The sequence below is a fragment of the Gossypium hirsutum genome, chromosome A01, assembly GCF_007990345.1.
Source record: "Gossypium hirsutum isolate 1008001.06 chromosome A01, Gossypium_hirsutum_v2.1, whole genome shotgun sequence".
In the NCBI taxonomy this organism is placed as follows: domain Eukaryota; kingdom Viridiplantae; phylum Streptophyta; class Magnoliopsida; order Malvales; family Malvaceae; genus Gossypium; species Gossypium hirsutum.
In genome coordinates, this window is record NC_053424.1 from 10,148,993 (window position 1) to 10,221,081 (window position 72,089).

At 32.5% G+C, this 72,089-nt stretch overlaps 1 protein-coding gene, 4 long non-coding RNA genes and 1 other non-coding gene across 8 annotated transcripts; 2 read left to right on the plus strand and 4 right to left on the minus strand.

The window, feature by feature from the left end:
* Positions 1 to 4,519: 4,519 nt before the first annotated feature.
* On the minus strand, positions 4,520 to 8,522 carry LOC107916946 (organic cation/carnitine transporter 4). Its single transcript, XM_016846325.2, has 2 exons — positions 7,670 to 8,522; positions 4,520 to 5,940 (listed from the first exon to the last, which is right to left on the minus strand). Exons 1-2 carry the CDS (start codon positions 8,109 to 8,111, stop codon positions 4,775 to 4,777), a joined length of 1,608 nt encoding a protein of 535 aa, XP_016701814.2. The 5' UTR covers positions 8,112 to 8,522; the 3' UTR covers positions 4,520 to 4,774.
* A 25,380-nt stretch (positions 8,523 to 33,902) lies between these two features.
* On the minus strand, positions 33,903 to 36,479 carry LOC107916895 (uncharacterized). Of its 3 annotated transcripts, none has more exons than XR_001689633.2 (5): positions 36,195 to 36,479; positions 35,763 to 35,917; positions 34,648 to 34,790; positions 34,242 to 34,428; positions 33,903 to 34,154 (listed from the first exon to the last, which is right to left on the minus strand). It is a non-coding gene; the product is annotated as an uncharacterized lncRNA (long non-coding RNA). The 3 variants fall into 3 exon arrangements; XR_001689632.2 differs by having other exon boundaries at positions 34,234 to 34,428; XR_005900186.1 differs by having other exon boundaries at positions 35,763 to 35,907; positions 36,195 to 36,478.
* LOC121205030 (uncharacterized) lies at positions 34,075 to 34,872 on the plus strand. Its single transcript, XR_005900187.1, has 2 exons — positions 34,075 to 34,210; positions 34,608 to 34,872. It is a non-coding gene; the product is annotated as an uncharacterized lncRNA (long non-coding RNA).
* Positions 36,480 to 40,668: 4,189 nt separating the features above from the next.
* On the minus strand, positions 40,669 to 41,562 carry LOC107916958 (uncharacterized). The gene is made up of 2 exons (XR_001689656.2): positions 41,245 to 41,562; positions 40,669 to 40,913 (listed from the first exon to the last, which is right to left on the minus strand). It is a non-coding gene; the product is annotated as an uncharacterized lncRNA (long non-coding RNA).
* On the plus strand, positions 40,822 to 41,800 carry LOC107916959 (uncharacterized). The gene is made up of 2 exons (XR_001689657.2): positions 40,822 to 40,965; positions 41,193 to 41,800. It is a non-coding gene; the product is annotated as an uncharacterized lncRNA (long non-coding RNA).
* A 14,962-nt stretch (positions 41,801 to 56,762) lies between these two features.
* Positions 56,763 to 56,869, minus strand: LOC121207926 (small nucleolar RNA R71). The gene has a single exon (XR_005903021.1). It is a non-coding gene; the product is annotated as a small nucleolar RNA R71 (small nucleolar RNA).
* Positions 56,870 to 72,089: the final 15,220 nt, after the last annotated feature.

The window sequence follows — 72,089 nt, forward strand, 5'->3', positions numbered from 1 at the left end:
AACCAAATTAGTTTGGTTAATTCGTTGGCCAACAAAATTAATTTGGTGGGAGTCAGTTATTTTTTTTAAAATTTCAGTTAACGGTTAATTTAATTTAAAATCAGATAATTAACCGATTAATTAAATTATTAATAATAAAATATTATAGGCCCAATATATTAGATAGGTCCAATATATTATGTAAGTCCAAAATATAAAAAATAAAAGAATGGGCTGAAAACATAATAAATTTGTACAAATAATTATAATAAGCTTAAAAATTTATATATATATATTTTAAAAAAATTAAAAAAATAAAAAATAAAAGAAAGTAGCCTTAACTTAACCAAAAATTAGTGTAAATCTTGCCACTTAAGTTTTTTTTTTTAACAATTTCATTACAGCTTTTGATCATATTTTTTTTTCTTTACACAATGCTTAAAATTACTCATAACCTCTCTTCAACCTATAAATAGTAGTATAATGTGCTTCAGGACATTCAAATCCATATTTTTTTGCATTGATAATAATACTAATGCTTAGCTCAATCCACAATTTTATTTGTCTGTTTTCAAAACAAAGTTTGAAAGTATTGGAGTCGCTTGACCTCTTCTTCGTATCTTCACCCTTCCAATTTTCCTTTTGTTTGTTTAAGCATGTAGACTTGACATTAGTTATTGTTGTTATTATGATTATGATTTAGTGTTGTTAATGTATTATTTGTTATTTGTTATTTGTTGTTTTTGTTTTTGTTTTTTTTGTTTAAAAAAAAATAAAAGAATATTGTAATGAATATTTTTTCATGTTTAAAATTTATTTGAGTAAAAGAAAAAATATGTAAAAATTTTGAATTAATTGAATTTAATTCAGTTAATTAATAGATTTAAAAAATTAATTTATTTTAAAATTTTAATTAATTTAATTAATAATAACTCGATTCAATTAATAATCAAATCCATAGTTTGAATACTTCTAACTCAGAAAATTTCAGAAAATACCATCAAAATATACAAAAAGAGGACACCAATAATCAAAGTGGAAAAACCCTAGTGGCGAGGGTAGAAATATTTTATTCTATGTTGATAAACAAAATATTTAAGGCTTTCATATATTTATTTTGCAAATTCACATCGATTTTTATCATGTGGATAATACTGAAGTACTAATTCACAATCATGTAATTAATCAAAATAAAAGTTTATTAGCCTCAATCGACAAAGATGATGTCGCCATGACTTATATCCCGCATCTCGAGGTTGTTTAGCAATTTTTTCTTTAGCCGCCTCTGTTTGTACATAAATAATATTCTCTTGTTTATTTATTTTCAACATTGTATTGTCGAAAAATTAATTAAAAAGATTGGGAAAAACATGTCAAATGAAATTATTAATAAAAAATATTTTAATTTGAAAATAGATGACGTCAAAATGTCAAGTGATATCCCTTTTTCATTTTGACTTCTCTCTCTCTCTTTTTTTTAAATTTAAATACTTTTGTTTCATAATTTTATATTCACTAGTTGTGGTATAATTTTAAATTTCATACCTCTATTTTATGAAATTTAGAGAAGTTAATCCGTTTAGTTTAATTTATCATAAATTCATTTTTATATGTTCTTAAATTTAAAAAGTTAACCAAACTACCTAATACTATTAAATTCAATTATCAAATTACTTATATCAAGATCAGCTGTTTTATCAAATTTAATAAAATTATCAATCCAATAATTTATATGTGACAAATTAGAAATGAGTCAATGGTTCAAGTTTATATGTTTTTATCAACAATTGAATTAATTTTAATAATGTACGAGAATTAAATTTTAACAAATTAAAGTAAAAAAATTAATTTCTCAATTTTTTTATAAAGTAAAGAGATAAAAATTCATAATCAGACATTTAAAATAAACTTAACAATACTAGACATTGTATGATTATAGGAAACATATATGATACATAAAAAGTAATTAAAACTTGAGAAAACATAAAAACATTAACTTATCAAAAATTTCTAAATGCCACATATGAATTCATGATTGATTCTTTGAGTATGAATTTGATAAGCAATTGATTTTGAGGTAAATAATTTGATAGTATTAAATAATTTGACTAACATTTAAATTTGAAAACATATAAAGATCAAATTATGATAAATTAAAGTAAATGGACTAACTTTTAATTTCCATAAAATAGCGTATGAAATTCAAAATTATACAACCACCCACTTGTGATTATAAAATTATAAAATTAAGGCTTAAGTGTGTAAAAAGCCCTTAAACTTTTTCAAAAAAATAATAATTAAGCCCCTCATTTTCTTTTGCACTCAATTGAGTACTTGAACTTTTAAAATGCATAAAAAAGACCCTCAAACTTCTTCAAAAAAAGTAATTAAGCCCTTGCTTTTTCTCCCACTCAATTGGGTACTTGGAACTTTCAAAATGCATAAAAAAGACCTTCAAAATTTTTCAAAAAAGTAATTAAGTCCCTGCTCATATTAAAAATTAGAAAAAAATTAAAAAAATAAAAAGATATATTAAATTTTAATAAAAATATTAAGAATTAGTTTTTTAATAAAAATAGTAAAAAAAATTTATAAAAATCATAAAAGAATTAATGACCCCTAGATTTTTCAATTAAAGTCATCACGTATCGCAATACAGTTTGACATGTGGCGAAAAGTGATATAAAAATAAAAATAAATAAAAGTTATAGAAAATTTATAAAATGCTTCTTTAGTATGATAATTTTTATAATTTTTTTTACAAAATTTATATTTCTTTACATCTTGCATAATTTTCTTATGCCTTTATAAAATTTTACAATTTTTATATATTTTTTTAATTTTTAATAAATTTTTAATATATGAATTTTTTATTAAAATTTAATAATATTTATAGTTTTTATTGATTTTAATTTTAATTTTAATTTTTTTTCTAATTTTTAATAAATACATGGGCTTAATTGCTTTTTTTTTTGAAAAAGTTTGAGGTTCTTTTTAATGCATTTTGAAAGTTCAAGTACCCAATTTAGTGCAAAAAAAAAGTAGTAGCTTAATGACCTTTTTTTAAAAAAAAAATTTGAAGATCTTTTTGATGCATTTTAAAAGTTTAAGTATCCAAATGAATACAAAAAAGATAAAGACTTAATTGCTTTTTTAAAAAATTTGAAGACTTTTTGCATCCTTAAACTTAAAATTAAAATATATAAAATAGAAAAGGTAAAAGTCGATGAAAATGGATGCCTCTTTAAAACAAAATATTATTAATTTATTTATTTTTATTAAAATATTAATTTAGTTGTTTTCTCTATTATTAAAGTAAAAAAATCTAAAATAACCAAATTTTAGGAATATGCCATTTTTTTAAATAGGTTTTTAAATGGGTTTCTGTGTATTTAAAGTTTGAAAAGAGAAATAAAAATTACGTACTATTTTTTTTTTAAATATGGCAAAATTCAAGCCAAAACTCTAATTTTTTATAACTGGCATATACCTAAAATTTAGTCCTAATGAAATACATAACCAAAGGGGCTTATTTTTTAAATTAACTCAAAATTTTTGATTAATTATAAAAATGACTCAACTTAAAATTTATATACGTAAATGTCCTGATTTCTACTATGCTTGCCAGTGTCATAGACAAACCATCTACATCGACGCCCCATCATTGGCCAGTGATTGCCCTTTTTTAAAAAAAAAAATTAGTGGTGCTACCTGATAAATTAACAACATCAGATTAAAATGTGATTACATAATATACCCGAGGACCTGAAGAAACAATTACTCTTTTTAAATAGGTTGGAAAAATGTGCCACCTGTCAACATTGCTAGACCAAATTAAATGTTTTTCAACTTTTGATCTATTTTCATGTTAAATTTGTTCTTTTTTAAAATTAAAATTAAATAATTTCTCATTTTTTATTTTCTTTTAAAAATTTAACTTTAAAAATTATACAAAAATTTTTATTTAAATTACCTAATCAAAAAATTCTAAGCTTGTCTAAATTTAAATTAGCTAAGAAATGAATTAAAAATGTTAAAATTAGATAAACTTAAGGAAACTATATTTAGGTAATTTAAATAAAAAATTTATATAATTTTTAAAGTTTATTGTTTTTAAACAAATAAAAAATTGAGAATAATTTTTATTTTTGTTATTCTCATATATTTATTAAACTTAATTTCAAAAGGAAATAAACTTAATAAACAAATAAATCAAAATTAAAAATATTACAATTTAGAAAAAATAATAACTTTGTCAGATCTCTAAATATTCTATATACTTACATTTCAATTTGATACTGTCAATTTATTCAATGACACCACTAAAAATATATATTTTAGATGATGAGTTACTTTTCTAAAATACCCTAGCCAAGAAAATCCATTGTCATATCAATGCAGTCAATGTCAATATCATTGGGCCAATGCCCACGCAAGTAGATTTCGGTACGGAGGTTCCTTTCTTTTTCTTTTTTTTTTGATAAAATAAAGAAATTCATCATTATGAGGATCAATTTGTAATTTTGGGGCTCCACTCAAATTCTGCCACAGGAAAAGATCAAATTATTCAATATGTATATTGTTCATCAAAGCTTATTCAACTTGGTTCTCCTATATTTCGTTCATCAACAATCTCAAACCATATAAAACTTGTTTGCCCTTGTTCCCTTACTGAAATCTTGATTTTTCTGATTCTGTTGCAGCGAAAATCCCATTTTGCAAACTTTAAATGCTCAATGATGAAATGAAGCTGCTCTGTGTGACAAATAATTGACACCATTTATATATTCAACTTTCAAGCAAGTTCTCCCTCTTCCAATCCTGTCATTGTGTCATACAATGGCTTGTTTAATGTCTCTGGTAAGTAGTATGCAAGCATTCCTCCAATCAATCCACATACCCCAAACACCAGAAATGGAAAACCACCACCCAAAACCACCACAAATGGTGCCAATATAGCTCCCATTTGGGCTGCTTGAGTTGCACATCCAAGTGCTGCATTTCTCACCACTGTAGGGAAGAGCTCTGCTGTGTAGATAAACAACAAATTGTAAGTCCCAGCCATGCCGAATATCCCCAGAAGCCCACAACACATTCTTATTACTTTGGATATTCCTACATTGCCCATAAGGCTCCCCATGAAGCAGAAGATTGCACTAAACCATTGTGTCCCAATTGCCAATGGCTTCCTTCCAAATTTGTCCAACAGAACTGCTGTTATGGTGAATGCTGGCATTTCAGCTACCGCGTTAAGTAGGACAGTGAGGTAAAGGTTTGTCTCGAGGTTGACGACATTTAAGCTAAGGCCATAGTACACGACGGAGCAGGTGAAGTTGATTCCCACTGCTAAGAATAGTCGAATTCGAGTGATTGGTGATCGGATTACATCTACAATGGAACCACTGATTGCTTCTTTTTCAACTGTTGCTGCTTCCCAAATTTGATTACCATTTGAAGCATCATTAGATTCATCATCCAGTGCAAGGATGACCTCATCAGGAAGGTGATGTCCGTTGGCATTAGCTATGGTGCGCATAATTTTCATGGCTTCATTCATTTTCCCACGAACAAGATACCAACGTGGGGACTCAGAGATGAAAGGGACCACCAGGACAAGGAAAAGGATAGAGGGGACAGACGAGGCAACGTAAAGCGCACGCCATGAAGGAAAAATGTACGCTATGCCCGAGAGCAATGCGATTCCGGTCGAAAAGAAATAGAACGTCGACATTCCAGCAACACCACGTTTCGTTGGACCAACAGGTTCAGTGGCCAGGACGAAGGAACAGAGGCCGACACCTCCGGTGCTGAATCCCGTTACGAAGCGGAGTAGGAGATAGGTAGAGTAGTCAGGGGCTAATGATGTAAGGCAACCAAATATGGCATTTAAGATGCAGACCGCGGTTAAGGAACCTTTTCTTCCCAGTTTTGAATCTGATAGATGACCAAAAACCCCTGCACCTGAAAATGTGTGTCCAAAACATTGAATTTCAGTCATGAATTTAATAAACCAGAAGTTCTACGACAGAGAGTTCTCCAGCATTTCAGTGTGTCAGTAATGAGTTATTATTTAGAATGATTACTATTATGGTGAAGTCGGCGGTGTCCATGGCGCAATAATTATACTTTAACATTCCAGTTCCGTAAGGGAAGCTGCCATAAATACATAAAGGTTGATATAGGGACGCCACCTCTCACATGACATGATGACACAAGTTGAAGAAAGTAGAACACGCCATCTATGTAATGGAGTATGAACAATGTATTCAATACACAAAGTGATCGACATAAAGAACATGATTTTCATGTTCCGGCACTGTACCTTCCAAATCATGAACTGTTTTTCTTTTCCTCTCTCTCCCTTGAAATTTTTCATCAAATAATCAAAATGCCAAAAGGGATTTAGATGATTTCACATTGAGAAGAGAAGTGAATAACAAATTCAAAAAGGAACAAAATCATTTGGGTTTCAACATGAGGGTAAACGACAAAGAAAAGAAGAAGAAAAGTGTACTTAATTGTAGTATATTGCATATTGCCAAAAAGCAGCCGGTGTTTCTCTCTTGAGGACAAGGCTTCATAACACTATTCTTAGTACGTTAAGAGACGTGGTAGATTTCTCACCCTCTTCACAGGTTAAGAGGATTGCAATTATTATTTTCTTTCACTTTATGTTTTCCAGATATTGTATCAGGGGAATAATTGTTCGAGGACCACCATGACTAATAGTTGAGAATTCAACATTTTTAGCTCTTGGCCGTGTAAGTTTAGATGAGTCAGAAAAAAGAGAGTAAATAAGCATTTAATATTAGATAAGAATTTATACACGGCAGGAAAAGACAAAATATCTTAACTCAGTTAAGATAGATATTGTGAGAATACAAAAAAAACTAAATTCGAGTATGTTAATATGAGTATAAAAAAATATTTATAAATAATTTTAAACATTATAAAAAAATTAATTTAATTTATTGTGAGAATAGTAATCTTTTGTAAGTATCTTTTTAAAATTTTTCCACTTGAGAATTATTTATATGAGTTGGTCCAATATTGCCACTTTGTCCTTATTTGCAATAAATTAAAGCTAGAGTTTGACCATCATGAGTTATATGTTTCAAAATTTAAAATTTTCCATTTCTCACATGTGAACCAGATTACAAATCATATGACCATGACAGGAAGCTCCAAGTGGGAAATAACTCATTAAAACGACAACCAATGCTTTGCTTGCTATACAATATAATTTAATATCATATGCATGCATAAAATAAGTTATCACCGCCGCTTGCTTAAATATATTCCTTTTCTTGTAATATGCATTAACCTCACCTTGATGCCTGTCACTCCAAAATATATAAATTTGGGGTATAATTAATCAAGATTTACTGACTTAATTTTTGTATATCACACCATTCTTTGTATTTTTGTTTGTTTTTCCCCCTTCTGGTCCATAAATGCATTAACTGCACCATGTGCTGTTTCCAGGACAGCAGGACGGAGATTTCCTTTTGAGTACATAAAATTAAGGTAATTTTAAGACCACTCGGGGAAGAGTTAGGCACAAAGGAACATTAGACCCTGATAGATAATAGCTTGAAAATATAGTGAAGAAAATGAAAAATGCTTAAAACATTATTGAAAAGATGGCAAGATATGAAGCAAAGAGAAAGAAGAGCAGGAAACGACTCACCAATCATGCAGCCGCCAAAAAACAAGGCTTGCACAAGCCCAACCTTATTCTTCTGTCCACAAACCAATCCCCACTGAGCCACCGTGGAGCTCCCCGGACCACCCTCCCATTCCCAGGACCCTGGTTCCAACCCACAGACATGGCTCTCCTTCTCATCACACCCTAACTCTCCAACACACCGCCACCCAGGTTCCCTGTCTGCAAATATCATCACCATAGTATGGAAAGCTTCCAGGGCCCACGCCAGGCTCGTTAAAACAAAGTGTTTCAGCTGCCAGTACCCAAATTCTCCGCAGTAGTTTTGCAACATGTCGTCTATGCAAACCTTCTGGGGTTCGGATCCAGGCCCGGAATCCCATCCGGGTTCTTTTGATGGGACGAGCAAGGGTGCTCCTAATGAGGAACCATGGCTAATGGGATTTGATTCTGGTGAGTTAGCCATAACTGAGTAGGGTGTGTGTTTGCTTTTTTATAGTTTCTCCCGGTTTGGTTTATTTTAAGTGCCTTTTTTTCTCAACGTTCTTATATATAGGAAAGTTGTAATATGAATCAGTGTGAGAACTGGTGTGTGATGTGGTGGATTTGACACGTGGAGAGTTATCCAATCATTGATTTAGTGGGTATGACACTTGGAAAGGAAATCGCTGGTGATTTGGAGGGTTGAGATTAGAGCTAAAGTTGGTGTGTAATTTGCATATATTTCTTTCCATATAAAGAAAAGAAAACGTTTAATTAGACTTCTCATAAGAGGCGGCAATAGAGACTGAATATCATTTAATATTTCGGCGAGTTAAATGATTAATTGAAGTCTCACACTATTTGAGCATTCCTTTATATCTCTTCAATTAGGTTTTAAACGATAGAGCTTGTTCAATAAAAATATGATTTCGTCTCAACAAAAAGTTTTAATTTGAATTCATTGTAATTTGTTTCGATTAAAATAATTAATTCAAATAATGATAGCATGGGAAAATGATTCAAATAAAAAGACATGGATTAAAAAAAGAAATGTCCAAACCCGCATAAAACTACACGTTTTTCATTGGATTTAAACTAACTTCTTAGCTTGATTCAAGCCTAGAGTTAAGGGCTTAAGTTTAAATTTAGGTCCGATTTCATATGTTTGACCTTACAAAATTAACGTCTTGAATCCATCCAATGTAAACTTGAACTTATCCGAGTTTAAGATGATTCAAACTCATATAACCTAATTCAAAATACCCAAGCGTTAAACCTAAATGATTTGAACTTAATTTGATGTGAACCTGTGATTGACCCTAATCGAAATGATCTGAAATTTTTAAAATTTCGGACATCTTAATATCTACTAGTAGTATTTTGGACATCCCAATGTCTACTGGTAGCATAGAGTATTGTCATAGTGTTTTCTCTCTTCTTCGAGCATAGAGGTGGGAGTTTGAGTGGCTCGATTGTGGGTGGTACTAGTTAAGTGATTAAGGGTGACCTATGATCCTTATACGGCTGTGTGATTGGGCTCAGTATGAATTTTCTTGTGGAAGTAGTTGGGTAGTGAGGTTTTTGGCCTCTGTTCATGTTAGAGTGATGACTAGGGGCTATTAAAGGTCTTTTTCGATGTGTTCTTAGTGTAAGAGCAAGTTAATATGGGAATCTTAGGGTGGTTATATGGTTAGTTGCACGTGGGTAAGTACCTTGGGTATGAGAGAGGGCCCAACAACATGACCAAGAAGGCAAGTTTTGTGTTTTGGTAAGGTTACCTTATGAGTTACTGTGGGAGAAATAAGGTAATAGTGCTAGTTCATTGGTAATTTTGGAAGGGATGGTCATGTGGCAATGAAAGGTGATGGGAGAAAGATAGTTCTACTAAGTGAATAACTCTTCTATTCTTTTTAGGAAGTTTGTTTAAGCAAAGGGCTCTGTCCCTGATTTTATTCCATATTATCCATAAATGACTTTGTCTTATGGAGATTTAACTTCTTGTTGAAACAATTAATCAATTTGGAAAATTGTACTTGTCTAGGTAGTGGGGCGAGCTTTTACTTTTTCTAACTTGATTCTAGCAAGCAGTTGTAACATTTTGGTTTGAAAGCTAATTGGATGTCTTGAATGTGATCTTTTTTTTTGGTGTTATGAGGGCTAGTAAGTTACTTTGCTTTTTCTACTTCAAAAACTTTGCTTATTAGAATTTTCTTTGAAGGGAAAGATAGTAGAAGAGATTAATAGCCTGTTAGGCTGTGTATAGATTACTAAGAATGAATTTTTTTTTGAAGGCATAGTTGAAAAAAATTGAGCTGAGGAAGGATGTAAGGTGTTGTTGGGTCATCGGGAAAATTATCTTCAATAATAGCTTCAATAAAATTGTAATGATGCAAGTTTTCGTAGGTGTTTAGCACACAAAATATATGGTAATATTCACATCTTTATCCTTTCATATGTTACTTATTAAGTTTGGGTCTAGGGTGAGTAAGAAAAATATTATATAGATGGACCCATGGTGTTTTAATAAGCTTTTATTTTCCATGTATGATTGTGGAAAATTTAGCTTATGGAGTTATGATTTTTCATTGGTTTGTATTGGTTGTGCATCTATAATGTTCCATTAGGATGGAGGAAAAGATCCATTGCTTTATATCTTGGGGTACTATGGGTAAGATAGTTGCAACTGATTGGAGGAAATAGAGGGTGGTTGGGGAGAACTAATCAGGCTACGGGTTTAATTTGATATTACACAACCATTAAGACATGTTATTTTGTTAGGACATAATGGGAAGGGTTTACAATGAGTTACATTAGTGAAGTATGAGGGACTTACCACTTTCTATTATGGTTGTGGCCTAATTGGTCACATATTCGTAGCTTGTAAATTAGATGCTTGTGTTGAAAGGGAAGAAGAGAATTAGCTGTAATTTGGTGAGTGGATTTAGGATTCAACCAAGTGTAACACCTCTTACCCGTATCCAACGCCATACTAGGATACGAGACATTACCGGACTTATACACAAGCAATCATATAAAATCGAGACGTAAATTTCTATCCAAATTTAAAACTTTTCAAATACATTCATATCGTCCCTAAAATGAACATAGGAGGCCAATAACATGCATTGGGAGCGGTTTGGGACTAAACCGAGAACTTTATAAAATTTCAAAACACTTAGAAAATCTTTCGTGTTTTTAAGAGCCACACGCCCGTGTGGCTTGGGACACGCCTATGTGGGCAGGCCGTGTGGTCACACACGCTCGTGTCTCTAACCCGTGTAAATCTCTGTTTGTCACCCAAGAACAAATTGAAGACGCATGGCCAAGTCACACGCCCGTGTGCTAGGCCGTGTGGTCGATTTAATTTTCATAATTTTTTTCATAAAATAGGTGCAGACTTCATACGCCCAGGGCACACGCCCATACCTGAGGCCGTGTCATCCACACGACTGAGACACACGCCCATGCCTCTGCTCGTGTGCTCAATTCTAAGCATTCTGTTTTACAACAATTAAGGTGCAGGGGACACACGACCAAAACACATGCACATGGGGTAAGCCGTGTGTCACACACGGCCTAGACACATGCTTGTATGTCTATCAGTGTGGACAAAAACAAGGCTATTTATGAAGTCATTTTGTTACCCTTTTATGCACATACCTACACAACAAAACATAACACCAATCCAAGCAATTACATTCAACCAATTCAGCCACAATCAAGATATCCACACATCATTCACATGCTACCATTTATCACATACAAATATCACATACTTATCAACTTAAACCACACAAATTTCCACATCCGTAAAAACAGTATTAGCATATGCATATACTTAAACCAGTATTGGCCTATTTCAATGGCCATTTACAAAATGAATTATCAACCAATATAGGCCAACACACTAGGTTAATTCAAATATGGCACATAAAAAAATAACCAATTCCCTATACATGCCATAACTCAAAATGTCGAATTCATTGGTACCCAAAATAATCAGTTGATAGTATGAGTGAATCTCCGGTAGTCTCTGATCCCCGAGCTAACTTGGTGACACTATAAGACAAGGGAAAGAAAAGGGGAGTAAGCTATATCGCTTAGTAAGTTCCCATGCAAATAATAGGCATCATAAACCAACATTTAACATACAATTAACATGGTTATAATTGGAATAAATATTATTAAGATCTTATAATCACAACTTACTCAATCATAACCTTACCGAGGGTTCATCACATAACGAGCTCATCACGTATGAGTTTTCGTACATACTTGAGTCATCTCGAATTGGATTTACATACAATTCATCTTTGACATAATCATTAAATTACCCATTGAACCACTTGGAATACTAAAGGATACTCGGGAGTTCCGTACACACGGTACCATACCAATGCCATATCCCAGATATGGTCTTACATGGGAGCTCGTATCGATGCCAATAGCTCAGCTATGGTCTTACATGAAGTCTCATATCGATGACATATCCTAGATATGGTCTTACACGAAGTCTTATATAGATGCCATATCCCAGATATGGTCTTACACATAGTCTTAGTAACCCTAATGTCATGACATTTGTATCCTATCTATTCCTAAAGTTCAACCGAGATTTCACTTTTGTCGTAACTTTGTCAAACACGCTCAATGATCAATCATAATTCATACAATAGTAAGGTATTTAAAACATAATTAAAAAAATGCATTGTTTACATAAGAACTTACCTCGGTACAAAAATAGGAGAAATGGACCTAATCGTCAAACACTTTATTTTTCCCCCAATTTAGGTCCGAACCTCATTTCTCTTGATAATCGAGCTTGAAAGATGAACAAACCCTAGCTATGGTCCCCCTTTGATAATTTCGGCCATGGGAAGAAGATGGACAAAAATTGGCTTTTAATTTGATTTTTAATTCATTTATTAGCCTAATGATCGAAATGCTTCTAACTTAAAACATAAAATTTCTCTTACTTCATGTCCATTTTTGTCTGCTAACTTAAAAAATGGTCAAATTACCATATAATGACCTTCAATTTAAAATTCCATAACAATTAGACACCTTTAGCATATAGAACTCAAGTTTTTCACTTTTTACAGTTTAGTCCTTTTGACCAAATTGAGTGCCCAAACGTCAAAAATTTCAAACAAAATTTTCACGAAATCATTTCAAAAACTGTAGACCATGAAAGTATTATAAAAACAAATTTCACCTCATCGGATTCGTGATCCCGAAACCACTATTTTGACTAGGCCCTAAATTGGGTTTGTTAAACCAAGTTTAAAGTAAATTTGGTGGGAGATTTTAGTCTTAAAGAGGGCTATTGAGATAACTAGTAAGGCACAATATAATGGGTTTCAACAACTGAAAAACCAAGCATTGTCTCATTTGATTAGACCTAAATATGCTAGTAATATTAATGGTAATGCACGACAAAAAGTACTTAATCGACCAGTTAAGGGTATGAATTCCTTAACTGTAGAACATGGTTCTATGCCAGAGAAAGGATAAGGACCTTCTTCCTTTAAGGGGTCATCACAGGTGAGAATCAAGGTGAGCTGCACATTGCTACTAGCTTCGAACTAAAGCAAAAAAGAAAAAGAAAAAAATCCCCAAGCCTAAAAGGGATGCTAAGTGAAGGCTTAAGTCTTTAGTAAAAATTGAGAAAAAAGGGGGCACAAAATCAATTATTGATGAAGAGATGAAGATGCTTACAATAGCTACTAAAAGGTGTTTGGAGGTCTTAACCCTGTCGTTTGCCATAAGGCTACTTACTTGTAACCATCATGGGCTTAGGAACCTATTGTTAGTTCAAGAATTGAGGGGATTAGCGCCTTTTAAAGACCTTGATATGGTGTTTTTCTATGAGACAAGATTACTTACTATTGAAACTAATAGGTTTAAGAGACAATGCAATATATATGGTTGCTTCACAATTGATTATGTTCGAAGTAATAGTGGGTTAAGAGTGTTTAAAAAGGAAGGAATAGTCTTAGACCTAAAGTCATTTTTTGAGTGGCATATAAACTTGAAAACTAGTGTTAATAAGATTTCTTTGGGTAACTAATTTCCATGGCCATCATGATTGACGGTTTAAGAAGGAATCATGGGCTCTCTGAAGTTTTTTTTTAGTAATTTAGACTTGCCATAGGTAAAGTGTAGGGATTTTGATCACCAAATTATTTTCCTTGAACCCTAAAGACGAACCCTAAATCCTAGCCCTAAACCCAAACCCTTAACCTTTAACCATAATTTAAATCATTTTGAAAAATGAATTCCAAATTATTTCCTTTTTTATATTTAAGGTTTTGTCCCTTATTGGGTTAAGGATTTTGATCGAACTCTAACTTCAACCAATGGAGACTTTGAATCTCCTAACACGAATGCCTGTCATGTGAATGGACTTAATTATTGGAGCATAAATTTGGTATGAAGACATGTTTTAGACTACCCCTAAATAAACTTTAAGGTTTACAATGCACCCTATTTTTTGTTATTGATCTGCCATAATTCATTGTAGTAGATTAAACCATTTTTTGTATTTAAGGAGCTTGTATAAAAACAATTTCATTATATTTTATTTAGTTTTTCAATTTTAGTTCTTGAATAATAAAAAGTGTGATTTGAGCTATTTATATAACCTTAGGGGCCAAAGTAGGCTTAAAGGAAGGCTAATGTATTTGATTAGTGTATAGGACATCATTCGGAGGCACGAGAACATGAGATTGACTGCCATATTGCAACACGGAAGGTCAACTTCACAACATAGTGAGTAGGATACCCAAAAGAGTAAGAACTCCTTTGGTGTTGCGGCATAGCTAGAAGATGTCGTGACATAGCCTTGAATCCAAGTCTGAGCCTGTAAAATGCCACCAGTGTCACGACATAGGCTTGAGGATGTCGCGACACTGCCTTGACATGAAGAATTAATGAGATAAAGGTATTTTGGTTTGCACAACAAACTTTAATAAGGAAACGTTGGCCAAATTTGGTCAATAGACGAAAACTAACCGTAAGTCTATAAATAGGCTTCATTGAACACCATAAATATTTGTTCTGTACCTTTAATCTTTTATTCTAGTTTAGGTTGCAACTTTTATTTAGTTTTCAGTTTTTATTTTCTTTTGTACTTAGGATTTCTATTTGTAATTCAGTTCTATTTTCATTCTTGTTCTTCAGAAAATCTAATTTGTGAATTCGTCAAACTCTTGTGGATTTCTGCGCTTCCAAATCATCAATACAGTCCAAGATTTCTCTTAAAACCCTTGTTTTTGATTTAATTTTCATGTTTACCTTTTTAATCAAGTTTATGTTGTTTATGAAATTCACAAGGAATTGAACCTCTTATGGGGGATTAGCGAGTGGATGTGAGAGTAATTAATTTCTATGTAGGGTTTCTAATCGGATCAGCTGGTTGGGATAGAAAGAACTTAAACCATAAGCCTAAAAACCCTAGGAAGTCATCTAGGTGGGAATGAACCCAAAATTGGTATTGCCTATTCGTGAACACCTTTCTCCAATCTGGTCTGAACTGTTAGGTCAATAGATAAGCAGTTCCTGCCGACTCGTTAGTTTAGTGGAAGATTGAGAGATCTTGCTAGGTTAGTGATTGGTTGATTGAATAGAACCCAAAATGGGAATTAGTTACGACCACCGAAATAAGTTAGTATTCCATTCCTAGAATTGGTTATATCTGCAAATTAAGTTTTCCATTTTTTTTCTTGTAAAATAATTTTTATTCACTTGATGTTTTATCATAATATAATTTAATTAAAATACTAATGGGATCTATTAATGCCGAATTTATTATTAATTTAGTCTTCGCCTCCCTTGGATACGATCTTTGGAGTACTTCTATACTTTATTGTATAAGCTATATTACAACTTGACTCGTATACAAACCGCCTAAGTCTTATATTTGGTTGCAGGAATTACACTCTAGACGTTAGTATGTCTAGAGACGGTCGATTAGCCTATAAGAGTTCTCCATAGCCAAATAATGCTTCAACACTTGTGGAAGATCATGGTCATAATAACCATTTATATTAAGAGAGCTAGAGGTGGTTTTTTTTTTCTTTTTGTTGAAGCTAGAGTTAGATCAAAATCCTTAACAAGTGATTGTAACTTGAATAGGTTGAAGGAAAATAATTGATGGGTGCTTTTCAAATGATTTAATTGAGGGTTTAGTTTTAATAAATGGATTAGGATTTAGGCTTGAAAGGTTTTAGTTTAGAGTGAGTCAGTTGAGAGGGAAAAGGTTGAGGTTCAACCCTTATTTATATGGAAAATTGTTGAAGACCTTGACATCTATGAATATTGAGATCAGTGCAATGTTGTAACACTCCACACCCGATCTAATCATCGAATCCGAATGTGTGACATCGCATCACGTTATCAGAACAACTTAGACTTATTCAATTCTCAACGTTTGAAACTATACAGTAGCCACTAATTGAATATCAATTAATTTCGTTATACTCAAATAGGGGATTAATAAGATTAATTATGGAGTTAATAATCAAAACAAAATTCAATCTTTAAATTTAAACAATGTGTCTCGAGATAGAGAAGTTTTTGTCTCAATACCTAAACATGTCAAATTATGTTTAGGGTTCGATATTGTCTTGTCTCGAGGCAATAAAATCATTATCTCAAGACTATATAGTACTTATCTCGAAACATGATAATTGTTTGAAAACCGAACTATCAAAATATCAAAAATGTAACTTTACAGCAATTAAATAATATGAAAACACTTTCTAAAATATCCATTTAAGATTACATCAATCAAACACATCCAAACAGTAAAAAATGTAACTTTACAGCAAATAAATAATGTGAAAACACTTTCCAAAATCTCCATTTAAGATTGCATCAACCAAAAACATCCAAATAACAGAAGGGAAACATAATTAATATTTTTAAAATTATGAATATACCTTCCATTTCAAAATTAGAAAATTAATAGCTAAACCCAGTAACTATAATTATTTAACTCAAATAGCAATTAACCAAATTCAATTATATCAAGCTATGATCTCATTTCATGACATAACGCTTACCCAATTCATGCTTGTTATCTAGTTCCATACCTTCCTCATTTAAAACTTTTGCAAATTATCTTTACTTTCTTCCACACCATCTTCCTTAACTAAATTCGACATCAAAGAAATGAACTTTCTATCTATTTCAAATTTATACCATCAAGTTGCTACAATTTTTAAGGATTTCTTCATAATTTAACCATGGTTATGTAAAACACTCAAACCCATCCTGAAATTTAAATACACCGCTTAAAACTTCAAAATAAAAAAAATAAAAATATATTTTAAAAACAAAACAGAAAATTCAATATTTGTTTTAGTGCATCTAACATTTATAACATAAGTTTTTATATAAACTCAATGTCCTACTACCTTTATTTTTCTGAGCAATATGAGATATAAATTTTATATAGACTCCTAATTTCTTTATCTTTTATTCCTAAGCATTATGAAATTCATTCCCTACTAACAAAACACTTTACACTTATTTTCCAATAAGTTGATCTTGATAACAGGTTGTGACGGCAAGGGAGAAGAAACCATGGAGTCCTTTTTTTTTCTCTCTTTTTATTTATTGATTTATCCTTCTCCCCTTCGTCGAATTGCGGCAACTCTTTTTCCCAATTAACAGTCGATCATCTCCCTTCTCTCTTTAGTGGATTTGGTGCCATCTAATTAAGATGACGCTTAGCCTTATTTCCCACAAGTCTTTACTAAATTAAGACACCTAGCACTTAGATACTTTTATTTATTCTATCATTTAGCTTAGGGAATTTCTCCATTACCGTGTAAACTTAGGCTTTAAACTGGTGGTTTAATTAACATTCATGCTTTAAACTAAGTCCTTTCAATTAAAGGTATATTTACACTTTTAGTCCTTTATTTCTTTCTTCCATTTCAACTTAATCTTTACTCATAATTGCTAACTATATTTAATCATTAGCAAAGACTTTCTACAATGTGTCACTAAATTCTAAATTATTGCCAATCAAGTTCCTCGAATTTATTTACTAGTTAATCACCATTTTATTCCCTATAATATTGTCATTAATCAATTAAATCAATTACCATATAAATTTCATTTTTAATTTTCATAATTAATCATAATTATATATACTCGATTTAATACTTGGGCTATCACGATTTAAGGAATTTTGACCATGAATTAAGTTCTCCGATGCCGGCAAAAATCGAATCGTTACAAATGTCATTCCAAATTAAATTTTGTTAGGAATCTATAAAAAGAAAGCTAAAAACCTTTAAAACCTTATCCTTAATTTCAAACCTTAAATGCAAAATTAGATAACACTAACCTTATAAGTTGAATCTTGACATCCATGGATGACTAGGTTGTAACACCCTTTTCCTGACCCGATCGCGGGGTCCGAGCTACTGGAATACTACAGTTGCCGGAGCAACTACGAGCAATTAACATTCACTTTAAAACAATAAATCATACAAGCAAAACCAGGTCAATTCAAAATAAACAATACAACCTTTCTCAGATCTTATATGAGCCTACGTATGCTTTAAAATTAACCCAGAATCGAACAATGATCAAATTGCAACATTTTCAAAATTTTAACTTGATGTCACGACATGAAGGGGTTCATCGTCGCAACGTGATGGTCATTAAACTAACTATAAATACGACAAAGGCAAGCGCACCTATCGAACAATAGTATAGCTATGTTGAGTAGGGAATATTGTATCCACGAGGACTAAAAGTACTAGTAATTACCGTCTTCTTATTATCTAGATGACAAATTGGGGTAATGTGTTTTAATCTAAAATTACTAAACTAATTTATCTAAGAACGCAACAGAAAATATATCAAAGAAATAATCAAATAATAACAAATGAGATAGACAATACCTGGGAAAGAATCCATCTAGACCGCACCTTTTATTATGAATCTGAATTAAATGATTTATCCACTTGTATCTTCATCCATAGAAATCCCTAAATTATGTTAATATCTCTTTCGAGAGTAAGAACAACTGACTCTAGGTTGATTAATTGAAATCTCTTTCTAATTAAAACCCCTATTGTCACATTAACTCAATCTATGGATTCCCCTATTAGATTTGACTCTAATCCAGTAGATTTATGTAGTCCTATTTCTAGGATTGCATGCAACTCTACTCAATTATGTTAGATCTACTTTTAAAAAAAGAATTTTGCTCCACTGAAATAAGCACATTAAACATGAATTAATATCCCGGAATATTAAAATAATAAATATGCATACATAATTGAGAACAAGAATCAAGTATTATCATGTAAATCAGAAATCAAATAACAAGATTCATTATAGGTTTCATCTTCCCTAGGTATCTAAGGAATTTAGTTCAAAATCATAAATAGAAACATTTCTAAGTTAGAACAACCACAAGACATAAGAAATTCAATAAAACTTTGAAAGAAATTAAAAAGAGATCATCGATCTTGATGGAGATCCACTTTCGAGTTGATTCCAACGACGTTCTTCGAGTATTTTCTTAAATCTTCTCTGATTTCACCCTTTAGGTTTTCTTTTAATTGGTATTTATGAATTTTAGAATGCTCAGAAAACTTGAAAATTGATTTTTTTTGCATATTTGGGAAGCAAGGTGCGAAACGGATATGTGGCCAGCTTGTGTGGATCTTGAAAATAACTCTATTTGTCTGATTTTGGCTTGTTTTTCATTCCTTTCGCTCCCAAATGCTCTCTTAAGTATAAAAACATGAATTTAAAGAATTAGGAGCATCAAATTCACTAATTTTCATAATTAATCATCCAAAAACGCATTAAGAATGAGATTAAAATATGTTACTTTTTTAGCTAATCACAACATGACTTACTGACTTGGCCTTGTTGCAAAGAAGAGGCTCTTCGCAGGACCGTGGCTTGAAATCCAAGTCCATCGCTTGACATCGCGACATAGACTCTATTTTTGGCACAATTTATGCCTTTTAATACCTATTTTATGACATCAACAACATTAACTCAGTTGATGCCTAATTGCACCTTTTTACCTGCACAAAACCAACCAAAATACATTCCATAACATTCATTTAACCATTTCCAAAACCAATCAATCCAATATGCTTCAATTTGGCACCATTTTATACCAAATCAACCTATTCAAACATCACTTATACAATCATGCTTTTAAGCCATTCAAACTAAAGTTTAATTGTGTCATATCAAGTTTAATTATGCTATTTAAAACGCCATACACAATATCATAAAAATTACCAAACATACAACTACACAATTGGACATTAACATTCCATAATTCAAATATTTACCAAGTTAAATAAACTATCAGTTCAAATTTAACATATAGTAATACCTATGTATATGTTACATAACTGAGTCTAAAATGATCAAAAGAATACTAAGTCTATGGTAGGATAGTGTGGTTTTCAAGTTGATCTGATCGACAAGTTCCACAAATCAACAATATAGAGGAGAAGGAAAAACAATGAGTAAGCATAATAAATGGTTAGTAAGTCTATATCAATTTAAACAATTAAACTCAATGGTATAATACATGACATCCGTTGGCATCCATTCAGTAACATGTGCAATTCAACAACAACAACAGCAACATATAGATTAGTTCATATAAATAGCCAAACTATAATGCTCAATTCATATTCATAAGAATCCATTCCATTCAATTACGTTCAATTCAATTGGGGTGAGGTTCACAGGGCCCACATATTTTCTGGTAACTCTTCTAACCAGATACCTTTGGCCTCATCAACCTTTTTCTTTAGAGCCGTTAGAATTTTCTTATTCATTTCCTCTACTTGACCATTTGTTTGAGGAATTTTTACGGAGCTTTGAGTGAGAGCAATTTGCAGGTTATTGCAGAAGTTCTTCAATTTTCCTTGGAATTTGGTTCCATTTTCTGTTATGATCAAACATGGAATGTCGAACCTGTAAATAATTGATTTTTGGAGAAAAGACTCTTGTTTCTCTGTGATTATAGCTAGAGCTTCAACTTCTATCCACTTAGTAAAATAATCCACAACTATAGCTATGAATTTCTTCTAAGCTGTGGTTATTGGAAACATACCTAAAATATCTATTCACTAAGTTGCAAACAGCTAAGGACCAGACATTACTTGTAGAGGCTCAGCCAGTAATCGTTTCACTTGAGATGTTTTTGGCACGAATCACAAGTGTGAACCATGTGGTGCACATTTTTCTATACAGTTGGCCAGTAATAACCCTGCATGAGAACCTTCTGTGCTAACAATCTTCCATCTAGATTATCGCCACATATTCTCTCATATATCTCTCTCATAACATATTCAGCTTCAGTGGCAGCGAGATATCTTAAAAGTGGTTGGGAGTAACCTTTTTTTATAAAGCACACCTTCTAGTATGATATATCTTAAGGTGATAAATTATACAGTTTTAATTGAATGAAATCTGAGTAAGTTACAGATACAATGATATATATATTAAATATAAATAATAACATCATACCTTGCAACCTTATGTTGTATTTTAACAAGCTTTTTTTTTTCGAGGTGGTGAGTCTCCCGTTGTAGAGCTTATACTATGAGGGTCATCCATGTTTCTTCTTGGCTCAGATTGAGTACTTGCTAGGTGTCATAGCTTGGGATGGGGCCATGCTCTAACAAAAATTTTCCTCTTTGTTTAGTAGTAATAAAGGACGCTAACTTAGGCAAAATGTCAGCTTTGGTGTTCTCCATCCTGGATAATTGTCTAACTTATGCTTTGTCAAACTAAGCGAGTAGCTGGACGACTATAACATGGTATTTTTCTTTAGGCTTGGCTCTTTTACTTTATACTCACCATTCATTTGCTTCTCTAACAGTTGAGAATCAGTGTGTATTACCAATTCCTTCACCCCCAACTGTAGAGCCAATTGTAGTCCTGAAACTAATGCCTCATACTCCGCAGTGCTATTAGATGCTTGAAAGTCGAAGGATAGTTCATACTACCACTCATTCACATTAGGGTTTATAAGGAAAATGCCTGCCCCTAGTCCTATCTTCGCTGTTGAGCCATCCACATAAATAGTCTAACACTTTGGTTTCATAGCTGAGCTAGTTTGTCCCCATGATAAGCTAACTATTACATCAGTAGGGTTTGGTGATTTATCAAAAGAATATTCCACCACGAAATCGAATAAGATTTGATCTTGGATCATTACTATCGGAGTATAATCTATTCTAAACTCTGCCAATTCAATTCCCCACTTGGTTATTCTACTTGAAGTATCTACTCTAGAGAATATGTCTTTGATGGGTTGGTTTGTCATGAAAATCATGACATAAGCTTGAAAGTAGGGTTGCAACTTGCGAACTGCCACTATTAAAGCAAGAATTAACTTTTCTATCTTTAAGTACCTTTGTTGTTCTGCAACACCTTGCTAACATAGTACACTGGCAATTGATGAACTACTTTTGTCTTATCAAAATCATTTCCACCATTTCTTTAGAGGTTGCCAAATAAAGATAAGGAGTTTCCACTACTTGAGGTGACATCAAAAGTAGTGGAAACGTGAGGTATTGATAAACCATAATTTATACACATTTTTACCCATGCTTGGCATATTTATGAATGATTTCTCATTGTTTTTAGTGAATTCGATGCTCCTAATCCTTTAATTTCATGTTTTATACTCAGAAGAGCTTAGGATAGCAAAAGGAGCGAGAAAAGGGCCAAAAAACGGACAAATTGGGCTTAAATCAGTGTTTCACACGGCCTAGGCACTTCCACACTGGTGATCCACATGCTCATGTGTGACACACGGGTAGACCAAACGCCCGTGTGTCATGGCCGTGTAGACTAAGAACCAACTCAGTATTGCACACAACCTGAGCACCTTCACACAGGCATGGCACACGGCCGTGTCTCTGCCGAGCCCAAGCCTAGTTCTATTCAGAAAAGGGCACTTTTGAGGGTTTTAAAGCATTCTAAAGTCTATATAAACACCCTAGACGAGGATTAGAGGGGGGACAGAGAGTTAAAGGCAGAAAATACTCAAGAACAGCCATCAGAATCACCTTGGAGCCAAGATCTACATCAAGACTGAAGATTTCCATCCAATTTGCTAGAAGTTCTTTGGGTTTCTTTATGTTTTGTTGTTTTCCAAACTTTGATATGTTTTCCATTATTATTATGAACTAAACTCTCTAAATACCTATGGGAGATGAAACCTATGATGAATCTTTTTACTATTTGAATTATATGATAAAGACTTATTCTTATTCTTAGTTGTGAGTTTTAAATTCTTGTTTTAATATTCCAGGGTATTAATTAAGGTTTTGATGTGCTTATTTAGTGGAGCAAAAGCCCCTGTTTAAGAGTAGATCATCCATAATTAAGCGGAGTTGAATGCAATCCTAGAGATAGGATGACATAAATCTACCGGATTAGAGTCAAATCTAATAAGGGAATCCATAGATCGAGTTAATTCGACAATAGGGGTTTTAATTAGAAAGAGATTTTCATTAATCAACCTAAAGTCAGTTGTTCTTAGTCTCGAGAGAGATATTAACATAAATTAAGGATTTTTATGGATTAAGTTAAGTGAATAAATTGTCTAATTCAGAAGTAATAAGTGAAGTCTAGGTGGAATCTTCTTTGGGTATTGTGTTATCCATCGGTTTTTTCTAAAGAATTTTCCGAACTTCATCTTTGTCGTAATCTTAATTAATTAGATAATTAGTTTTAGGTTAAAAACACACTTTAATTCTTAGCCTAGATAATAAAAAGATAGTAATTATTAGTACTTTTAGTCCTCGTGGATACGATATTTCCGGTCTCACCAGAACTATACTACTATTCGATAGGTGCGCTTGTCTTAGTCGAATTTCTAGTTAGTTTTGCGACATCAGGTATAACTTGAGCTTTTAAAAAGCAGCTTGACATTCCTCTTTCCAACTAAAAGAGGTTCTCAAGGCCTTAAAGAAAGGTAAGCATTTATTTTCCATTTTAGAGACAAACCTTTTGAGTACAACCACCCTTTATGTGAGGCGCTGAATATCTTTGATAGTCTTCGGGGGAGGTAAATCTAGAACGATCCAAATTTTCTCAGGGTTCCCTTTTATACCTCTATTTGAAACTATAAAGCCTAAGAATTTCCTTATTCTCACACCAAAGACGCACTTCTCTTAATTTAACTTCAGATTATAGGTTTGCAGAATAGTAAAAGCTTTAGACAAATCCTTGATATGCACCTTTAGAGTAGAACTCTTCACTAACATGTCATCTACATAGGCTTCAACAGTGCGACCAATATACTCTTTGAACATCTTATTAACTAACCTTTGATAAGTTGCACATGCGTTCTTAAACCTAAAAGGCATAACTCAATAACATAAAAAACTCTCTTCCGTGCAAAGGCTATTTTATCCTGATCTTCTAGAGCCATGAAAATTTTGTTATAACCTGAAAATGCCTCCATAAAGCTCATAAACTTATGGCCTGATGACGCATCTACCAGTCTGTCTATCGAGGGTAAATAAAACTATCCTTTGGGCAAGCCTTTTTAAGACTAGTAAAATCAATGCACATTCTCCACTTTTCATTGGTCTTTTCCACCATTACAACATTTGACACCCAACCCAGGTACACCACCTTTTTGATGAATTCTACTTAAAGCAACTTGCCTACCTCTTGTTTAATAGTCTCCACAACCTGTGGAGCAAACAATCTTCTTTTTTGCTTAACTAGTTTAACCTCGAAGGACATGTTTAATAGATAGACAATCACCTGAGGATCCACACCATGCATGTTCGCTGCTGACCATGCAAAAATGTTTGAATTCTCCCTTAAGCATTGCACTAGGTCTTCCTTTTCTTCTTCTGTCAATGTTGATGAGATCCTTATCAACTTGTCCGTGTTATCATAAAATAATTACTAAGTTTCTATGACTTCTATTACTTTTAGCTTGCGAACTCTCTTTTCACTTCTAACATCCAGATTGACCAAATCTAAAACTTGGTTAACCACGTCTACCTACTGCGAACTCTGACCCTGTAGTTATTACTCACATGTTTGTTTAACTGACAACATGTGACACTACTTGGTTGTTCTCTGATCAGACTTCATGAATCTTATCCCCATCCTAGTAAGGAATTTAATCTTCATACAAAGGAGTAGCAATCATCATTTTAGCCATTCTCATAACAGGATGGCCAAAGATGGAATTGTAAGCCATTAAATGGTCTACCAAAAAGAACTGCACGTATTTTATAGTGGTGTGCTCGTTATCCCCCAAGGTAACAGGTAGGGTAATACGTCCCTTCACCTTGACTAGATGGTTTGCAAAACTATACAAAGGACTTGCCTTCTTGAAAATCTATTTTTTCAGCTCTATCTTTTGATGTGCGTCGTAAGTCAACACCTTCACAGCACTTCCATTATCAACCAAAATTCTTTTAACTTTAAATCCTACTATAGTTGCTGATACGAACATAGGGTCATTTCCTTCCTCATTTGCGAAAGATTAAAAAATTAAGAATAGAAAATTCCAGTCCTCATCCGTTTTATTAAATTCCACTCTTTTCTTTTCTTGTTGACGTAACCTCTTCAGTGAATTAACTGACATCACACTTCTAAGATGAGCATCTCTTTGTGTTTGAGGTTGCCCACTCCTTATCTATACCAATTATCATGTGTATAGTGCCTCTAACCTTTTGTTTACCTTTTTCGGCACCCCGTGAACTCTGACTTGATAGTGAGGCGTCTTGGGCCACAAAATCTTTTAACTCGCCATTTCTAATTGTCTCTTCAGTATCATCTTTCAAAGAGAAACAATCCTTAGTCTTGTGCTCAATTGATTGTGAAAATTACATCTATCCCTTGAGTTAGCTCTTGACTGATTGCGTCGCATGGGTGGAGGGCTTGGCAAAATGCCCAAAATTTTTTACCTAACTAAGAATATAGGTATGTGTAGCATTTAAGGGAGTGTAAGCTTCAAATTTTTCATAAGGAATATACTTTCTTCTGTGCTCACCTTGAGGCATCTAGAATGTCCACACCAATTCATTTAATACCTTGTACACTCAGACTCTGAGAAGGAGGACCTTGATGGTTGTGAACTACCTAACAACCTCTAAATTTTTTGTCATCCTTCTAAAAAGTGTTGTAAACTGCCCTTTTAATTTCCTCTACCTCAGCGAACTTATGTGCCCTCTTATACAAGTTCGCCAAACTTTTTGGCCTATTATTAATAAACAAGTATTGCATGTGCTTATTTTGGATTTCTATGATAAAGGCATCAATGGTCCACTAGTCATTCAGTTTCTTTGTGTTTAACGTTGCTGCATGGAACCGTTTGACATAATCTTACAAAGATTCTCCACCATTTTGTTTCATTGACATCAAACCCATAGGGATGCTTATTATTATCCTACGGTTCAAAATCTTCCTAAAACATTTGACCTAAATGCGTGAAGCTTTGAATAGAGCCTTGTGGTAGGGATAAATACCGATCTTTCATACTTCCCTGAGAGTCATAGAGAAGACTTTACATTTTGCTACATCTGAACACATTCATGTAATCATTATACTACATGGGATAAGCTTTAGGATCCCTCCAACCTTTGAACATCTCTTTCGGCACTTTAAACTTAGATGGTAGGTTCACAACTACTACTTTCGGATATAAGGGGTTGTTAGAACAAAATAACCAGTCCATGTCTTGCACATCAGGGTGCAATGCTTGCACATCTCTACATAAAGCATTCATCTCATTTTGCCATGGCTTTGCATGTGCTCCCACAACCTCCTCCTAGAGAGGTGTGACATGGTCCTAAAGATCAAAGTGGTCACACTGTATCTTCCTTCTTAGTTCTTCGTTCTGTTTTAGAAGCTCCTATTGGAATAATTCATGTTGTTCAAACTTGACACTTTGTTGAGTCATTTGTTCCTTCATCAACCTCAGTTACTCTTACAAACCAAATAGTTGTTGTGATGATGCTCCTTGTTTAGAGGGAAAGAGTTGGAATCTCCTGCTTGGCCCAAGTTACCTAAATTTTCTGGTCGGTCAGCAAACCAACCAGCATAAAGGTTTATCTCACTGGGTTGATTATCGATGCCCAAACCTCCTGCCTAGCCTAATGGAAAACTGCTGGGAAAATTCTCGTTGGGGTGAGTCATTTTAGTTTTTTGGTTTTGTCATGGTCAGAAACTTTTCTACGCTCACCGCACCAAATTGTTGAGTGTTTGTAGTGTGTCCTTCAAAAGGGTTAGATTATCTATTTATATGATATGATTACTTTTCATGGATGAAACATCGTAGGTAGATCCCCATGCATGCCAACACATACCCTATTCTAGGGTTAACATTTTTTTCTAGATGTGGGTTCGTCTTCGTGGTGGTGCGAACCCACATTGTGCGGTCTCCTAGAAGGATGCAAACACCTCACGCGTGAACTCAAAATGCGAACCCTGTAGACTACAGGTCAGGACCCAATCGAGTAATCAAGTAGAAGATCGACAATGACGAGTACCATAACAAATTTAATTATGATGTTAATTAAACTTATTTAATTTAATCATTTTTTTTTCAAATTCTCATACATCATAGTGAATGATTAATATAGCATACCCAAGTTATTTCGAACTAATATTTTAGTTCTTCAATTGCAAATCCATTTTAAATTTAATTTTTTATGTCTTAAAACCAACCAAATTAAACATAATTAAATTATTTAAGTGATTTTTTTTTGAATTATGGTTTTGATAAGTAAATTATTTGAAAAGGTTTTCTTAATTACGTAGTCACTTCCAATATTTCATCAAGAATATTGGATAAAATAAAAGTTAATTTAATTAAAAAATCACATAAAATTTAATTAAAAGTAATTACATAAAGTTTTTTTTCCAAATAAATGAAATTGTATAAATATAGCAGAATCATTTGTGGCTTCAATTGTAGGTTGGATTCTATTACGGTGTGGGTTGGACCATATCTTCATACTCACCTCTAGTTTTACTCTCTTGAGGGACAAGTGAAAAAAAACTGACCGCTCAGGGGGTCATTAATTAGTGAGTAATGCTACAATGAATGAAGGGGAAGAAGTGTGTAAGGGCTCGTCAGACCACATAGTGAAATTTCGAAGAGTTGCATCATCTTGGATGCAATATCCATCGTCGAGGTTGGTGTATTATAAAGTGACGAAGTTGTGTTTGAAAGATCGGTTCCATCGCCAAATTGATATGAGAATGCGGGTGCACTCAAATAGTGGTGGGGAAAATCCTGCTAGGTTGACAACTTTCACAAGTTGGTCAGGATCAAGAGGTTCGGTGGTTTTTGACGCGATTGCCAATGTGATCGTGGACGGTTTGTTGATACGTGTCGATCTCTCATCAATAAGATATTTTCCTTTTCGCGTTTAGACGCTGTTGCCCATTTTGCCTAAATCACCTCATATATGCTTGAAATGCTTCAAAATTGTTATCCTCGGTGAATTTACTGCCAACGGTATGCTGATCACACCAGTCCCAAAGTTGAATATATTTTTCTGAAAATTGATCCCTTCTCAAATCAATCTCACAAAGCTTATCGTGGTTCTTCGGCTTCTTTGGAGGCACAACGATAGTAATATCACCATCTCGGTACAACACCACTGAAACTATAAACAAATACAATAAACGTAGTTTTGTGAAGTTGAAATAATAAGTATATCAACTAAATACGACTATACCAATAACTAACTTGTTCATGCATGTTCATCATTTCTTGCTCGAATCCATTTAGGGTCCTTGATAAAATTAGTATGATCCAAGTGATCTACAAATACGTTCAAAACCTAAATGTAAAACATAAAGTATGATTATATGTTTACCTTTTCATAAGAGAAAAAAAGTATGGCCACCTAGTGATTAGCGCTAACCACATCAATTGCATCCAACCCCATACTTTCGGGAATAGTGATAAATGTGTAATTTACTAGTTATTTATAATATTTTTTTACCTTAAATTATGTTATTTATGTTCTTAATTATATTGTTTATATTTATATTTTATTTGTTGTTGATATAGGAAATAATTAGGGAAAAGAGAGCTTAAAAGTTATTTTTGACAAGTTTTTTCGATTTGAACTTTCAATACAATGCAATTTCAATATTTTGACCATAATTTCAGATACTAACCTCCTTTTTGGGCCTTTAATATACTAATTCGAAAGAAATTAAAAGATCTATCTGAAGTTATTGTATGTCTGAAACCCCAAAACTTCAAGAAGGCACCCAAAATTGCCTTGAGATTTGCCATGAAAATAGCCAAAAAGACCTAAAAAATTCTACTTTATTTAATTCAAAAAAATTCTACTTTATTTAATTCAGGTTACTTTTGTAGTTTCTCCGTTATAATATTTTTGCCCTATGAATAGACATTATTAGGTTAAGATTTGAAGAGACTTAGACCTAAATGTTTTTAGTTTTATTTAGTTTTCTTTATTTTAAGGGTTTCTAAACCCTCTTTTCTAGTTGAAGTAATATTCAAAGTTTGATGCCATAAGTTTTTAAGGTTGAATTGTTTTTAATCTTTCCTTTCTCTTTAATATTTGCATGTCTAGTAGTTTAATTACAATTAACCAGGTTTGTTGAATATTCTACCGATATTTGATAGCTTAAAATGATTGCTTTGTCAATTAGATAATTAATCGATCGCTTGATTTGTAATATTTGTGACAGCTGCAAAATTATTTGTGCAGTGTTTGTGTATGTGATCTAACTTAAATAAACCCTGATTGTGCATTTGTTGGTTAGAATTAAGTCTCTTTCATTCTTAAGGTTATTGATAAATTAAATTTCCAAGCGATTGTTATAGGGTTATTTGTCAATAAGGGAAGTAATTAATGGAGATTGTCTGGATTATCGTGAAGGTAAGAAGAGATTAGGTTACTAGGCGACTGTCAGTAACTATAACCAATTTATTAAAGGACATTGAAATTCATCCTAGCATCAATGATCAAACCCTCGAATCAAACGAAGAACTTACATTGACTAGAGTTTCATCTCATTGATTTTCCCAAAATTTTAATTATTGCTTTCTTTGCTTTTTCCAAAACTTAATTTTAGTTTTAAAGTTTTCCTTAAAACCCCCTTCTTTATTTTATTTATTTTAGTTGAAGGAATAAGATTATTACTGATATCAATGGATACAACCTTACTTGTTTCTTTTACTAAATATTCTTGTAACAATCTGTTCTTTTAGTAGTGTCGAAACGGTAGTTTCGGAACCCCATTTTTGATGTTCAAATACATAAATATTATTATTTAATATTTACAAGGTTAGTATGAAGTTTAATTAGAGTTTGGTTCTTTAATTTTTTTTAAATGGATAGTTAATTAAGATACAAGTGTAATGACCCTAAAGTCAGTGGTGTTAAAAAATGAAGTATCAAGACCTCATTTCCGAAAATTAAGCCTGTAAATATTCTTGTTAAGTATTTATGGAGTTATTATATAGGTGAATTGAATTTTGGATAGGTATTTTTTTTGAATTAGTGGCTAATTAAAGTACAACGACTAAGTTTTAAAAGTAGTAAAATTTAATGGCTATAAATTTTTAATTAATTGAGGGACCAATTGTGTAATTGAATCCTTTTTATTATGCCAAACAGTGGTGGAGGCTAGTTGTAAGCTAATTACAATTAATTTAAAGTTAAAACTGAATATATAAGTAAAAGTAAAAGAAAAAGATGACAAATTTTGTCCGTCTTCGACAAATTTTTTCCATCTTCAACTTTTAGCCTAAACAAGAAAGAAAGAATCGAGCTTTGGGTTTCAAACTTTAGTCCCTTAATTGGAAATTAATTTTAAGTTTGTTTCTTGTAATTTTTATATTTTTGAGATCATGATAGTTCGATTTAGTTAACCTGCCTGTTAAATTAAAAAACTGTTAAAGTTTTTAAAAGTTTCCTTTGATGAATTCTTGATAAAATTTGTGTTAATTTGTTAGATTTTGAACTTAGATATGAAAAAAAGGACTAGTTTGTAAAGTTAATTGTTAGTTTTTGAACATAGGGACTAAAGTGTGTAAAATTTGAAATTGATATTAAATTTTTATAATTATATATAATAGAGGGATATATAAGGATGGAATTGAGATTGGTTTCACAATCGAAACTCAAATTTGAAAGTTATGACAATTTCAGTTTTAGGGATTAAATTGAATAAAATAAAAAATTTTAGGGGCATTCGAATAATGAAATTGAAATAAAACATGCATATATTAGGCTATTATAAGATGTTTAGAATTGACAAATTGAATTAAATAATTGTATAGATCGGGATTTGAATCGAGCTATAAATAATCGATAGAAAGACAAAATAGTGGATTAGCCCTCGACGTCCTGTTTGTTGTCGTTTAACCAGTTAATTCCATATGCTTTGATTTTATTTAAATTTTTATATAATTTAATTATTAATTTTTGGATGATAGATAGTAATTGAACTATTTGTAATTTGGCATAAAAGGTGATATATGGATTAAATCGTAAAGAAATGATAAATTGACTGATATATTGAATATGATTAATTAAAATTTAGGATATTTGATGAATTGATAGCTGATTGGTTGAATCATAGTGGTATGAATTTGATTTATTATTCGAAATAGAGGACTAAATTAAAAATAGTGTAACTTGGTGAAATTGTGAAATCGACTTGGAATTGAAACGAATCATGCTATGTTATGTATGAAATGATAATTTGACTAATGGGTTGATGATATTGAGATCAATAGAATGAGAATTGAACTTGTAATGAAATTGGATTATCGGTTGCTCTATTAATCGATTAGCACTTCGATGCTCTCTGATTAGCACTTTGATGCCTTTATTTGCAGTTCGATGCCTCTGTACAACACTATGGTGCTTTCTGGCGTGGTGTAGTACTCATGTATCCAAATTTGTTTACTAAGGTTCATCAGGCTAAATGATTAATCCGAAATGATAATATAAGAATGATATAGAATGAACTTGACAAGTATATGATTGACTGTTGATTGATGATGAAAATACAAGTTACATGTTGAATTATTATATGGCATGATCATATGAGAACTCAACTTGTGAAATTGAATTGCCATGTTAGGTTTAAATTGTTAGGTTGTATATGTTTTCATATTTAAGTATAAAGTGAGGTAAGTTTACCGTTTTATGTTTATAATCTTACTAAGAATTTGAATGCTTACCTAGTTGTGTCCCATTTTTGTATATTGTCAATTTGCGAAACTCGTCAGCTGGATCAGCTTGAAGATCACACTATCCCTCTGTCGAATCGATAGACTTTTACTCATTTTAAACTCGGTATTGTAGCATGTACATAGATGTTTATCTAGGTGTTACTTGTGAATGATGGTTAGGTTTAAACCTAATCTATTGTTTGATCTTGTAAAGTTAATGTACATAAATGCAATAGCGCATGTTTTGGTAATTTTGGAATGTTTAATGATGGTATGACATAGTAAGGTGAATGACATTTATAGATGCCTAAGTGAGAATAAAATGGTATGGAAATGATGGCATTGAATTATTCATAAACATCTTAGTAGGTTTGGTATATTTTGTTGTGAAATGGTGCCAAATTGTGGCATATTTGTTTGATTGATATTAGGATTGAGTAATTGAATGTTGATGTATGTTTTGAAATGATTTTTAACAGGTTTTAAGTGAGCTTTAAGGAATCATTTGGTTAGATTGGTTTGAACATAAAATGGGCACTAAAATCAGATTTTTTTGACATATTTGGCAATAAGGTATTGATACCATGGTGTAGGTATCAATACTTAACAAATTTCAAATAGTTTTACAACAACTAGAATTGTAAATTGGTACCAATACTAGGATAAGTATCGGTACTTTATAAATGAAGTATTAGTACCATATTTTATATATCGATACTATTGATTTTGATTTATTTTTCTAAAACGTCGAAGTTAAAAATGGTATCGGTCCCTTTTCAGAGGTATCGATACCTGTTATGGAAACTTTGAAAACTTTACAACTTGGTCCTATTTCATGTTTGGTTTAACAAATGAGCTTTCATTGTAACACCCCAAACCCGGCCTAGACGTTATGGTTGAATCTTGGAGGTTACATGAATCACCCGTAAAACTAGTTTACTTAACCTTTTGAAACACCATTTGATTCTAGTGAAGATAGTTCATACGAAAATCCATTTATTTATTTTTTTAGAAAACTTAGCGGTTGTCAAGCGTACAATTTCTAAAACATTAAGAGCACGTTTGGTTCGCTGTATTGGATTAGAGGCGTAATGGAATAGAGGTGTAATGGATTAGAGGTGTAATGGATTAGAGGTGTAATAGCAAATCAACTGTTTGGTTGAATGTAATGGAATAGAGGCGTAATAGTAATCTTGTGTTTGGTTGAATGGAATAGAGGTGTAATAGCATAATGGAAAAAACTAAAATGACTAGAATACCCTTAGCATAAATTTGTTTTGGTAAATGATTATTGTTATTGTTATTTAAATTTTAATAAGATTATTATTATCAATAATAAATAATTTAATCATATTTAAACATAATTATAATTAAATATATTATAATTTAATAAAATTCTTATATGAATTTACTAAAATTATAATATATAATAGTATAAAATATAATTTAAAATAATAATTATTAAATATAATTTAATAAAAAATATAATTTAATAAAATTCTTAATATTAAAATATTCTTATATGAATTTACTAAAATCATAATATATAATACTATAAAATATAATCTAAAATAATTATTATTAAATATAATTTAATATAAATATATAATTTAATAAAATTCTTAGTATTAAATATTCTTATACGAATTTACTAAAATCATAATATATAATACTATAAAATATAATCTAAAATAATTGATTTTGTGGATTTGATTAATTGATGACTTAATAATTATTATTAAAAAACCCATTTGAATAATATAGTGTGTTAAATATCTTTCTTTTTTTAAAAAAAGAAAACATGATTTGTTTGTAGCATTTTACTTTTTTTTTGTTTCGTTTGTTGAGATAATTTTTGTAGTGTTTATTATAATTGAACATAATTAAAAAATTAAAAAAGAATTAAAAAATAAACTCCATCAAACCTGTGAGCCATTCAAACTCCATCAAATTCTATTAGTACAAGACTCTTGTAATTCTACAATAACAAACACAATGATACTATTTATTTTGTTACAAGAAAATTGATCAGAAAAGATCTCTGCTTGGAAATGAAAATAATTTAGATGTAGATATTCAAACTCCAAATCTACTTGATAACACATAGTACATACTGAAAAAAAAATCAAGGACTAACTGATATTTAGGAAGAAGCTCTAGGTAAAGCACATTCTACATTTTTGGATATGTTCCCACAGCAATATCGGTATATTGATCTTTAGAAAGAAGCTCTAGGTAAAGCAAACAGTTCTAGTGCATTCAAGATGAACATGAAGGCAACATATTTGTAGAATGCAGGTCTTGCTGCAGAAGGACAAAGAAGCAACAGTAAGTCTATGATTAATCAACTTGCAAAAAATGTAAGTAACTTAGATGAACATACCAGGTTACCTTTCTCTCCACTTGGAATTATGCATTTAGTGGATTACATTTGTGCTTGTATGGTTCTTGAACACAACATGATTCCAACAAATTTTAGGCGCTACTTACCGCATGAATCACAAGTTACAAATGCATAAAACTGTAGATCCTTCGTGCATCCTTTAGCAGCTTCAGAAAAAGGGAGCAAGATCTCTGTCTACAAGTTTTCCAAACAGAACATATTTTAACTTGAAATGTAAGGCATGAACGATTATTTTTATATTTATTTAACACCATTAGCATGAAATCACATATTTTTCACAGCAGGAGATGCATGCTTCAATATAAATTTATAATCTGCATCAATGGCAAACTACTTACTGATTTAAAATGCAGAGTCCAATACTATATACCAGCGGAAAGAAGAAAATAATACCTGATGGCCATGGCATGGCACAATCCCAACTTGAATTGTCTGATAGTTAATGTTTTGGTCTCGGGATATCTTGTATCTTCATCATATTCACCTCTGGTAATATGCAAGTCAGGACAAAGTGTCTTCAAGTAATCTTGAACTTCCTGAAATTTTAGTCCGAATTAGCTGGGCCAGTGGTAATTTTAATAAGAAAAACAAAAACCGTAAAAGTTCAATTGGTAGAAATACTATGGCATAATTTCCATAAAGCTAAAGCTAACAAATCAGGTTCATTTGATTTGTTGTTGGCTATGCAAATAAGAGAAAAATAGCTTTTCAAAAGTGCTTTTAGAGCCATAAGCAATACTAAACAGATAGTAAACTCTTAAATTTTAGACCAAGCTTTTCAAAAGCATTTTTCATAAGCATTTTTTTGCAGCACTTTTCAAAAGCAATGAGAAACTAGCCCTTAGTGACTAACTTCCTACATGTTTCTAAGTTCAACCAAATATGTACTTCAATCCTACTTAATGCTATGCTACACGGACTCTTCTCGTTTTCTCAAAAGTGGCACATATGCCCTACACATATTCAAAGGATTGAGATAAAATCCTTCAAACATACGGAAAAGCTTCGGAAATTTTGAACATACTCATGTCAGAGTTGGGCACAAACTAGTATCTGACACGTGATTATACGCATTTCAGATCAAACATGACAGGAATCATTCTTTGCATGTATAAATGCAAGGTAGCAGCAATGGCTATTCGGATCAAAATTACAATTATCAAATAAAACAATTGCTGGCGATCATTTAAAATACTGATAATTCAGGTATGGTAGCTTCTGCTGCTTTTCCCAAATTCAAACTAGCAAATAATATCTCTTCGCATATTACAACTCAAAGAGAAAATAATTGGGCAAAAACATGAAATCCAGATTAAATTAGGCATAAATTTAGCATAACTACTACAAAGGAATGAACAATCCATAGTTCCAAAAAAGGAAGAGAAAATTAATATATTCAATTGCTTGCTGAGAAACATAAAACCCAAAGTGCTAAAGAACTGGAACCAAATTCAACTATGATTTCAGCTACAAAAAAAAATCCAGAAAGGAAAAGAAAGATGGGATACCTTGATGCAAAGATTACCAGTGCAAAAGACGTGTTGGATCATTCCAGGAACTAGCATGAACTTGAATTTGGGAGGGAGATCAGCCGCCCGATGGGGTATATGCAAATCCCCCAAAGCCAAAACCAGCACTATCTTCTTCTAATATCTACCAATAACTACAGCAATTTGATTCAGAAATTTTGAAAGAAACCCAAACAAGGAAACATGAGCATGAAAAGAAATTGTATAAAAATGATTGATTACCGGTGAAAGATTTGGCTTTCAATTTTGGGAATGAAACCCAAAAATGCACATAAAACACTATAAATCGGGTGAAATATCAAGTAGTTCCAGAAAAGAATAACTTCAAAATCATTTCTTCCTAAGCACCCAAGCACCGAAATATAAAATCAAACAATAAATCGTGAAATGGATGTGAGAAAAAGGGGTGACCTTGGAAGGATCGACTTTGGGGAAGCTTTTGACAACGTCGAGGACTCCGTCGATTACTTTGGGGAAGCTTTTGACAGCGTTGAGGACGAGGGCAGAAAATGGAAGAGAAAAAAGGGAAAGACGCGGAATGGGTAATCAGCGCTGAGGGGCCGTAATGCCTATTACGCGCAATCAATGTAATGGGGGAGTAACCGATTCGGCGGGGAATGGGAAAACAGCGAACCAAACAACCGTTTCCTGGTGGGCCTGCTGCATAGGGGGGGAATACGCATGCAGAGGGGGGGAAAACAGCAAACCAAACACGCTGTAATTATTTGCAACTAAGTTGATTTTAAGATTCATATTGTCTACTTAGATATCATTCAGAAAACCCATTTGTATAATTTGATTTTGCAGTGAACAAAATTCAAAACTTAATTAATTTACGAAAATCGACATCCAATTTTTCTTAGCAGAAAAATCATGCATATTATTTAGAGTAGTTAACTAAAACCATCATATTCCAAAACAAAAAATGTAAAGTCCGAAAGTTTATCCTACAGCTCAAAAGTCCATATTATAATTGTGAAGTCAAATTAAACCGTTTTATGCGAGAATGACCAATCTGAGCTCCCCAACATCGCCCAATCCTAAGTTTGCGATTACCTGAAATGATAAAATATTTGGATGAGCTAAAATCCCAGTGTGTGACTTGACCCACATACATAATAGATAGTAAAAATGCACAATTTACAGCATAATAGGGCAGATACACATGGCATGGCATGTTTAGCAATGCAAAATGTCAAACAGTTTAGATCTACCCCTATTTGCTACACACCATCTTCGTCCCACCCAACACACAAATTAGGTAAATTAATACCCAGCTATCCCACATATCAAATTAGTAGTCATGTGCCACTAAGTAATTATGCAGTCAAGCTGCTAGATACAATGCAGAGATACCACTAGAAACAAATATTGCAGATTAACTGCCATAAACAGATATTGCGGGTGAACCGCTAAAAACACAGATCGTGGTTTGCCAGAACTTCCTCCATATCATAATCAAATCCCACCTTAACACACATGCAAAGCATATTACATGTTCAAACTAACTCATATTAAACATGTCGCATACAAACTTAATAGTTCGAGAACATGTCACCAATACATACGAGTTGACAGAACAGAGGCATATTGATTAACTTATTTAAAGTTATGTACGGTGACATTCTCACACAAAAGATAAATATGAACAAGACTACGAATTTACATGCCTAACATGTTCACAGGAAAGTTTTCTTATAGTGACATACATAACAAATTAATCTTCAATCACTAGGCATAATCACATAACCAATTTCATCATTTTACCAAAATGTGCATCTGGCCCAAATCCCGACCCAACCAAAAATTAATCGAAATGGGCCTACACGCCTTACTTTTCTAACCTGTGTGGCCCACATGGCCAAGCACACACTCGTATGGCTCACACGGTCGTGTGACGTCGACTGTTAATTTTAATTTCTCACAATTTCACTGATTTTCGAGTTTAGAGTCACACACCTGACTATTTTTTGAAATGTTGACACTATAGTAGCAACCAAATTCTGTAGACAACAACCACAACTTAAACAATTAATGATCACTTACAAAGAATCAATCATTGCTTCCTAAAGCATTCGACCAATAGCAATAGGGCATTTGACCCTTTGCGAACTAAATTATCACAACCAGCCCCTAAACTTAGGCGTTTGATTACTCACCCTTAGAAGCAGAGGTTTCCAACGCACCTAAACCACTAGAGGAAAGTGCACCTCACGATCCTCACCTAATAGAATTATAAACCATATGAATAACACCATTAAACCAACAATCCTCTCAAGTGAAACGAAGCCAATACTACACCAAAACTTCAAATCACACACGGCTAACACCAATACTAAAGGCTAGCGACGAAACTAGGACAATACAAAATCAGGATGGAAAAAAATTGAAAAAATAAGGAAAATGGATAATACCAGAAGATAAAATCACCATGATGGAGAAAAAAAGTTTGCAAAAATCGAATAGGGTAAAATTGGAAAAGAAAATGACAGGGAAATTTCATCTGCAAAAAGAACATTGACGTGAAAACAAAATGGAAAAGTGAGGAAAATGGGGAACAACACATAAGGGAGGATTTTTATGAGTTGAGTTTTTTATCAAATTTAAAAAAAATACAAAAATAATATCCTAACATATCAAATTTATCAGTTAACACAACCTAGTGGTTCAGCGTTTGCATTTGACCCACATTCTAACAACATGGGCGATAGAACAATGGAAGAGAAAAAGTAATTTCACTTTTGCACACAACTAGATTCAAACTTGGGACAAAAGAAATTGCTAAGACCTTACCACTAAACGAGCAAACTCATTCTTGTCAACAATTAAACAAAAATTATAGATAAGCTAGGTGTGACTAACTAGATATAAGGATAAAAATAACCAAAATTCAAAGGAAGGGAAATCAAACACACATCCATAACACTAAACCACCGAACCAAATCAGTTTACTTGACATAATTTAACATTTCAAAATTTAAGAAACTTGGAGCATTACCTCTTAAGCTCAACCAAGTCCCGGGAAGGATTGTATAATTTAACTATGAAATGTTTTGATTATGATTGCTTGTATTATGATGTAATTCGATTAATAAATGTTGTCACTATTTCGATATTGACTGTAGCATCTTGTAACTCAAACCCAATGATTGGGTCGGGCGAGGAGTGTTACAAAATTTTTTCAAGCAGGTTTTCTTTTTGGCAGCTTCGACAACCGTACAAGTAGATGACAAAAAAAATTCATTGATTCCAGTACTAGTTACCCTGTAAAGAGCCATGTAGAGATAAGCCATAACCACGGACTAGAAGCCAAATTACCTCACCATATTTAAATTTGAGAAATATGGGAGATACATGCAAAGCATGAAAATGCTAGACTTGTATGCCATTGATATTTGTCCAATCATGTAGAGCATGTAAGCTCTAGAATATTTACCAAGCTCATCGACCATGTAACACTCCTCACCCAAATTCGTCACCGGAATAGAGTTATTACACATTTAAACATACATTTCTCATACATTTTTCCTTTTCAAAAATAAACCATTCTCAAACATACATCAAGTCCCTAATACGAGCCTACGAGATCCAAAGCATTCTTTCGAAATGGTTCGAGATTAAACCGATATCTCCGAAAATTTTTGGCATACTTAGAAAATTGTACAAAATACAGGGGACACACGCCCGTGTGGTCCGACTGTGTGTCTCACACGGCCAAAGACATTCTCATGTCACAGGCAGTGTGGACATTTGAAATAGGGTCACATGGCCGTGTCCTAGCCCGTGTCCGACCCCGTGTAACTCTCTGAATTGGGTCACACGACTAACCACATGCATATTTGACCAGCCTCTGTGCCCTTCAAAATGCCTCACATGCTCGTGTGCCAAGCCATGTGATAGGTCGTGCCAAACCTGTAGGGTATATTGACTTATGACACACAGGCAAGTCACACGCCCGTGTGGTTGGTCGTGTGGAGCATACTGACTTACTTTCTAATTAAACACCAGGGGACACACGGCCGTGTCACTTGACCGTGTGTCCCACACGGCTGAGACACATGCTCGTGTCTCTGCCCGTATAGACAAAAATAGGCTATTTAGCAAGCTATCTTTCTCACCCAATATTCATTCACCTACACCAACCAAAATTGCATATAACCACAACTTCAAATGTCATTTAAACTCATCCAAACCAAGTTCAATTCATGCTATATCAATACCAACAACTTCAAGGCACACAAGTATCACAATACGCTATTCAATTTCATACCAAATTCACATTCTCAAATCACCTAAATGGTCACTTTCATTTATGCATCACTTGGCCTAAAATCAAAAGCATACCAAATCTCAATTATCAACTATTTGATGCTCAAATTACCTCTAACGAACCATATTTCACGAGTACCGAAAAAGTGAATTTAAAGCCTCCATTTTAGGAAAACGAGTCCATAAATATTTATTAAAAATATTTATGAAGTTAGTTATGGGTTGAATTATATTTTGATTAGGTGAATTTAGTTTAATTAGAAGTAATTATTAAAAAGGACAAAATTGAATAGAGCGTAAAAGATTAATTTTAAAATATAGAAAAATGATAAGGGACTAAATCAAAAATTAAACCAAATTAGTGACATGTGTAAGATAGAGAATAAATATATGTGTATTTAAATTATTAGTACAAATATATGTTATATATATATTTACTTATTTATTAAGTAAAAGATATTTACTTATTATTATTATTATTTATCTATTAAATGAGATAATGAAAAATGTATGGTGTGGGATTAATACATGTGTACATGTGTGTATAAAGACATATGTGTAATAGGCCCATTTCGCCCGAGCCCATACCAAAACCAGAATAAAAAAAGCAAAATAATAAAATAATAAATAAAATCCTTGCATTCCATTTAACAAGTCCAAATAAGCCCAAATCAATAAAAACCCAATCCTAACCCATTACACAGCCCAAAACCTAACCCAAAACTTAGCCCATTAACTATTTTTAGAAATTGCAAACCCTAGGCCAATCTGCCCTTCCCATGCGCCGCAAACACCATCAGCAACGGCTTCCACGCGCGCCACGCTCCACGCCCACGAACGACTTCTCCATGCCATACACACCTGCAACAGAAAATAACCACAAGTAATGGACAGCAAATGACAGCAAATGACGGTGATGAAATTTGTATTTTTTATTTTATTTTATTTATTTATTTTTGTTTTTTCGGCTATAAAACCGAAGGAAAACGATGTAAATCGGATGGGGGGTTTTTTTCCCAGAAATAAGCACGCATACACACTTGATACACAAATTGAATAGAAAATTCGAAAATAATTGCAAAAATGTGATCTCAATTTCTTCATTTTTTTCTTTTGAATCTGTTTTATTTTTTTTTCTAGATTTTGCATGTGGTTCTTTTTTGCATAAGAAAGTAAAGAAGGGAGAGCATACCTTCAAAGAAGCCATTGGAAGCCGTATCTTCTTCTTTGAAATTGACGCTAATAGAACGATTTCATCGTGAGCTACCATCTACCAATTTCAATGGTGGATTGGTGGTGAGTGAACGGCAGATTGAAAAGGGGCAAATATCTAGGGTTTTCCCTTCCTTTTCCCTCATTTGTTTGCTGCGATGCTTAGATTTGTTTTAAGTGTTTTTCTTTTTTCTTTTTTTTTAATTGGCAAAAGGAGGTGACGTCTTATTCTTCTTCTTCTTCAAGCGTGTTTTTAGCGGGGAGGGATAATTCCGCGCTAGGTCCTTCTTCTTCGCACAGGCATTTAATTACACTCCATTTTCTTTATTTTGTTTTCAAATTCGGTTCTATTATTTGTGCATATTTGCAAATTGATCCGCACCACAACTCAGTGTTTTGGGACCTGGATTATTTCCATTTCTAGTCCCTGTGCATTCGCATGCGTGGCGCGCGTGTCCTAATTTTAACCTCACTGACTTATTTTATTTGTAAATTGTCTCTTTTATTTTAGTTCAATTTAAATTAAGTTTGTATGACTTATTATCTTGAAATTCATTTAATATTTTTATATATGTGTTGATCTATTTTAATAATTTTGTTTTCTTTTTTTCTTTTTATTTTTATTTATATAATTATGTTGAAGTTTTTTTTTATTATTCTATAATTTTAACATTTTGCATGGTATTCGGTTCAAATCTTTTTATGGGCTTGAACTTATATTATTGAATCTTTTATTCATTCTGATTTTGAAAATCCATTTAGTTTTTTATATGTGTGTTAAATTATTTTGATAATTTTTTTTACTTTATGTTATAAAATCATTATTTTGAAATTTATTTTTATATCATATTATTTTAACTATTTATATAATATTTTGTTTAAATATTTTTTGTGTATATTTATACGTAAATTATTTTAATGGAGTTTTTTTTAAAATACTTATTGTTTTAAGATTCACCTAATATTTTTATGTATATGTAAAACTATTTAGGAATTTCATTTTTGTGCATATAAAATTACTATTTTAGAATTCTTCTTTATATTATATTATTCTAATAGTTTATATAGTATCTCATTTAAATGCATTTATTTATATTTGTACATATATAATTTATAGGTTAACTTAATTTTATATGCATTATTAATTTCATGCTATTTTAAATATATAATTTTTTAAAAATAAATCTATTTGTATATATAATTATGTTGTTAAAATATATTACGTATATAACTTATGATAAAGTTAATTTAATCTTATAATTTATATTTTAATTCCATGATATTTTATATAATTTCTACTTATATTCCCTTTCAAATTTTTTATGTACATAATTTTTTCTTTTAAAAAAACATATATTATTATTTCTTTGTTAGTTAAGATTCTTTCATGTATATATAGTTTTATTGTATATTGGTTTGTTCATCTTTCATGTATATCGTTTATTCTTTGTTATGGTATTATATCTTCATTATATATTGTTTTATTGATTTTTATTATTGAATGTATATTAACACCTTTAAATATATAGGTTTGGTTTTTAAAATATTCTTGCATGTTATTAACTCCAAATTTCTTCTTTCATAACGTTTTATTTTAATATTCAATTACATATTATTAGTTTTCTTTTTATATATGTATATCATTTCAAATCCAATCATGTGTTGTTCATTTTGTAAATTTTCATATATTTAATAGTTTTCAAATTATTTCCAAATTGTTTTGTGTACTATGTGTCGCTTTAGTTTTCATGTTATTACATGTATTATTGCTTTATATTGATTATTAGCCTTTTACACTATTATTTAAATTATGTTAATTTGTTCTTTTGTTTACTTGTATAATATTTCGTATAGTAATCCATGTTGGTAACTTTGATTTTTTCTATATTGTTGTATCGTGATTCAAATTTTAGTATTTTGGTTGATATTAATTGTTTCGTTGTTATTTCAAGAAAAATAAAAGCGTTTTGAGCAAATTCTCAATTTTTCTTATCATTCAAAAATTCTGAAATAAGGCAATATCCCAAATTTGGGAATTCGAGAAATCGTGCTCAATCGTGCTGGGTATGATTTTTCGGTGAACTAAATATTTGGGATAACCTTTTATAATGTTAGTGTACGAGTTTTTTTTGAAAGTCAAAAAATCGATCGTATTCTTGAAGGTATAAAGGATCGTATCTAATCGTGCTGGGTATGATGCTGCATATATTTGAAACGAGAGAATTTTGACAGCAAACTTGAACTATTCACACATTTTAAAGAATCATGCTTTGAAAGATCTTTTTCTTAAAATCTTTGATATAAGGATAGCATCGAATCAATTTGGTACCAATTTTTGGACGTAATGAGGGTGCTCATCATTCCTCATACGTAACCGGCTCTCGAACCCATTTTTAAATTTTTGTGGACTAGAATTGTTTTAAAATGTTTTATTAGGTGATCCAATCACACTTCAACAAAAGATTGGTGGCGACTCCACATTTTTGGTTTTAAAAAAGTCGATTCCCGTTTTTTTTCCAAAAATAGCAATGGTTTCGACAACATGTATTATTGTTATTTGTTATTATATAGATATTTTATAATTAAATATTAATTAAGTAAATAAAATGAAATAAAGAAACAAAAGAAGAAGAATAGAAAGTTACAGAGAAAGAAACATGAAAGAGAGTAAGAAAGAAGAAAAGAAAAAGGGAAAATTGAAGGTTAATGACTTAAAGCTTGATTGGTAAGTTGATTTAGTTCTTTTTCTTGTGATTTTTATCTGTATGGAATTCTAATTCAAAGTTCTACATGTATGAGGTTAATATGAAGAAAAATAATAAATTTTTAGATGTTTATTTAGATAAATAATTTGAGGATTTATGGGTTAATTTGATAGAAATTTAAGTTAGAAGTGAAAATTGAGTGAATTGTTAAAAGAATTTTAAGTTAGGTTTAAGTAAGGACTAAATTGAAAGGAGCTCAAAAGTTATTTTTTTGATGAATTTTATGAGCTAGAAATTATTAATGAGATGATTAAATGAAAATATGAAGATTAAGTTCAAGAAAAAGATTGGTTATGGAAAAAGGACGAAATTGGAATTTTTGTAAAAGTTTGATAGAAAGTGGAAATGTGAGTTATGAATTAGTGTATTGATAAATTTTAATTGTATAATTGTTCGTAGCTAACGTAGCACCGGAATCGTCATTGAATAAGAAGGGAAAGGAAAAAGTGATCGAGGAGTAGCTCGAGAAAATATCGGTTTGTATTATCATAATTCAAGTTTAATTTTAATATATGTGTATGGAATTTGAATGTGAGGTAAGTAGTGATATTTGAATTGAATGAAAATTGGATTTGATTGATGAATGTATACATGTGTGAAATTGAATTGTATAATGAGTTGTGGAGAATTTGAAATTGTGATTGAATTGTTATTGCAGTGGACTTGAATTCGAATGATTACGATCAACTGAAAGTGAAAGTGATATGAATATGTGATTTTGATACCCTATTAACTAGTCGGGCTAGGGTGGATATAGTTGGCATGCCATAGGATAGGAAGAGTTCAAGGATTCTTCGACCTTGAGTCGATGAGACACTTGGTGTGTCATATTTACTTTGGATAGATTCGATGAGGCGTTGGTTGCCATACTGGTGTGTTTGGTTGGATCCATGTATCCGCCAAAGTCCGAGTCATGTTAATAGGGGAAAATAAGTGAAATAATAAAATTAAATGAATTTGGTTAATTGAGCTATTGAATGAAATGAGAAAGTGATATTGTATGATGGAATGTGAGATGAAATTTGTAAAGTGATTGAAGGCATGAACCAAAGGTTTATGAAGTGTTTATATTTGAAATGTGAATTGAATAATTATAAGTGGTTGAGAGATGAATCAAAGGTTCATGAGTTATTTGAAATCTCATTGATGATTTATTGGATCTATCATTGGAAATGATATAATGGAAATATGATAGTTTAGTATGAATTTATATGTATGATTTGTATGAATGATTTGCTAATTATCTATGTATATTATGATATTTTATTGTTGTTATAATTTGAATTATGATAATAGCACTGAGTATTTCCAATACTCAGTGTAAGGTTGTTTTCCGTCCGTAGGTTAGGTAAAGTTGAAGTTCAGTCAAGCATCCAAGTCAATCTCGACCTCAGCTCAATTTTGGTGATGCATCTATCTTTTAGAAATGTGGCATGTACTAGGTTTGGTGTTTGTCACTTGTAAATGTTTTATATTTTGAATGTAAATGTGGTGCATAATCCTTAAGAGGTAATGAAATGAATGAATGAGAATTTGCTAAGTTTGAAAGGTTTGATGAATGTTATTTGATCAAGATATACAAGTAAATGTTTTGGGCATGAATAGGGTGTGTTTAGTATGTGAAAATAGCTTTAAAATGGTCAAAAATTATGTTTTCACATAGCCAAGTCACATGGGCGTGTGCCTAGGCCGTGTGGAAAAGTCTGAATTGGCTATAGGTTAGTTCCACAGCCGTGTGAATAAGTCAGAATCTACCCACGGGCAGGCCACACGGGCATGTTCCAAGCCACACGGGAGTGTCCCAGGCTATACGGGCATGTGCCCTATCTTCAAGGAAAAATTTCTAAAGTTGTCAATTTAGTTCCGAATCACTTTTAAAACATATATTGGGCCCCATAGGCTTGTATTAAGGACTTTAAGATGAAATTTGATAAGAATTGATTTGGAATGTAAAGTTTATGACTCGATTTTGTATAAATGTTAGTGTATAAGTCCGGTAATGCCTCGTAGCCCTATTCCGGTGACAGCTTGGGGTTAGGGGGTGTTACATTACCGATTCACAAACAACCCTTTACCACAAGCATTTACATAGCAATTACCAAATGCATAACAAAGGACATTTGCATATATATATACACAACCAAATCAACCAAAATAAGCCAAGTCACATGGCTATATACTTAACAAACATTTATCATTTACAAGCCAATTCAAATGGCTAAATCCATTACCAAACTATATACCAAAATGACCATAACTCTTATACATGCCATATAACCAAATACATAAGCTCAAAAGTACCAAAATGGAAGCTCAATAGTGTGATGCAATCTCCAACGACTCCCAATCCGAGCTAGCTTCGTTAATCACTATAAAACATGGAAAAGTAAACAGAGTAAGCTATAAAGCTTAATAAGCTCGTATAATTAATAAGTAAAACTCACTATTCATTTATCAATCAAGTAATATGAACATAATATACTACAAAATCATTAAATCATAAGGTTAATAAATATTCAATCACATAAGTAATCATGAACTCACATCTTTCATAGGTTCAATGCTCATATAGTTTTCGTACATACCTGTGCTGATACGTATCTCTCTCTCATCATTTCATATCTTTGATATAACCGTTGAACCATTTGGAATTCTATCGGATACTCGGGAGTCTCGCACCCTAAGTGCCAATACATAGCCAAAGCTATCTCAATCTCATATCTCATATCTCATATAATGCTCACTCTCGAGCTATCTACGGGTCTACTTACACAAGCTGACGGTCATGACATAGCTACATGGTGCTGCTCACAGAAGCTGACAAGAATCCAAAACACATGCCGAATAACACAACCACCGCTAGGACGTACGGACCAGCACCCAAATCACATAATCTCTGATGACATGTCATTCATATCGTAATCTATTTCTAAGGTTCAATAGGGATTTCTCATTGTCGAATCTTCGTCAAACATTTTCGTACAATCATATTCATCAACAATTCAAATATAAAGCATTAAACACAATTACAATAATTCTTATTAACATACGAACTTACCTCGATTCACAAAAACAACAAAATGAATCGACCAGTCCGATACTTTATTTTTCCCCCGATCTAGATTTGAACTTCGCTTTTCTTAATATATATGTATTCAATTATCAATTTATTCAATTTAACCCAAAAATGTATATTAAGGCAATTTTACACTTTTTCCCCTAATATTTCAACATCTTTACAATTTAGTCCTTAGCTCATAAAAATAAAAATTCATACAATTAAGTCTCTACCCATGCTAGCCTAATTTTCCTTATTATCATAGCAGCTCATATTTTTCATTTAATCCACATTTCTACCATTTCACATTTCACAATTTAATCCCTAATTGACAATTTTACCAAAAATCTCTTAACAAATGTTGTTTATCTAACAACAACCATTTATTTTCTATCATCAAACATCAAAATACACCTATATTCATCAATGGAAAAACCCTAAACCTTTAACATTTTTGCAAATTAATCTGTAGGCTAGCTAGATTAAGCTGCAACGATCTCAAAAACATAGAAATAATTAAAAACGGGACAAAAATCATACCTAATTGCAAGAAATGAAGTTGCCGAAACTTGAAAGCATAAAAATGGCTTCTCAAGCCCTAAAACTCAGTTGTAGAAGATGATATGAGCACAAAATTTTGTTTTGTTTTATTTAATTAACCTTTATTTACTAAATACCAAAATTAACCTTTAAAATTATTACAAATTTCAAAAATACCAAGCCAATATCATCCACTATCTAATTAATGGGCTAATTACCACACAAGGACCTTCACTTTAAGGTTCTATAGCTATTAGATACCTTTAGCTAATAGAACTCAAGTTTTACACTTTATGTGATTTAGTCTTTTTTATCCAATTGAGCATTCAAACAATAAAATTTCTTAACAAAATTTTCACACAATCATACTATCATGCTGTAGACATTATAATAATAATAATATAATTATTTTGACCTCAGATTTGTGGTCCCGAAACTACTATTCTGATTCGACTAAAAACAAGCTGTTACAGACCACTCTATGGTTAGTTGAAGACTGCTCGAGTAGTGTTTTGAATCAATTGAATGAAACAAGACACCCATTAAGATCTTTCTTCTATTCAAGAACTGCAATCAATAGTCCATAAAGTAGTAGCAGCACCAGGAATATGTGTTCTCTTGGTATCACGTATCCATAGACTTGCTAAAAGAATTAATATTTACATTGTAATCAAAATAGAATTTGATAATAACAAAATCTAATAATAATGTGAGTAAATATTTTGTCGTGGTTGTAGCTTGAGAAGCTATGTATTAATTTTGGAATCTTAATGAAGACATTTTGGTAGGGAACATTAGGTAGGAAAATTTAAGATTGAGGAGAGAATTTAGAGTTCAAGTTTAGAGTTAAAAATAATGAAGAGAAAATGATTATATTGGGTGTCAAGGTCCAACCGCCAAAATTTAATTCAAGTGGTTGGGCCTATATGAAATAAATATTTTGTCAATATAACTTTGATACTTATGAATGTCGAAGTCAAGCTAAAGACATTAATACTAATAGATGGAGACTTGTAATCAATATCTTTAAGATTGAGGAGAGAATTTAGAGTTTATGTTTAGGGTTAAAAATAATGAAGAGAAAATAGTTATATTGAGTGTTTATGAATGTCGAAGTCAAGCTAAAGACATTAATAATAATAGATGAAGAGCAGTAATCAATAATCTTTAGTTGGAACTCCATACATTTTCTTGAATTGTACTTCTTCAACACCAAATTTGTAGATATCGATAAAAAAAAACCATGTAACCCTTAAAAAAATACATGGTGAGAAATTAAAAACAAAAGCTCGACAAATGGACGCTTTTATTGACAGTTGAGAAGAAAACAAATTTTCTATTGACTTTAAAGGTGAATTTATATTGGTGCCTATATTATTTATAATTAAAGAAAGAAAATGTTAACTGAATTGACATATGACAACCTGGACAAACCAACTGATGTGACATTTTGTTATTGGTATATTCGTAGATTGAATAGAAAAGATACCATAGTTTAATTTGGATGAAATTCGATTGGTGGCGATATCAGTGAAATTTGACATTTGATGCTATAAGTACCTAGTCCTTTCATATCTCTAACAGCGTCATAGTTATGGTTTCATTTAAACTTCTCAAACAGTTTTTCTGGGCTACAATTTTTCCAACTAAAATCTTTATATATATACTTTTGAACCGCAAAATCATCTCTTCGACCCAATTGTGGTGGTGTGCTAAGGCATGCCGACCACAATATTGTCTATATCCATGATTCAAACACTGCTCAACTATTGGCTATAAAAAATTGGGTTGGGAATGTTTGTCAGCTGACAATGGAGATTGATTGTTGAATGGATATAATATGGACATTCTTGAAGATGGCAGTCTTTATACGAAACTGATTTGGTGTTGGGAATTGTAACCATAAGGAAGGTCAGTTCCTCTAAAACTTTGAGAGATTGCAATGGTTTTGCTTGCTTTAGCAAAAGCTGGTACGAAATAGATATGAGAATTTCATGTGCTGGTGGGATTATGATCTCCCTCTCAGTTAGCTGTCTTTGTTTTGTTTCTTTAATTGTAAGCTTTTATGGTGTATACGTTCTTGTGATGAGATATCTTTGTTATGGTCTCTATTTGTATTTCTGTGTGATCACATTGATTATAAGGGTGAAATTATGTGGGTCAACTAAAATATATAACGTAAATATCTATTTTAAATCACTAGTAAGTTTTTTTAATAGTAGTTTGAGTGTAATCAATTTGAAAAATTAAATCAACTCAATATTAATATTTTTAATGATTTAATTTTTTAAGCACACTTTAATAATTCATAATAAAAAATAAACCATAGAATCTATTTTCAATGAAAAGTTGTAAAAATTATAAGTAGAGAAATAACTACTTATCAATTAAAGTAGAATATTTTAAATTCTTTTTATTTTATTTTATTTTTTTAATATTATATTTATTTAAATACTTTAGCTTTAAAATTTTAGAAATACATTTATCAAACAATCTAATAGTATTCCATACTTAATTTTAAAAAATATATTAAATAGATTTTATAAATTAAATTAAATACTTAATTAATTAAATGAGTTGTTTGGGGAACATTAACATTCCATATTGATTACAATGGAGAGCACAGAGTGCGAAGGTGGCGATGAGGGTGATTTGGTGAATCGCTCAACAAAGAAAGTACGAATTCGGCAAATAGAGGAAGATCAGGATGTTGTAATGGATACAACACCAGCCGCTGAAAAGGTCCTTTCTTGGAAAGACTGACTGGTAAGTACGGGACTCCAAACAGATGAGAGAACGACAACTTCGAATGGGTTGGATGGAGAAGAAGAATTCGAACTATTAGAGGAGGATGTGGAGCGCTTGTCGGTCAACGGTATTCCTTCGATTAATTTTTCAAAACACGTAAACCAAATCCTTATCAAACACATGGAACACACAGTAGTAGTCAACCTTTTGGGAAGAAGTATAGGGGACGTTGCACTTCAAAACAAGGTTTTTTTTCACTCTGAAAATCACCCAAACCATTCCATTTAATGGATGTGGAGCACGACTAATATTTGGCCAAATTTAAAAACTCGAAGGATTACGAGAGGGTCTTGTGTCATGGTCCCTGGGTCGTGTTTGGGCAGTACTTAACAGTACAGTCATTGACTATGGATTTTAATCCAGCTCAGCCGTATCCAAGCACAGTTATGGCATGGATCCGACTTCCTGGGTTACCTGGGCATATGTATAAGCTGAAAATCTTGCAGGAAATAGGGGGATGATCGGGAAAGTTGCAAAATTGGATTTCAATACAGACAATAGTGTTAGAGGGAGGTTTGTAAGAATAGCAGTGTTCATCAATTTGGATAGGGCTTTGATCACTCAGGTCTTGGTAAACGGAGTTATTCAGTAGATTGAATATGAATACTTACTGACCATTTGTTTATTGTGCAGCCACTATGGACATATGAAGGAGATCTGCCCTAAAGGAGTGACGGGATCGAAGGAATTTGGCATAGGCATTATAAGGAATATGAGAGAACAGAGGCAAAGTTCAGGGGTAAATAAAGAAGAGGCACCGCCAAATCCAGAAACTTATAGGCCGTGGATGCTTGCCGAGAGGTGGGGCAGACACACGGTGAGAATTGGAAGGAAGGACGGTGGTGAGATTCAGGCATAATTGGCGAACAACTCTAGGTTCCAGGTTTTTGAAAACCTAGTTGGCGAAGGAGATTTGCAGGTTCATGTGGTTGGGTCAAAAGTGGACCTAGGCCAAGGAGTTTTAAGCCCTTTAGTGTTAAGCCCAAGAAGGGAAGAAAGCCCTTCGCACATAAGCCAAACCTAGCGGCAAAAGGCTGGGTTAAGCTTGGCTAACCAAGCATCGGGCCACCTTTAGATTGCAAGTAAGTTTGGGCTAAAGATCGGTGAAGCCAAACTAAGACAATGACCTTTGGCTCTAGAAAAAGGCAAGTCAGTGGGTACAAAGTCACAAGGTTTGGACCAACATCAGCCCATGGGAACAAGGCTGGAAAACGGAGGGTTAGGCCACGACAAGGCCCATTTTAGAAAACATGGGTAATATTGGAGTACCTTTGGTGGACTGGGTTAATTTCATTAAGCAAGGCCCAAGAGAAGTGACAATTAGAGATTTAGGGAAAGAAGTCGAACCTGGAGATCAGAGGAATGTGGCTCTCATGCAAATCAGTGGACCTTGAAGAGAACGTCTAAGGGTTTTTGACTAGCACTGACCAGTCGATGAGCATAGAGCACACGGGGAAGCAGCGAAGCAAAGAACCCAGCGAGGGATGCTCCTATGATGGCGTTTCAGGGGTTGTCACCTATCATAATAAGCAACTAAGGATAAGGGATTTGTAGGAAATCTTAGCGATTCCAACGGTAGGTGTTTTTGACGACACAAAACATTTGGTGGTTTTTTTTAAAGAGAACATCCGGCGTAAAACTAGGGAGACCATACAAAGAAGCAGAATCAGAACAAGAGGACATCCAATAGAATTTTCTTTGATGCGAGGTAGTGTGAAGGCCAATGGTAGCCGAAAAGGCAGGAAGCTCAATAAAGTCATTAAGGAAAAAGGTAGCTCTTTAAGGCTTCTCCTTCAAAACTCCCACTTGTCGAATCAGTTAGCAATATGGTCAAGTTACTACAAAGCCAGCTCTCGCTGGGGTTGGTGAACAAAGTTCCCAAAGTGATGGATTAAAAGTCAGGAGAGCAGGTAGGAGCTGGTCAGTAACTGTGAGGACTTTTATTCATTTACCGTGCTTTTTAATAATGAACTCTTCACTTTCAATTTTTTCTTAGAATTGTCAAGGATGTGTGAGCAATAAGTTTCCTCACATTTTTAGAGAATATAATATGAAGCATAAGCCAAATATTGTTAGCTTGTTAGAACCAAAAGTCAGTGGCCACAAAGCTGATGAGATAATTGCAAAATTAAGGTTGTACTACTCATATCGAATAGAAGCTAGAGGGTTCTCAGGGAGAATCTAGATTGGTTGGAAAAACTTAGTTAGTCTTGAAATTATCTAAAACCACACTCAATTCATCCTAGTATGAGTTTCTTTTAGAATCCTCATACAAACGGTTCTAATTGTTTTCGTGTATGGAAGCCCAAATGGAATAAAGAGAATATTACTATGGAAAGCATTAAAAGAGACTATACTTACCACCATTGTCCCTTAGATGGCAGTAGGTAACTTCAACCCTATTCTATCTAGGAATGATAAAAAAAAAGAGGAGGTACTATTAAGAGACGATGTCCTTACTTTGAGGAGTTTTTTAAAGCAAACAACCTATATGATATGGGATTTTGAAGGCCATCCTTCACATGACAAGGAGAAGGGGTGCTTGAAAGGCTAGACCGAACACTTAGTAATGCTTCTTAGATTCAAACTTTTCTAAAGTTCTTAGTGACACATCTATTTAGAATTAAATTTGACCATCAACCTCTACTAATTGACCTATGCTTAGAATTCAACGTCGCAAAAAGACATCCCTTCCAGTTCTTGATGGGTTCAACATTAGAGTTTCTCGAGTACTATATCCTAATTATGGGAATACAATAGGGATATGTCTAACACTCCGGAAAAGCTTACCATGGTACTAAAAGAATGGAACAAAAAAATTTACGGACATATTAGAGCCCGTAAGCAGGAATTAGTGCAATCCTTAAGTAAGATCCAGCAAAAATATGGAAAAGGATGAATTTAGACACACTAATACAAAAAGAGATGGAGATAACAGAGGAGTTTAAATAAGTGCTTAACCATGAAAAGCTACTTTAGAAGCAAAAATCAAGATGTGAATGGCTTAAGTCAAGAGACAGGAACACAAAGTTTTTTCATAGTAGGACAATCCATAGACAAAAGGTCAACTACATCAATGCACCGTAATGCGAGTAGAGATTGGCTATATGATCCAGATGATATTCAATTAGAAGAAATAAGGTATTTCTAAAAGTTATATGGAGAAAAGCCAAACAGGACAGACGACTTACCCCCTAACCGTTTTCCCCAACTAGGACAAAAAGATAGATTTTTTAGGGAAAGAAGTCTCAAATGACGAAATTAAAAATGCCCTTTTTTATTTGGCTCCTTTAAAAGCCCTAGGAAGTGATGTGTACCATGCTTTCTTCTTCTAAAACCAATGGAACAATACTGGGAGTGCAATTTGTGACTAGGTCAAAGACATTTTCAAAGGAAAGCCTATTGATCTTGAGTTAAATAATACACTTATCATGGTTATACCGAAAAGTAGCTCAACTTGAGGAGATATCTCATTTTAGACTCATTAGTCTCTACTTAGTTCTTTATAAGTTAGTTATGAAAATTATAGCCAACAGGCTCAAGATGGTATTCCCAAATATGATTTCACAAGAACAAGTCAGGTTTATTACTGGTCGGAATATTTCTAATAATATTATCATTACTCAAGAAGTCATTCATTCCATGCGAGGGAAGAATATGAAGTGAATGAAAATTAAAATAGATCTAGAAAAATCCTATGATAAGGTCTGCTAGGACTTTATTGAAAACTTTATTCAAGCAGCAGGTATTCCAGGCTTTCTACTAAATGTAATTATGTCATCTATCTCGACGTTTACTATGCAAGTTTTGTGGAATGGCTATCGCAGGAAGGCTCACTTTAGCACAGTTAGTTCTCTTCTCTATCCCAAATTATTTTATATAGTCCATGCAAGTCCCAAAAGGAATATGTAAGGAGATTGAATAACTGGCAAGACGATTCATTTGGAGATTTAACATCGAAACCCAAAAAATGGCACTAGTTGATTGGGGATCTATATGTCAACCTCGCAAGTGTGGCGGTTTGGGCATTTGACGACTAAAGGATCAAATTGCCTCTTTCCTACTGAAGTTAGGTTTCAACCTTGTCTCTAAAGGACATAGTCTATGGGTACGAGTCCTATGTTCCATATATCGAGTGAAATAGATGGTCCCTGAAAATATTATGTGTGAAAATTGCTCACCAGTTTGGAAAGGAATAGCGAAAGTATGGTCATTACTAAAAGAAAAGCTATGCTGGTCTAATGGAATAGATTCAGCAATATGATGCTGAAAGGACCCCTAGGTTCTAAAAATAGGCCAGTGATAAACCGTAATTTATACATATTTTTACCCCATGTTTAATGTATTTTATGGATGATTTCCCATTAAAATTGGTGAATTCGATGCTCCTAATGCTTTAATTTCATGTTTTATACTTAGGAGAGCATAAGAAAGCAAAAGGAAGGAGAAACAGGCCAAAAACGGAAAAAATAGGCTAAAGTACAAAATCAACACGGCCTGGACCGCCTCACACGGGCAGACCACACGGCTGTGTCAATTTTGCAGGCTCGAGTACAGCCTGAAGTAATTGAACACGGGCGTGTCCCTGTTGAGCCCAAGTTGAGTCCAATTCGGCAAAGGCTAATTTTGAGGGCTCTTAGGCATTCCAAAGCCTATAAATACAAAAAGAGACACAGAGAATAGGGGGTAAGGAATTACTCGAAGGAAGCCGATTGATCCATCTCAGGAGCCGGATTCATCATCAAGACTAAAGATCTCCCCTCAATTTCCCCTCAGAAGATTTGGGTTTTCTTTATGTTTTGTATTCTTTATTATTCTGGGATGTTTTCTTATTTAGTTATAAACTAAATCCCCTAAATACCTAAGGGGAATGAAACCTAAGACGAATCTTGTTATCATTTTCTCAATCGTATGATAAATATTTAACTTGTTCTTAATTATGTGTTCTTAATTCTTGTTTTGATATCCCAGGATACTGATTCAAGATAAGCTCTTATTCAGAGGAGGAATAGACCCTGTCTAAGAGTACATCTATCATAATTAAGTGGAGTTAATTGTGCGCCTAGAAATAGGGTGACAAGATTTTGCCGGATTAAGGTGAAACCTAATAAGGGGATCCATAGATCGAGTTAATGCAACCCTAGAGTGTTAATTAGAGAAAAGTCTCGGTTAGTCAATCTAAGGATTAGACGTTATTAGTCTTGAATAGGGATAATAACATAACTTAGGGATCTCTAAGGAACAAGTTGAATGAATAAATCGTCCGATTCAAAGCCAGAATAACAAGTAAAGTCTAGGTGGATTTTTCCTTAGGTATTGTCTTAAGTCAATCGATTTTCCCCAAAAGCAATTCCCCAATTCTTTTCTCTGTGAGTTTTTAGTTTAGATAATTAGTTAATTAAAACAAAAACCTCTCTATTCTTAGGTTAGATAATAAAAAGACAGTCACTACTAGTACTTTTAGTTCCTTCGAGTTCGACAATCCAGTCTTGCTAAAACTATACTACTGTTCGATAGGTACGCTTGCCTTCATCGCGATAATAGTTAGTTCAAGAATGAGTAATTATAAATATTTAAAACCTATCACGAAATCACGCGATCAAGTTTTTGGCGCCGTTGCCGGGGAACTAAGATATTAGGAATGCTCAATTTTTATTACTTTAGCTATTTATTTTTCTTGTAATTTAATTTAATTTAATTTATTATTATTATTTATTAATTTACTTTTTTCCTCTCTTGGCAGGTTTTTATAGTTTATGACTAGAAGAAACCCGTCAGAACCATTACTTTTTGACGAAGAAATCAATCGTACAATTCGCAGAAATCAAAGAGAAATAAGGTGAAGTTTACAATGCACAGAGAACAAGTAAGAAGAAGATACTCAACTCCCAACCGAAGAGATGGCTGAAAACCAAGGCAATCAGCTACCCCTTGCAATTGCGGCTAATCAAAATCCTGCTTCACGCACTATGTATGATTATGTTAAACCTTCCTTAACAAGAACTGAATCAAGCATAGATAGAACGTGTAGCTGCAAATAATTTTGAATTCAAACCTAACACTATTCAAATGATACAGCAATTTGTTCAGTTTGATGGTTTGCAGGATGAGGATCCTAACGCTCATTTAGCCAACTTCTTGGAACTATACGATACATTTAAAATCAATGGCGTTTCTGATGATGCCATACGTCTTTGGTTGTTTCCCTTTTCATTGTGGAACAAAGCTAAATAGTGGTTGAACTCGTTACCACGAGGGTCAATCACTACTTGGGAACAAATGACTAAAAAATTCTTACTAAAATATTTTTCGCCGGCTAAAATGGCTAAATTACGTAATGATATCTCTTCTTTTGTGCAGATGGATTTAGAAACACTCTACGATGCATGGGAGAGATACAAGGACTTACTGAGAAGGTGCCCTCACCATGGGTTACCGCTTTGTCTCCAAGTACAAACATTCCACAATGGTCTGAATCCTTCGACTCGGCAAATGGTTGATGCAGCTGCTAGTGGAACCATCAACAATAAAACACCTGAAGATGCCTATGAGTTTATTGAGGAGATGTCACTGAATAACTATCAGTGGCAAGTCATGAGGACAAAGCCAACGAAAACATCCGGAGTTTATAACGTCGATTCGATCACCATACTCTCTAATCAGGTAGAACTATTAAATAACAAGATTGATGGTTTTTTTTAGTTTTTCACAGGTTCACCCAATAATGCAGTGCGAAGTAAGTAGCAGTGGAACAAGCCATTCAGAATACCAACCTTATGGCCACAACATGGATAACGAGCAATTAAATTACATGGGTAATAATCCTCAACCTCAAAACAATCCCTATAATAACACTTACAATGCAGGCTGGAGGAACTATCCCAATTTTTCGTGGGGCGATCTAGGAAATCAAAGACCACAACATCCTCCGAGTTTTTAGCAACCACCCTACCAACAAGATAAGAAGCCGAACCTTGAAGAGATGCTCTCAAAGTTTATATCGGTGTCAGAAACCCATTTTCAAAACACCAAGGCAGCACTTAAAAATCAACAAGCGTCAATTCAAGGGCTCGAAGCTCAGATAGGCCAGCTTTCCAAACTAATCTCCGAACGACCACAAGGTAGTTTGCTAAGTAATACCGAACCTAACCTAAGGGAACAACTCAATGCAATTAATATTCAAAATGACGAAGGAGTCGTTGAGACTGAACCGGAATCAAGGCAAGAAACTATGGTAAGCAAAGGTCAAAGTGAGGTAGATCAAAATACAAGCAAATCGGTGAATGTTGAATATAAACCTCGTGTGCCATACCCTAACGCGACAAGGAAAGACCGCTCATATGAACAATTTGGTAAATTCCTTAAACTTTTAAAAAAATTACATATTAACTTACCGTTTATTGAAGCCCTATCCCAGATGCCAAACGCAATGAAATTCTTAAAAGAGCTTTTAGCAAATAAGCGAAAGTTGGACGAGGCATCACATGTGGAGTTAAACGCAGTGTGCTCAGCTATTCTAAAAAATAAGTTACCGAACAAACTAGAAGATCCAAGGAGTTTTACGATTCCTTACTTAATTGGTAGTTTAGATGTTTATAATGCATTAGCTGATTTAGGGGCTAGTATCACGTAATACCTTATAAAATGTTTAAACAAATAGGTCTCGGGAAACCCAAACAGACTAGGATGAGTATTCAATTAGTAGATAAAACTATAAGATTTCCTATGGGTATTATTGAAAATGTGCTAGTAAAAATCGACAAATTTATATTTCCCGTTGACTTCATCGTTTTAGACATAGAGGAGGATAGCAACACTCATTTAATTCTAGGAAGGCCTTTTTTAGCAACTGCTAAAACAATTATTGATGTTGGCACAGGTGAGCTCACGCTTCACGTAGGAGACGAAACACTTACCCTTTAAGCTCGCAATTCTGACAACACATCGGGAATTGAAGGTGATCGTCTAAATCATTCTATTAAAACTGACCACATGATACAACCCACTTTACAGGAGATAAGTCTGAAGGCAGTGCATGAGCCACTTTCAAACAATAGTAAAGGATCTATTCATGAAGAACGAAGGTTGCAAATAGAGGAGCTAGATGAATGGAGAACACATTAAATCAAAACTACACCAGAACGAGCTTGATACCTCTCCAAATCAACTTAAAGTTGGACATAAAGTCTTATTAGATGCCGCAGATCCCCACATTGTCACTACCACACCGAATGAAGAAATCCCTCTTATGGTACTCAGCATTTTCCCATTCGGTACGGTCGAGGTGAGTCATCCTGAGTTCGGCACTTTCAAGGTAAACAACACCCTTTTAAAACCTTATTTTGATGAGATTGATAGCAGGAATGAGGAGAATAAACTCCTCAAACCACCATGATTATTCAACAGAGAGGTAAGTCTAGCTTAGACTATAAATAAGCATTCTCGGGAGGCAACCCGAGTATTTATGATTTTAAATTATTTAAAATTCAAGTTTTAAACATTTAGGTCACTAACAGCGTATTTGAAGCATAGGTTCCCAACTCCACACGGCCGATCACACGACCGTTCTTAAGGTCGTGTGAAAAACACAGATGGAAACACGGCCGTGTGAAAATAGTGTAAAAGATTTCCCCAAACACGGGCTGCGATAAAACGCCACGACCGTGCGACATGGCCGTGGTCCAATATGTCAAACGAATCACGCCCGTGTCTAGCACCCGTGGACAACGCTATCAAAATAATACGGGCATGTGTTGGGCTACACGACCGTGGGAAAAGCTAATTACATTACACAAGGCGTGCCAGAAGGCTGTGTGCCAATATCTTAATTCGCGAAGAACACGACCGAGCCGCGGCCCACACGGGCGTGTGCACCGGCCGTGCCATTTGAGAAATTAGAATAATTATTTTATTTTATTTTCCTTTCATTAAGTTTTTAAGATTCATTTACTTTCCTTTTCAACACGGCTTATCTTTGTGACCTTTGCTTGATATCCAGATTTATTTCCAATACTCGATCTCAGCAATCCAAGAATATCATCCATTCTTAATACAGGAAGTTTCACTTCTCTCCATATCTTATTCTTATACACTAATACCTATCTTTATACATTGAGGGTAATGTACATCTTAAGTGTGGGGGGATATTTATTTCATTATCAGAAAAATCTGTAAATGATTGCCTTGTTCTCTTGAAAAGCTCTCATATCATATTTAGGATAAGTTTTGATTGATTTATGATTTTGATTGATATATCTTGAATTAAAACGTAGGCAATTATTCATTGATTGTTTAAACTTTAAGACATTAGAGAATCAAGCATGATAAGTTGATTTTCAAGATATTAAAATCTTAGGTTATTTCCCCAAAGTTTAGGTATTACTTTGAATTGGAATTTACAAGTTTTAAACATCAAAAAGCCATAATTTTTGTGAGATTTTTAGCCTTTTGAGCATATATTAATTCTTTCATGCTCACTTTTATTATTGCTTTGAGTGCGTCAGTATTGAAATATTATTCTAGAACTTGCCTGATTATGCATGTCGAGACCATACCATTTGATTTGTTATGTCAAAATGATTAAGGCACTTAGGATTAACCCACTCATGCTATGAAAAGCCTACCTCCATGATTAACCCCTAGTAAACCCCCTTGAGCCTAACAAGCCATTCCTTGTATTACCCTTGATATTAACCCTCAAACCATTATTGTTGAAATCCCTCAAATTAATTTAATCCCTATTTTTGTCAAGATCTGAGTAGGAAAAGTTGCATAGCTATGTTTTCTTCTATTTAGTCTATATTATTTAACTTGTTCTTAAAAAAAAATATGTATACATAGTAATAGTGATCTTCTGTTTGTAAGCTTCAGAAGTTAAATTCCTTAGTTTGAGAAGAAGCTCTGTTCTATGCAAGTGATGATTAACTCTTTTCTAGTTAGGTAACTTTTCAATTCAATCTCGATTCTAACCTTTTCTTTCAGCCTGTGACCACACCCCCTAACCAAGCCTCATTACAACCCTCTAAAGACCTTTAGATTGATGTATCATCTTAAATTATAGTGGTGGAGATTTGATTTTCATGCAAGCCTATGGTAACGACTTTCATTATTGACTATTGAGTGCTTCATTTATTGCTCTTAAACACCTCGAGTGATTTGAGTGAATCTTTAGTAAGGATGTAAAACTCTGTGATATTCTGAATCGAAGGTAATTAATTAGATGAAGGGAGACACCTATGTTTTCAGAATAAAATGCTTAACTTGGAATGTTTGAAACTTTTATATTCTTTTACTTGAATTCTCAATGTATGATTACCTATGAATTATTTTGAGATATTATCGATAGAAATTATAAGTTGAGAATAATTTATTTTGATTATAAGTTGAGAATTTTGCTTGAGGACAAACAAATGCTTAAGTGTGGGGGTATTTGATAAACCGTAATTTATACATATTTTTAACCCATGTTTAATGCATTTTATGGATGATTTCCCATTAAAATTGGTGAATTCGATACTCCTAATACTTTAATTTCATGTTTTATACTTAGGAGAGCATAGGAGAGCAAAAGGAATGAGAAACGGGCCAAAAACGGAGAAAATGGGCCAAAGTATGAAATCAACATGGCCTGGACCGCCTCACACGGGCAGACCACACGACCGTGTCAATTTGGCAGGCTCGAGCACGGCTTGAAGTAATCGAACACGGGTGTGTTACACGGGCGTGCCCCTGCCGAGCCCAAGTTGAGTCTAATTTGGAAAAAGCTAATTTCGAGGGCTCTTAGGCATTCCAAAGCCTATAAATACACCCTAGAGGAGGAAGAAAAGAGACACGGAGAATAGGGGGTAAAGAATTACTCCAAGGAAGCTAATTGATCCATCTCAGAAGTCGGATTCATCATCAAGACTGAAGATCTCTCTTCAATTTCCCCTCAGGAGATTTGGGTTTTCTTTATGTCTTGTATTCTTTATTATTCTGGGATGTTTTCTTATTTAGTTATGAACTAAATCCCCTAAATACCTAAGGGGAATGAAACCTAAGATGAATCTTGTTATTATTTTATCAATCGTATAATAAATATTTAACTTGTTCTTAATTATGTGTTCTTAATTCTTGTTTTGATATCCCAGGATACTGATTCAAGATAAGCTCTTATTTAGAGGAGGAATAGACCCTGTCTAAGAGTACATCTGTCATAATTAAGCGGAGTTGATTGCACGCCTAGAAATAGGGTTACAAGATTTTGCCAGATTAAGGTGAAACCTAATAAGGAGATCCATAGATCGAGTTAATGCAACCCTAAATTGTTAATTAGAGAAAAGTCACGGTTATTCAATCTAGGGATTAGACATTATTAGTCTTGAATAGGGATAATAACATAACTTAGGGATCTTTACGAAACAAGTTGAATGAATAAATCGTCCGATTCGGAGCCAGAATAACAAGTAAAGTCTAGGTTGATTTTTCCTTAGGTACTGTCTTAAGTCAATCGATTTTCCCCAAACGCAATTCCCCAATTCTTTTCTCTGTGAGTTCTTAGTTTAGATAATTAGTTAATTAAAACAAAAACCTCTCTATTCTTAGGCTAGATAATAAAAAGACAGTCACTACTAATACTTTTAGTTCCTTTGGGTTTGACAATCCGATCTTGCTAAAACTATACTACTGTTCGATAGGTACGCTTGCCTTCATCGCGATAATAGTTAGTTCAAGAAGGAGTAATTATAAATATTTAAAACCTATCACGAAATCAAGCAATCAGCCAGCTTAAAACACATACACCGCCAATGGTAGGATCAAATACAAACTGTCTATTCAAGGACGTGGTAACAGAAGAGGAAGCTTGGAATTTGGAGGCATTCAAAAATTGGCTACAAGAAGAAATAGTTAGAAAGATTGCAAGCATTCATCCCCTGCACCCTTTAGCAGGCCTAGACAATTTTTTTGGATACATACGTCCAACGGGGGTTTCTCAGTCAAATATGTGTATCGAATGATAAAAGAAACCACATGGAATGAGCAGGATGGAAAATGAAAGGGTGTCTAGAAATTCCAAGGCCCACAACGAGTCTAATTTTTCTTATGGCTAGTGTATAAACAACGATTGCTTACTAAACTTGAACGGGTTAGACAAGGTATTAGTCAAAACGGAGCCTATCCAATGTGCCAATATGAAGCAAAAGACATCTTACATGTTCTCCGAGAGTGTTTGGTAGCTGAAGATATGTGGAAATTGATTTTTCAAAAGTAAGTTGGTCTCATTTTTTCTCTAATAACTTATTAGAATGAGTCAAAACAAATCTGGGAAATCATAGGCGACTACTGAGGCATGGAGCGCCTTGGTCAATACTTTTGGTAAACTAGCTTGGCGTATATGGAAAAATAGGAATCTTTTTGTTTTCCAAAGGCTCACATGGAGTTCTATGGAAGCCATTAAAATGTCAAAAAGTTGGGCAAAGTAGTACAACGCAATTAGTAGGTGGGATTTGTCTAGGAATAGTAATTCAGAATATCTTTTAAGAAATTGTCTGAATTGTAGGGCAGGTGAATATTAGTTTTGGTCGAGTAAATTTAGGATTTTTTGTTTTCATCAAAAAAATTGAATACTTAAATTATTTTAAAGATTTATTTTTTCAATACTTAGTAACATTTAAAATTTTCTAAAAGATTGTAAAGTTAAATAGATGCCGACTTAGGTAATGATCTAATGACAACATGTATTGCTCACGTTTGATGGATGTTTGATTTTGGATTCTATCATTGTATTTGTAATTCATATTCCTTTCTTATTTTATGTTTCTAATGTAATTGTTGTTAGAATTAAGTGATCTGAATCCTTATTTAAATAAAATATAGTGGTAAAATAAAATAAAAGTAAAATTCATATAAAACTACACTTTTTTTTATTTTATTTTAGAATAAGTTTTTTTAAACCTTATTAAACTCTATCTATTTGATATTGATTAGAATAAGGTGTTTCTCTACTCCTTTTGTAATTATTTGAATTCGATGTAGTGAATTTTCTTCTCCTCTGCCCGTCTTTTTTTCTCGAAAGCGTTTCCACGTAAAAATCTGTGTGTTCTTTATTTTTATTTCTCTTTTCTTTATGATATATTGTCATTACCAACATTCTATTTTTCACAAATTGGTATCAGAGCTTCCGAGTTGTTTATCTCAATCATGGTAATGGCGTCTTTGAAGTATGAAATTTCGCTGTTGGATCGCAACACCAGTTTTGCGTTGTGGCAGATTAAGATGCAAGCAGTTCTTGCGCAAATGGATCTAGAGGATGCCCTACTAGGGATAGATAAGATGCGTTCGACATTAACAGATGAAGAGAAGAAGCATAAGGATCAAAATGCGTTAACACAATTACATCTGTATTTGTCTAACGAAATTTTTCAGGATATAATAAAGGAGGAGACGTCGCTGCATTATGGAAGACACTAGAAAAAATATGTATGTCAAAAACTCTAACCAGCAAGTTGCATATAAAGCAACGTCTTTATGTTCATCGTTTGGAGGAAGGTGCGTCTGTGCATGAACACTTAACAATGTTTAAAGAAATTCTCTCAAACTTAGAGGCCATGAAGGTTCAGTATGATAATGAAGATCTAAGGTTGATTCTACTTTGTTTGTTGCCCCCGTCTTATGATGAGGTTTATGATTCTTTAACCTTGTATGATAAGATAAAGCATCTTGTGGTTAAAACCGACTCTCAAGGAGAGAGTCTCATTGTTCGTGGGAGATAAGATGGAATGCTGATGATAATTGTAGAAGGACATAGGAACGGAGTCCTTGCAGTAAATCTAAGGGTAGATCAAAGTTTTCAAGCAGAGGTAAAACTTATATCTTCTGCAAGAAAAAAGGCACAATAAATCTGAGTACTATGCATCACAGAACAAGATCAAATGGGAGGCTGCGAATCAAAAGGGAAAACAACCAAAAAAATCCAGTAAAACTGATGTTGTAGAAGACTACAACGATGGTGAACTTCTAGTCACTTCTATTAACAATTCTAAAGTGAGCGAGGAGTGGATCCTTGATTTGGGCCGCACCTTTCACATGAGTCCTAGTCGGGATTTGTTTACAACTTATGAAACAATGTCTGAAGGTGTTGTTTTGATGGGAAAAAATACTTCGTGTAAAATTGTAGGTGTTGGAATAATTAAAGTTAAGATATTTGACTAAGTTTTCAAAACACTTAGTGACGTGTGTGACATGTTCCAAAATTGAAGAGAAATTTAATTTTGTTAAGTACTCTTGATTCAAAAGGGTACAGATACACAGCTGAAAGTGGGGTTTTGAAGATTTCCAAAGGTTTCGTTTGCTGTGATGAAAAAGCAGAGAAAGACTGCCAAGTTATATGTTTTGCAAGGTCTACTGTTACTGGTGATGCAACTGTCGCTTCCTCTTCCTTGTCAGATGATGATATTACTAAACTTTGGCATATGCGCCTAGAGAATATGAGTGAGAATGGCATGGTAGAATTGAGCAAAAGAGGACTTCTTGATGGACAAGGAATTTGCAAACTAAAGTTCTGTGAGCACTGCATTTTTGGGAAGAAAAAGAGATTTCGATTCACTAGAGGAATCCATCACACGAAGAAAATGTTAGAGTATATTCATTCTGAACTGTGGGCCCATCTAGAGTGCCTTCAAGAGGTGGAGCTAATTATATGCTAACTTTTATTGATGATTTTTCCAAAAAAGTTTGAGTGTCCTTCCTGGAGCAGACAAGCAATGTGTTTTTCACATTTAAGTCTTGGAAAACTATTATTGAAAAACATATAAGAAAATAAATAAAATACCACCACAAAGACAATGGCTTAGAGTTTTGTTCTGATGAGTTTAATAAGTTGTGCAAGTCAGAAAGGATTGTGAGACACTTGACGGTTTGTCATACTCCATAGCAAAATGACATTGTAGAACAAATGAACAGAACGATTATAGAGAAAGTTTGATGTATGTTGTCAAATGCAAACTTACTAAAGTCATTTTGGGCCGAAGCAGCCTCTATTGCATGTTTTTTGATAAATGGATCTTCATCCGTTACCATTGAGAAAAAGACTCCACAAGAGGTATGGTTTGGTAATCCTGCTGACTATTCTAATTTAAAGATCTTTTGTTGTCCTGCGTATGCTCATGTTGATAATGGAAAATTGGAACCGAGATCCACTAAATGTATATTTCTTAGTTATAAATCAAGTGTAAAAGGGTATAAGTTATGGTGTCCTGAAAATAGAAAAGTTGTGATTAACAGAGATGTTGTTTTTTTATGAAACTGCTATGCTACCTAACTTATCTCTTAAAAACTCTTCCAATAAAAAAAATCAAAAGCAGGTTGAGCATCAGATTAATCCATAATCTACAACAGAGTCGACTCCTCAAGCTAGTACAAAAATTTAGAATAGAGTTGCTTATTCACCACAATACTCTATCGCCAAAAACAGAACTAAAAGAAAAATGAAACCTCCAAAGAAGTATGGCGAGGCTGATCTAGTTACTTATACTTTAAATGTGGCTGAAAATATAAATGAAAACCAAGAGCCATCTAATTATTCTGAGGCGGTTAGTTGCGAAGACTCAGAAAAGTGGATGTTTGCTATGCAATAGGAAATGGAATCACTCCACAAAAACAGAACATGGGATCTTGTGAAACTTCCTAAAGATAAAAAGGTTGTTCATTGTAAATGAGTGTTTAAAAAGAAAGAAGAGACTCTAGGAGTAGAAGAACCCAGATATAAAGCAAGACTTGTTGCAAAGGGTTACAGTCAAATTCCAAGAGTGGACTTCAAAGATGTATTCTCCCCAGTTGTGAAGCATAGTTCGATTCGAGCTTTGCTTGGTATTGTGGCCATGCATGATTTAGAGTTTGAGCAGTTAGATGTAAAAACTATATTTGTGCATGGAGAACTTAAATAGGATATTTACATGCAACAACCAGAGGGTTTTACAGTCTCAAAAAAAGAAGACTATGTTTGCTTGCTAAAAAAGTCCCTTTACGGTTTGAAAAAGTCACCAAGACAGTGGTACAAAAAGTTTGATTCCTTTATGACTTCTCATGATTTCAAAAGAAGTAACTTTGATAGTTGTGTTTACTTTAAAAAAAACAGTGATGGCTCTTTTGTGTATCTACTCCTTTATGTTAATGACATGTTGATAGCAGCGAAAGATAAATGACAGATAAGAAAAGTCAAAGCCCAACTAAGTGAAGAATTCAAGATGAAAGATTTGGGACCAGCAAATGAGATACTTGGTATAGAGATTTTTAAAGATAGAAAAGCAAGTAAATTGTACCTAAGTCAGAAGGGGTACATTGAGAAAGTTCTCTGCAGGTTTAATATGCAGAGTGCTAAGCTTGTTAGTTCTCCTTTAACAGCCCATTTCAGACTTTTATCGACTTTTTCATCACAATTAGATGATGAGATTAAGTATATGTCACATGTTCCCTACTCTAGTATAGTGGGATCTTTCATGTATGCTATGGTTTGTTCACATCCAGATTTATTATATGCAGTCATTGTAGTTAGCAGATATATGGCGAATTCTGGTAAAGAAAATTGAAAAGCAGTTCAATAGATTTTAAGATACTTGCAAGGTACTACTAATGTTTGCTGACAGTTTGGAAGAACTAGAGATGGAATCATTGGGTATGTTGATCCTAAATTTGCTGGAGACCTTGATAGAAGAAGATCTCTCACAGGTTATGTTTTTACAATCAGAGGTTGTACAATCAGTTGGAAAGTCACTTTGCAAACTACAGACGCTTTGTCCACCACTGAAGGTGAGTACATGGCAATTACTGAGGCATGTAAAGAAGCTATTTGGTTGAAGGGATTCTTTAGTGAACTCAATGAAGACCTTTAAATCAGTACAGTGTTTTGTGGTAGTCAGAGTGCCATCTTCCTTACAAAAGATCAAATGTTTCACGAGAGAACAAAGCACATTGATGTTCGATATCATTTTGTTCATGATATTATTGCTCGTGGCGATATTATTGTGAGAAAAATTAGTAGTCATAAAAATCATTCAGATATGATGACTAAGTCACTTTCTGTAACCAAGTTTGAGCATTGTTTAGACTTAGTTGATGTTCATTGTTGAAGTTAAACCCTTAAGGGGTTTTATGGAAGAGGTGGAGAACTTGTTCGTTGAGAGTTCGCGATGAAGAACTTGTTCATGAGAATTCGTGTCAAGGTGGAGATTGTTAGAATTAAGTGACCCGAGTCCTTATTTAAATAAAATATAGTGGTAAAATAAAATAAAATAAAAGTAAAATCCATGTAGAACTACACTTCTTTTATTTTATTTTAGAATAAGGTTTTTTAAACCTTATTAAAGTCCATCTATTTGATATTGATTAGAATAAGGTGTTTCAATCTTACTACACTTCTATTAGAATATGGTTTTACAAGCCTATAAATAGACATAGTCTACTCCTCTTGTAATTATTCGAATTCGACATAGTGAATTTTCTTCTTCTCTGCCCGTGGTTTTTTTCCCGAAAGGGTTTCCACATAAAAATCTATGCATTCTTTATTTTTATTTCTCTTTTCTTTGCAATATATTGTCATTACCAACATTCTATTTTTCACAATTGTTTATATGGAAAAGGAAAAAAATTATTTTAATAATAATATTGATTTATTTATACTATATATTAAAAGATTGATTAAATTAGTGTTACTCTTCAATCAAATCTCAATTCAATTAGAATATTATTAAAAGCTCATTTATTTTACAAAATAAAAAAAATTATTTTGATAGTATTTATATTTTTTTGTATTCGATAAATTTAAAAATGATATATATACTTAATGAGAGTGAAAAGATCAAAACATCGTATTGGTTTGTGAAAATTTAGATTTCCAACCAATTTACAGCTGAGTTGATTTCATTTTACAACATAAGTCCATTTCATATTTAGGCTTAGTTTGTTTAACTGAAAATGACTTACTTTTCTAAAAAAGTTAATATTTTATGTTGTTTGGTAGATTTCCTGAAAATATTTAATAAAAGTTGTTTTCAATAAAACAAACATACATTTGAGATTTATGATAAAGAGTTTAAATGAAGTAGTGAATTGATTACAAAGTGATATTAAAGTGAAATTATAGTAAATAATGAATCTTCTTGATGTTAAGGATTAAATTGTAAATTTTGTAAAATTTATAATTGAAACAAGAGAAATGATATGCATGAAAATTTGTTATGTGAAATAAGATATTATAATGAATTATTTGATTAAAGTGCTTATATGATGAAAAATAAATTACATGGCAATAGGGTCTAAATTGAAAATTGTATAAGTGTTTAAGTGTGAAAAAATTTAATATGTGAATAAGGAAATTATGATAAAAGTTTAATGAATGTGTTATGAGAAGATGAGTTATGCATAAAGTATTGTAAAAGTGAAATTATGAAAAAATATGGAATTTTTATGATGACAATGACTATATTGTTAAACTTGAGAAAATATGTGGATGAAATAATAGAAGTAAAATACATATAAATTTGATATGTAAAACAAGGCATTGAGGTAGATTATGTGATTAAAGTTTAACAAGAAAAAAATTGATTTAATATAATTAATTAGTAAATATTGAACTTTTATGACAAAAAAGGACTAAATAGAAAAGTTATGAAAGTTTACAAGAAAATATTTGATAAGTGAAGAAGGTAGTATAGAATGTATCATCCCGGTGTTTTGATCCAATTTTGGGTCAGGTATGGGGGTGTTACAATGAACAGCCTTATCAGTTTGAAAAATACCTTACGAAAAAAAAAATGATAAGACAGTTTATAAGAATAAAGGGATAATCTTATGTTTATTGAAAAATCTTTTATGTTAGACCATTCTATTTTAAATGAAATAGATATCGAAGAAAGCTGAAAATATTTTTCGTAAAATTTTTTTATGTTAACACGAATAGAGCCATATTATCTGAAAAGGATAATGGGCCTCTTAGAGCCAATGGGAAAACACGTGCCCTGACTCATGGACCTACGATGACAAATATTATGTTCCTTAACTCTCCTGCCTTCTTGCTTGGGCCAAGAAATAATAGTAAACATAATTTTGTCACTCAATTTCAATCTTATTATTGCTTCAACTCCTTCAAAATAATGCTTTATTCGTGATTTGGATTTTTCTTTTTAATTTTGGTGTCTTAATTTTTTATTTAAAATTTAATTTTATTCTTCATCGAGTTAACTGCATTAAAAAAAAGTTGTTGGACTGTATTAAAATGTGTCATGTAATATCTTTTCACCTCATCGATGATTATATAAATCTTTTAAAATATCTAAAATATATATTCAAAAGAATTTTATAAAAATAAAAATAGTTAACATTTCAAATAAATTATAGAAGATTGAAAAAAATTGATAATATATTTTAGACAAATCTAAAAATCCAAAAACAAATATATAAAAAATTCAAAATTATAAAAATTTAGAAAATTATAACAAAAGAAATATAAATTCTAAAAAAATTAAAATTATAAAAAAATTAGCTAAAATTTTAATTTAAAAATTTATAAATTTACTGAACCCTTTGTTTTCCCTTGAATATTCCTAAATAGAATTAAACACACTAAATGATTTAAAGGGGAAATGAAGATCTTAATTTAGAATTTTTGAAGTTTATGTGCAGGGGCAAAACTAGGGGTTGGCAGGGCCCTTAAAATGAAAAAAATTTCATTTAGACCTTTCAAAATTTTTAAAATTTTAAATTAATAAAAGTAAAATTATACTTTAACCCTTTTAAAAATATAAAAATTTGATTTAATCTATTAAAAATTATAAAGATATTGACTATAAAAATAGTGGAATTGTATTTTTTGCTATTGTAAAAATCACAATTTAATTTTAACTCCTAAAAAATTTCTGGTTTCGGCCCTATTTATGTGTTGGGAGAGAAATCTTCATTTGAATACCTCATAAATTAGTTATAAACTTGACTATTGATTTCTAGTTGTAATAGGCCAATTTTGGCCTGAGCCCAAAAAATAATAACTAAAGCCAAAGGATGCAGTCGGTCGAAAACAAGCTAAAAAAGGCCAAATTGAAAGACAATCATTAAATTGTGGCCAAATAAAAAAGATGGAGAAAGCCAAGGGGTTATCAAATTTTGTTGACTTGGTAAAAGGCTAAAAATAGGAAGATATTATTTTTATTTTATTTTATTATATTATTAAATTAGTTAGGCTATTTTTAGTAAACTTCATGTATATAAATAGAGGTATTTTGTTCTTTGAAAGGAAACGAATAACTTTTGGAGGACTTTTGATATTCCTACTTCAATTTTGAATTGGATTATTCTCTCTTTTCCTATTTCCATTAAAATTGAATTTTTTTTCTCTCTCTCAATTACGTGGGAATTCTGTCCATTTCATTTCAATTTCTTGGTTTTTCTAAATTCGTCCGATTGCTTTTAGCCCTTCTATTTTTATTTGTTTTGCAATTAAGTTTTCATTGTTCTTAATTTTTACCCTAAAATTTGTTTTGACTACATTTTGGTCTTCCTTAAAGTTGCGTGTTTTGGAGAGTGGGGATTATTTCTCTTTTGGTTCCTCCTTGTTATTCGCACATTCAAATTGGTCCATTTTCTTTTATTTGTTTCTGATTTGCCCCAGAATTTTGCTTTAAGGTTCGATTTAATCCTTTTTATTTTCGCTATTTTATTATCAAATTAACTAATTTAATATATTATTCCTATTATTTTTATGTTTCTATTTATATTTATTTTGTTATTCTAATAATATTATTATTTATCTACTTTTTATTTATCTATTTATATTTCTACTATTATTATATTTATATTTATTATATTTTTATTTCTATTTATATACTAATATTATTTTCATTATTACTTTTTTTCTTATATATGTTTTTTACTCTTGTTATTAACATTCTATTTATTTATTTGTTTATTTATTTATTTTACATTTTTTGTTATTATCTATTTTAGCTTTTTATATAACGTCCATTTCAATTTTATACATTATTTACTTTAATATTTTCATATATTATGTATTTCAAACTTTTTTACACATTATATATTTTGAATTGTTTATATAATATTTTTAAAGAGTTTTATACATTATTTTATCTTGAATGGATACTATTTTTTTTAAAATTATTTTATATACTTTAGATCGCTTTTATAACATCCATTTTAAATCCTTTTTATGTATTATTTGCTTAGAATTGTTTTATATTTTATTTTAGATTTTCTTACTTTGTATTTATTTGTTATTTGTGATTTATTATTATAATATTTTGTTTATGAATTATTACTTTGCGTTGTACATTATTATTCCATCGCATTTTATTCACTTAAAGGGTCGTGTTTTAATAGCATTAATTAAGTTGTAAAATCATTTTATTCAAAAGTTTTCAAAATAAGGCAATACTCGGTATTTGGCATCTTCGAGAAGATTGTGCCCTAACTTACTGGGTTCCAATTTTTCTCGTTGAATCTAAGTAACTGGGTACCCTTTTTCAATCAAAACGTATAAGTTTCAAATAAAAGCTTATTCTCAGGAATTTGAGGTGTTGTGTCCTAACTCACTGGATATGGCATTTTGTATTCCGAGATAAGGATTTCTAAAAAATAAGAAAATATTTCGTGTTTGGAAATTAGAGAAAT

Bases quoted from the DNA above. Each gene is read 5' to 3' on its own strand.
- LOC107916946 (XM_016846325.2), bottom strand. From the start codon at position 8,111: ATGGCTAACTCACCAGAATCAAATCCCATTAGCCATGGTTCCTCATTA. The intron at 5,941-7,669 runs GTGAGTCGTTTC...ACACATTTTCAG, and splicing joins TTTTGGCGGCTGCATGATTG to GTGCAGGGGTTTTTGGTCAT.